Source organism: Sciurus vulgaris, assembly GCF_902686455.1.
Source record: "Sciurus vulgaris genome assembly, chromosome: 10".
Lineage (NCBI taxonomy): Eukaryota > Metazoa > Chordata > Mammalia > Rodentia > Sciuridae > Sciurus > Sciurus vulgaris.
The window spans coordinates 51,556,933-51,629,021 of record NC_136470.1 but is presented as its reverse complement, the minus strand read 5'-3'; the positions used below and the strand labels follow the sequence as shown (position 1 = coordinate 51,629,021).

Genomic DNA, 72,089 nt, shown 5'->3' with positions numbered 1-72,089 from the left:
GTATGTTCTCAGTAATATCTATTATTATTATTAGATCTTTTTCTTTTTAACAATTAAAGCATTATATTTATACATGGAAGTTGGATTCATTTTGATAAAATCATAAATGTATTTAATTTGATTTACTCCATTTCAGTCCCCATTCCCTATTTTCTCCTTTTGTTCCTCCTTCCTTCCCACTATTCTCCTTCCTCTACTCTACTGATTCTCCTTTTGCTCATTTATTTATTGATTTTTAATTGGTGCTTTCAGCATATATGTAAAGATAAAATTCCCAGTAGTACATTTAAGCTAGAGAACAAAGCTTTGCAGCTTTAGGAGTTAGAATCTGGGTATCTGCTATTTGTGGAAGCTGTCTGAGAAATCTGACTGTTCGTACCTGGAAGCCTTGTGGAATGTAAGATGATGGCAAAGAAGTCACTAGTCCCTTGGAAAGATGAGCTTGGATGTGATGATGCTGCTCCAACTAAGCAAAGGTTAATGTTGCTACTGCCTTATTGTCCAGTCAACTCAGAATGCACCCTGGCAAGCCCTGTCAGAGAGTTCTGCTCTGTCACACCACACATTCTGTTCAGACAAAGCGCTGTATCATGTGATCTGGGGAAGGTAGGTCAGGAAGACACAGGTTATTTCACTATAGGACTTGGTTTCAAGAAGATTTATTCATTCTTAAACCTTCAACGATAACAAAAACACTCTGGTTATCCCAGAAACATAGCCAGAAATGTCCTGACCTACCAATGTTAACTACCATCACATTGACTTATCTGCTGGCAGGAAACAGCAGAAAATCCCTTAAAAGATGACTCTGTTCCCCAAAATACATTCCATGGGCTCTATCCCATTAGATTCTTTAAGAAATGTCTGCTTTAAAGAAACATATACTCAATTTGTTTTTATTTGGTTCCCTTTAGATCCAAGGACCAAAACATTAGTGGATCCTTTCTCAGTACTAGAATTGTAACTTATTCAGCTTTCATTTATTAGAGTTATCTATTTCTATCCCAGTACATGTCTGTCTTCTTACCATCGACAGCTTGAGCAAAGCAAGAAAGATGAATTCTTTTAGATTTGCAGGGATGCAGGTGGGAATATTGCATGCCATTTATTGATGCAGACTGGTTGGAAGATTGCTGGTGTAAATGTTTTATATTTCTGAACACTTATGCATATATTTTATTGTAGATGGGTCCAAAGGAACTTTAAATCCTCCCCAATATTTTTCTCCATGAACATAACATTTTGGAAAGAATTATTACCTAGTTTTTTAAGTAAATTTAAATTGGATTGATAATATTTTTGAGGGTAAAGGTATATATCTCTTATGAAATGAAAATAAATCATCTCTTTCAAAAGGGACACTTCAAATTCTTAAATAATATTTACAAAATCTTTGGGATAGGTAAGACTGCATAAAGGAATCATCATATTATAGCAGTTTTGACTGATAGCCACTTTGTATATATTTGTGCTTGAACTGTCCTGTTTCTGAACCAGCATGATTCTGTGATTCTACAGCACACGGCAGTGCTAAATTGCTGCGACTGTATGTTAATGCTCACAGATTTACTGAGGCATCACATTGCTAGAGTGATTAGGCTTGGTATACATAATGCCATGGTGTCAGCAATGTTGATGTTGGCTCAGAAGCTGTGCAAATTAGCATTGCTCATGGCATTTTTTATAGAACAAGATGTTGCTCATAATGGCAATATTGAAGAAAATACTTCTTATGTAGGTGTCACACAACACCCCAAACTGTCAGCAAAACAGATTAAGCAGAATTTAAAGTCAGCTTTCGGAAAACAAAGGGATGAAGCATTAGGAATTATGTGATCATTTACAAATGACTGTTCCAAAATTCTTGTGTTTATATCTTTACTGCAATTTTAGGCTGTATTTACATTATGAAGACATAACTCCTGTATATGCAGTTGGGTTTTATAGAAGCTTCTTTCAGACATTTGCATTACGAATTCGGTTTTGAAATAAAAGTCATTCTCAAATTAGGCTGATGTTGTTTATTAAAGTTAAATTCATGCCCAAACCCCAAATGACTCTGAACATAATTAACCAGAATCAAGTACTGGAATACTGCAATTTTTAAAAACCAAGTCGACAATTAATTTTTAAAAACAGACAGTCACCTAATATAGATAAAATTTTAATGCAGTTACTCAGCCTGCTACCATTTCAAGAGCTTTGTCAAACATTTCCCATTTTCCCAGTAGAAGTAGAACAGTAGCACATTTAAAAGAAATCTTTTGGCAATGATATGTCTTTGCTGAAACATGTACGTAGTTGAGCTTATTTACAAGAGCTCTTTACTTCCAAAAGCTCATTGCCTTTCATAATATAATCTAATTTTAGTAATCACAGCATCTCTGTAACACTGCTAAGTGGAAAACAGCATTCCCATTTTCCAGCTGAGTAATTGCAAAGAAAAAAAAGTGGGGGGGGGGGAGTCATTTTTCTAAGGTCACTCAATGAGAAAGGGCATAAATGCCTAAACAGAATTCATGGCCCAACACCTGCAATTCCTACAACATATACGATGACTTTCCTGAGCTTCCCTTCCACTAGCTGTGTGTAAATAAAATCCCACTATTACATAGTACTTAAAGTTTACAGAGAACTTTAACATGTATTATTACACATAATCCTCACAATCTTGTGAAGATAGACATTTTTATCCTACTCTGCTAAAGAGAAAAATGGGAGCTTTAAAGAGATAAACAGACCTTTCCAAAGTCACAGAGATGGTAATTGGCAGAGCTGGGATTTGAGTTTCAAAACAGCATGCTTCCTCTTCCCCAAAACTACATTGCCTTTTTTTGAGTCCTTTCTGTCATGGCCTATAAAAAAGCATTTTTTCTCCTTCTGTCCCAACTACCACCTGCTCCTCAGAGTCCCTATTGTCCCAATGTTCCCACAAGGAATTTTGTGTGGGTGTGTAACTATACCTCTTTTTCTAAGATAAAGCAGTAGAGGGAAAGACCTGGCAAGTCTTGCACATAGATTAACAAATGGAGAAATTAATGAAAGGAATCATTAACTAGGAAAAGGAATATATATATATATATTTCTCCCACATAACAAACCATCATAAGATAATGGTTGACAGTATATAGAGAGTATTTTCTGGCCTCCCCGCCCCAGGAAAATAGAAAATACCTATGAATCTATTCTGGCCTGAGTGTAAAAGTCAGAGTTAATGCTCAGTTATAGCAAAGGACAATGCTGGAAGGAAGTCTCAGTCCCATTAGAGGGTAGTCAGGAAACTGGACAAGTACTGAGAATTCAGGTCCAAAGGAGCAGTTAGAGGTCAATCCCAAATCCTGTGAAACTGTACATACTCTAGACACAGCACAAGTTTGTCAGGCTGTTTTATGAACCAACAGGTGTTTCTCTTATCCTAGCCATTTCTACATAGAATTCCAGAGCATCTTCTACATCTAAATTCCCCTTGATTTTTATACTCTCGGTTAGAGAGTAGGACAAAAAAGGCCTTACTTGCTTGTGACCCAGTAGATTCTAGACTTTTTGAGAGCCAGCATGTGTCTCAATCTTCGTTGTGTCCCCAATAGAAAGAAAAACACCAGACACTGTAGGTACACCTGACACTCAGTTTTAAAATAAACATTTCAAAACTCAGAGTACCACAGAGAGGAGGGGCTTCTTGTAACAGGTCAATTTATTTTCCCAAGATGCCTTATAGGATGACATTAAAATACTTTCTCCATGATAGAGCATCTGGCCCTTAACCCTGATGAGTTTGAAGCTTTATATGCCAGCATACCCCGTGATCTGTCTTTCAGATACAGACTCAAATGAGCTAAACTCACAAAACTGGTAAATAAAACCTGAGTTACTTCTGATTAATTTCAGTGCAAAATTTGTTTAATTTAATTTCCTTAATTCTAGCCAGCTCTCTAATCTCTCCGAGACAAAATATAAGAAAAATCAATTAAAAGCAAAAGGTTGCTGGATGGAAATACAAATGAAAAAATGTATAGTCAAACGAAGCTCCCATCTCCTTGTGAGGAGGATCCTGACAAAGTGACAGGAACGGACAATGTCATTGACCACAGGTCATCTCTACTCACCTGACTGGGCCAGCACTGATCTAATCCATTTACTTCTATAATTTCACTTCCTTGTGTGTTCTGGAGGCATTCAGACCCTCTTCTGAAGACTCATTTGCTTTTTTGTTTTTTAAAATCTGTGTTAATGTATTCCAACAAATTACTATCAAGTGTTGCAGGCCTGGGAACTACTCTGCCTCCTTGGCAATTTTGTGCTTATCTCAACTCTATTGACTTTAAATTTTAACTCTCAGAGCAGAGAGAGCAATTAGATTTCCCTCATTTCAATGTCCCTAGGAGAAGTCCTGCTGTATCACAATGTCATAACAACAATTAGATAATAAAATAATTCATAAGAGGAAAAATTGTTTCCCAGAGGAGTTTACTGAGTAGAAAGTCAAACTCACAATGTCAAGAAGAATAATTACTATTGAGTCTTATCTGGGTCCGGGATACTCTCCTGTTCCGGTGAATGACTCCAGTTGACTCTGCCTGCAGTACCAACCTAACCCAATTAGATCCATATTCACAAGAAAGGAGATTAAATAAGTTCTTGCCCCACATTCTGGGTTTACAGATCAAGTATCTTTGTTGTTGAGCTATGAAATTGCTGCAGTAATTAACTGAGATAGCTCATGGAAATGTGTTTAGCAAAACACCTGGCCTCTAGTAAGAGGTTTAAATATGCCAGCTGTCATTGTTGCTAGTGTTATTATTATTACAACAACTACCCCAATCCACTCTTTGGCAAAGATTCATTCTGAGTAATACTAGCAGCTAAATCCCATATTCCTGATGCTAGATTCCTGTTCATAAGCCTGGTTTGGTAGCCATGCCTCCTTACTTGGAAATCAAATGATCAAGTCTTAGTTCTTGTCTTTTGCCTTCCATATTCCCTACAACTGGGCTCCACAAACCATTATTACATCTTTGACTTTCCTGATAAGCATTTCCTTACTGACTTACCCACTGATGAGCAGTGCACACCTTCTGAATATTACAGTCTTCTTGACGTAAAGGCAAAAATAAAAGGGGTGGATAGAGTGGTAAACTCTAGGTTCTGTATTTTCTAACCCTATGTCTTTGTTCTCAACTGGCTGTTGTTCATATAATCACATTTCAAGACATGAAAGGACAAGAGTTTTTTTTTTGTTGTTTTGTTTTTTTTTAATACCTTGGTACTATTCAGAACTATATGCATTACTGTACATTTAAGAGTGACATTTAGAGAATGAAAGGATGCACTATTAGGAATTATGGGTCTGTATACTGATGAATACAAATGCAAACACAAAATGCCTCGGTCATTCCCTATTTCCTTTCTGAGTCTATGTTTATGGGTGAAAGCTTCATTGGCCACAGAAACCATTTTGGAAGGATCATTACCAATTGCATAAAAGTTTGACAGTCAAAACATATTAGGTGATTGTTGGCTGTAACTTACAGAAAATATGAGCATAAGTAGAGCAAAGCTGAGACCAGGGCATCGTTCTGAGACTGTAAATACCAACAGTACATTTGAATCCAGTAATTTACTGTTGCCAGCTTAGTATGGCTCTATGAATCACATTAGACTCTATTTCTGACTGGAGTGGTCATTTGATGGGTGAGAAATTTTGGTTTTATTTTCTTATGGGTTTATTTATTTATTTATTTTTCTTTTTCTTTTTCTTTTTTTTTTTTTTTTTTTTTGGCTACAAGATTGTTCCTTTCTACCCCTAAAGACCTACTTACTTTCCTTTGTTTAGCTTAAGGTGATACAAAGTACTACAGAAAATGATTTTATCTTTACTCTGGCATTGTACCTCAAAAATGAGATAGAAAGGCTAGCTTTATTTTTTCAAGGACCAGAAATCTGATCGAAAGCTGAGCTGTCATACCATGAAAATGGGTGAACCTGAGAGAGTGAGACATCTATCACTTAATCTGGACACCCGTAAAGTACCTAAATGGAAATAATTTACAACCCCAGGATTCCTCAGTTTGATTTAGTTTTTTGTGCTTTAAGTAGCTGGGTTAGTGTGATGGATTGGGTGTATTCTCTATGGCACATAAAATTACCAGATTATAATTGGGAGCACATAAATAGCAACGTCAGTAATAAAGGATAATCAGAGGATGTGACATCCTCGGTCAATACTGCAGATTGCTGGTCTCAGACCTGGCATGTACCTGTGCAAAGCCTCAAATGTGGCCCTTGAAGAAAGGCAGAAAAAAATGAATAATTATGAATTGAATTACTGCTTTGATTAATGATAAAATCAAATCCTTTGAAAATGTAAAATGGCTTTATAAATTGCCTTCAGTATTTTATAAATATTATGGAAGAATGAGTGAATTTGAGCATTCATAGCTCCTGTAGTCATTTCTCAGTATCCTTGAGTGAATCCTGTGGCCTTTCCTTGACCTGTTGATTGGGGGTTGTAAGTGGTGGAGTGATCTCTTGAAACTGATGGGATTCTCCTAAATGCATGTCCAAGTGGTGCTCACAGTGTCCTCCTTCAAGCATGAAATCTAATGGGGAAAATGCTGTCCTAGATCCTTAAACTTGTTCCTCACAATGTGGTACAAGAAGGTAAGTAGCATAAGGTCTTGGGCCTTTCACTTAGCTTTATTCTTCAACTCTAAATGAAAGATTTGGGTAGAATGGTGTTACTCTGTTATAGAACTATTGAATCATGGGATTCTATGATACTTATATCTGGCTTCTTCTGGAGTGAAAAGACAAGCAAGTAAGTTCATTTTCAGTCTCATACAAACACATTTCTAAGTTTAACAATTATATATTGAGTTTTTTCATTGACAATTGTAATGCCTCAGTCTCTTCAGGAGCTTAAGAAGAGTTCTTCCTAGAAAGTCATATTATTGTCAAAGTCAAGTAAAACAAAAAAAAAGTGCCAATATTGCTTTTTAAAACTTCTTTCTTTTTGCCTTTTTCTTTTTTTAAATTTTTTTTTATTTTTACAGACTGCATTTTGATTCATTGTACACAAATGGGGTACATCTTTTCATTTCTATGGTTGTGCAAGATGTAGATTCGTTCCATTCATGTAATCATACATGTACACAGGGTAATGGATGTCTGTCTCATTCCACCCTTTTTATACGCCCCATTTCCCTCTATGTAATCTACAGTTCCTCCATTCTTCTCTCACCCTCGACCCCCATTATATATCGTCATCCACTTATCAGGGAAAACATTTCAGCCTTTGGTTTTGGGGATTGACTTATTTCACTTACCGTGATATTCTCCAATACCATCCATTTATTTGCAAATACCATATTATTATTCTTCTGTATGGCTGAATAATATTCCATTGTGTATATATATATACCACAGTTTCTTTATCCATCCATCTGTTGAAGAGCAAGTAGGTTGGTTCCATATTGTGAATTGATGTGTCTACATTACTGTAATATGCTAATTTTAAGTCCTTCCGGTATAAACTGAGGAGTGGGATAACTGGGTCAAAAGGTGGGTCTATTCCAAGTTTTCTAAAGGTTCTCCACACTGCTTTCCAGGGTGGCTGCACCAATTTGCAACTCTACCAGCAATGTCAAAGCGTGCTGTTGTCCCCACATCCACACCAATATCTATTATTGTTTGTGTTCTTGATAATAGACATTCTAATTGGAGTAAGATGAAATCTTAGAGTTAAAGCTACTTGTTCCTGTTTCTCCTCCTCCTTTTCTTATTCTCTTTCTTTTAGATCACTCATCAATTTCTTAGAGTTGTCTACTCACAATTCAATGCTTATAAACAAAATAAGTGACTTCCATATAACCAATATGTTAATGCATATGTCACTGTGCTTTGGAACATGTCACCTCAAAACTTTTGTTACAGTTGAAGAACTCCTAACCCAAAGGCACTTGACCCAACAGGGGTCCACACAGCTCATGAAGTTTGTCCTAGAGTTAAACATCTATTTATTTGAAGGTGCTCTATGCTGCACCATGATTGTTCTGATTAGATTCCTTCTGAGAAACTTGAGTATAAAGCATAGACTCAGTAGATATAGTAAAACAGAAATTAAAGAATGAAGAATTTTTTTTACAAACCAGAACCATGACACATGAGTAAACAGAAGCCAGGAGGTAGCTCAAGTCACAATCAACAGTAAAAATAGAAAGAGAGAAAGATCTACTTCTGCAAAGAGAGAGTGAAACTGAGTTAATGGCAAAATGCATTAGTTAAATTGCCATTCAGCCACTGGAGAAACTTGAATTCCTAGCGAGTTCCGGTTCTCCAATGAGGCCTGATTTAGCATCTGCTGGGACTTTGTAAGATGCTTACCAACACTGTGTAAATACTGACCAAAGCCCCATAGTACCTGAAGAAGCCTGTGTATCTCATTGATTTTTGCAATTTAAAAGGACCTAACATAGATATGCATCAATAAAATCGATCTGTTGTTTTCTGATCCAAAACAGATTTCTTCTTAAATTTGCAAAGGCCAGGTGTATATTTTACGTGTAGGCATAAGGGAGCAACAGTGAGTCTAGACTACTTTTCACATTTTAGTAAAGGCATAGATAAGTGGTCAAGCAATCTATGACTAAAAGTATATATGAAATGAGGATCTGTTAGTTGCATCTATCCATGCTATCCCTATTCATCATTTGCAGGAATAATCAAGATGGAGGTAAAATAAGATTAGTTTGTAAACAGAGTTTTGTTAATGTTATTATTGCTTTCATGAATCCCTGGCATCAGCATTATGGTTTATCATTCCCTACCAGAGAACGTCAGAAGAATTTTATAAATTAGACCACAGAATGCTTACTCTGTCTGCTAGTTGTTGAAGTATTTATCAGTGTGCTAATTAGAGCCCTGTTTATGAGGCTGAAAGAGCTCAGGGCCAATTTCTCACGTAACTCCTGTTGGTGGGCACAGTTTCCAGAAAAGCATGGTTACATCTGGTGTGCATGTTGTAGCTCAGCATTGATATTTTATTCATTTTATAGCTGGAAGCAGTTTTTCAGGCCATATCTGTCTGAAACAGTGGATGCAGTACAAATAGCAATGTAGCCATGATATGGTTGCTCTATCCTCTCAAGTGGAACACTTTAAAAGGAAAACCTGTGTGATTTGAATATCCTTATAAACCATGTTTAATGCACCTTTAAATCAAAGTAGAAGAGTTGATCATAGAAACAAAAGCACTCAATACCTCTCTACTCCATCTGATGCAAAGTATACTTGTATGATGTCAAGAGAATAAAGCATCATCATAGGGACATTTCAGGAACCAAAGACACCAGAGAAAAAAATGTGTCAAAATGTCGTTCTGGTCTCTGCTTCCTGAAATGGCATCCACTCTGATTTAGTTTGTCAGTCAGGCAATCAGCCAAGAACAACGTATTTGTTTTGCCCAGGATAACTGCTAACATCAGGATGAGTATTCTTTCTCTTCCCTTCAATCCATCTATTTCATGATTAAATTTACGATCCAAAACAAAAGATTAAGACAACGCATTCTTCACAGTAAAAGATGACTAGTTTTCAGTTTGATACGTCTAGGTGAGATCCAGCCTTAGCTGCTAACCAGTTTCATTCATTTATTTGGAAAAACAGATGATGCTGGATGGATTTAAAATTTTTTAAAAGTCAATGTTATTTATCCAGTTAATCACTCTATCAAAGGTATGGCAAATCTTATAATAGTCTCTGGTCTGCAGCCATCAGCACTATGACCCTTCAAACTGTATCAGTCACACAATTCAGAGTAGGGCCTGTGACTTACATGAAGGGTGACAGAATATTTGAGAAGCCCGAAGTAGACCTCATAATATTGCCTGACCGATAAAGTTTACAGGGTAAACTTTGGTAATCCTGCACCTTGTCCTTCTTGGTGAAGGCCAAAAAAGTAGTTTCTAACTCTGCTCTTCAGTTTTCAACATCTCACCCAGAAAAGCATTGTAAAGCTTGTAAAACTAAAGAGAACCATTAAAGATTGAGGTAGAATTAGGATTCAATAGAATAGGAGAATGTTCATTGACAAAAGAGCATTTTGTTTTGTGTTGAATTTTTATTTTACTTTCAATATCAAACTGACCAGGTCAAGTTTGTAAGTTAACAGTTTGCTATCGGAGGGAAAAAAAAAAATTAGGAATTACTAATATGCTTTGTTGCTCTTGCTGAATAACAGAGGGGATTTGTTACAGGCTTTAGTAGAACACTTCAGAACAAAGATTTGAATCCACAGTGACACTTTGTTTTTGAGAGAAATTTTGTTTCTCCTTCCATCTTCACCTAGCATTGTTATCTTGGTGAATTCTGGTTAAAATAAATATCAAAGAATGTACCACCTAGGCGAAAATCATTTTTAAAAAGACAGGGGCGCATCAAAGCCAACCTATGTCCCCTCTGGGTTTGGGGATTTTTGTTTTAATCCAGCAGCTGTATTTTTCCCTCTATTTCTTTATTGCAGTTCAACTTTAGCAAATGCACCTACGGAGAAAAAGGCAATATTTTTCTTCTGAGTTGGCACCTTCCTTGTGAAAAATGTTTCAGTTGCCATTGTGGAGGGTTGAGGGGACAGCAATGCAGCTCTGGTCCTCCAGGCCTCTCAGTTTGTGCTGTGAATGACAATTAGAGGGTGCATATGGACCTGGTCCAGAAAATGGAAAACAGATGAGACAAACTGATTCTCATCCAGAGGTCTGAAAAAACTAAATAAGGAAACAAAATTTAAGGTAATTCTTTGAAGGATAGGAATGATGAAAAGAGTAAAGAATGTTTGATAGAGAGGAGGAACATAAAAAAAAAACTCCCAGTCAATATGAATCTAATTACAGAGTTTAGTTAAGTTCTGTAAAGCAAAAGTGAGGACAAATTTAAAGGGATCTTTCTGAAGTGCTGGAAAATAGGGTGTTGGTGAGATGTGTGGGAAATATTGGAGGACGTTTATAAAGAGAGAAATGAACACATTTGGAAGATCATTGTCCAGCATGCTGAGGAGACATTCAAGTTTTTCAGCAAGGGAGTAAGTAATCTAAAATAATAGGTTCCTCTGGTAGCACAATGAAGAAAGGATTGGTATATGTAAGGACTAGAGGTAGAGATATCAGTTAACTAATTACTGTAGTTCTGGTAAGTCTCAATAAATTGTTATAAATAACTAACAATTCTATAGTAGGTTAGAATTTGCAAAATCTCCTCACACACATTTTCTCATTTGAATAAGGTTTGATTTAGGGTAGAAGGGCAGGGCTGAAATTAGAGCCCAGATGTAAGACATTATAGAAGCTAAGTTGAATAATCTGCCTACTATTGGATATGGACAAGGAAGAAGCTGTCAAAGGACTTCAGCCTTATCTGGAAGCTACTTAATATCACCATCACCACCACCAACAGAAAGCATACTCAGGATTAGGTCCTGTGCTGAGAATTTATAGAAGATAATGTCATTTCATTCTCACAACAATTTAATGCAGCTCCTCCCATATCACAGATAGGGAAACTGAGGTGTAGAGCTTATTAAGAAGTTTGTCCAAGGTCACATAGCTTGTAAGTGGTAGAGCCAAGACCTGTCTGAATGCAAAGTTGTCAAACACTTGTAACATGCAATGCTTTCTGTAATACTGGTTAGTGATGGGCATAGACACAATCTCTTTGTTTATATCTTTATGTTTCTATGTGAGATATGCATGTCTTATAAAACACTCAATTTGAGTTTTTTAGATTATTCATTATTTGATTCAAGATAGATAGTACTTTATTTTAAATTATGAACCAGGGTCTTGTCAGATTTGATTATAATGGCAACAGATCCCATTTAAAGAAAGTTAGCAATCTCTTGCCACACAGGATTTTAATCACGATGTGTGGCGAGCCGCTGCTGTTTGCGGACAGAGCTGCTTACCCCGCGGCTTCTTTGGCTTCTTTGTCTTTTCGCTTACCGAAAACCGCTTGCGAAAAACCACCGCTCCTCGCGCTTACAGCCCAACCAGTGGGACAGAAGACACCTACTCTTTAGAAGTTCATGAAGCAGCTTCCCCTTTATTCCAATAACACCCTCAATATATAAGCAGTCGCATGCATAAGCAATTGTAACCAGATATGTCCATCCAATCCTGTTAAAGGTCAAGCAGTCACTCGCTGGAGCATACATGTAAAGTATATCTGTCCATGTGCTAGGCAGCTGAACTGATTATCATACAGCTAATTGTAAACGCGTTCTGCCTTTCTCCATGCATATTCAGAATGCCGTTTGCTCTCTGCCAGTCGCCATCTTCGGATGCACGTGGCGTAACCCTGGGCCCCGGTTCCACCCGCCAAAACAATGGTGTACAAATAATGGAAAGCTTTTCTGTCAAGATGCTAGAGCAGCATCAGGCTAGAGCCACCTTCACTCTTAGACACTGCTCCATCAAAAATCCTCAAGCCTTAAGTGACAAAAATCATTTCCCTTTTATCGCTCATTTACATATGGCAATATTTGCATTCCCAAATTTATCATATGCAGTCAAAAAATCACTTCCAATATGCCTGAGTCTTAGCACTCCTGTCTGAACTATCAGAAAATGACTTTGGAAGCCAACTTTGGAACCACTGGGACCACTTAGAAGGTTACTGCTTCAATTCACTAAGTAGGTCTGTGGTGGCATGAAGCAACTAGTGAGTCGTCCAGAAATGTCTTAGTAATAGCTTAAACTCAAGCATAAGAACAGGGCTCTCAATTGCTATGTCTGATTTAAAGTATTTTTATGTAAGTGAAAATGTGCACATTTCAGATAGATTCTGTATGATTTTTACCTGTGTTGTGATTGAAATTATAGTACAACTAATAATAATTTCTTTTTCTCTGTATTTCATTTAATTACAAAATCCATATACCGTTGAGACAGGTCATATTTGAAGTGACCTATGTAGAGAAAAGTTTAAAGGTACAGAGTGATAATATTATGAGAATGTAGGGGCACCAAGTTCAAATGATGAGATCCCTTAGTCACGAATATTTTTTTAAATGATAAACAACTTTTTTTCCCCATTATCATGTTTCTCATCTTTTCACTTATGTAGTGTTACTTTATTTTAATCACATTTGTCTAGGTGTAAGAGAGGAAATAAACAATAAACTATGTTAAAACTATTTTTTTTTCCAGGGAAAGCACTGGCCAGGGAAAAGTCTATTTAGAGTATTGTCTCTTTGGTTAAGCAGGAAATGAATTTGCTGCAAAGGGTTGTAGAATCCACTCTGATAGAATTGAAGGTAATTAAAATCTAATGGTACAATCTAACCATTTAAATTGCAATTCAAATTGGTCAAATAGGATTGAAATCAGAATATCTGACAACCTTAAAATGGGACTATAAGAGATTCACTGTATGCGTGTGAAATATTTTGCTTACTCTGGATTCAAACTAACATTGCATGGATGAAATGAAATAGTTTCTAATTTATTTGACTTTTCATTAGTATAAAAAGACAGTTGTGAGATTTTGCATCTTACATAATGACAAACAACAACTGGCAGAAAATTAAAAGCTTTCAATAGCAAAGAAAAGATGATTAGGTATTTGTTCCTTATGAGATCTCATCATTCTAGCAGATATAGTTTATTATATGAAATCTGAAGATGAGACTTTTAAATTTTCAAATTACTTTTATCACTGGTTTAACTTAAGGTCATATGGTTAGGACTACCAATTATTCTCTCTACAAGTAAAGAAAACTTTAAGCTACATTTCATATGTTTCTACATATAACTACACTATTTTATTACAATGTTAATACATTAATTTGACACATACATTAGAAAAATGCTATTTACTTCTTGCTGAAATTAATAAAATACAACAATAAGGACTCTAATGGAAGTTTAGAGAGATTATGATTTGCCAAAGTGAAAGTAGATCTTTCCACATTTTACTCAACATTTTTTTTATTATATCACTAATTCCTACTATTTTGCACATTATTTTGCACTATTTTTAATACCGACCACTAGGTGTCTAATGTGGCTGAGAACATGATCCACTGTATACATCTGTCATACTCCATCTCATTTCAGAAGACCTGGGAGAGTTTTCAGACTTCACTGGCCAAACAAAATCTAGATGTGTTAGTCAGCTTTACATCACTGTGATCAAAATACCCAATAAGACCAGTGTAGAGGAAGAAAAGTTATTTTGGTTCAGGGTTTCAGAGGTTCAATCTATGGTTGGCCAGTTCCATTGCTCTGGGTCCAGGTGAGGTGGGGCATCATGACCAAAGTGTACAGTGGAGGAATGCAACTTAACTCATGCCAGCCATGAAGCAGAGAAGGAGACAGGGGTTGGAGGGGCAGCAGGGAAGATGTACCTATTTAAAGCACGCTGCAGTAATCCACCTCTTCTAGCCACACTCCCACCTGCCTACAGTTAACAGGCAGTCAGTTAAAACTAGGATGGACTGATACAGCTCTCAGAATTTAATCATTCCATCTTGGAATATTCCTGCATTATTAAAAGCTTTTGGGGGATTTAGATCTCTAAACAAGGCTATGAATTAAAATGCACTAATAGAATATGAGTTAATGCACTAACAATAAAAGATAGTCATGAATAAAGTCAATTTTATTTTCTATTTCAATAGCTTTTCTTAATTGAAATTGTTTTCTGATTAAAAGTTTGGGGTTTTCTTGTTTCTTTTTGGTTTTGTTTTTTGTTTTCAGTTGTAGTACATGAAGACATGTACCTGACACTACCACACAGATTTGTCCTTCCTAAGACATGTAGTTTCCTGAGAATTGTGTGTCTTAAGGAAACTTGTGTTTAACTAATGATAAAAGACTTGTAACATAATTGTAAAAGAAATCGTAATCCTAAAACAGAAACACAGGGAGGAATAAAGTTCTAACAACAAGAAGAAAATCTGGGTCTCTGTTCATTAGCTTTATTGAAATTGTACACAAGCAGATGTTCATAAAAGACAATGTATTTATGCATTTTCCCATAGAAACAATGTAAAAATTGAAAGCTATGGTCTTGACAAGAGACTTGGCATAAAAGTAAGTCTAGTTTAGGCCAATGATATCATAAAAACAACCATAAAATTCTTCCATATATTTAATAGTAAAATTATGCTCAGAGTCCAATAAAATGAGCATAAATATCTTATACGCATTGATTATACAAGAGGGCACTTTATGCTATAAAGTATATATGCTGCACATAAATAAAATTGTACTATCCTATAAATTAAAACTACTTAAAATTAATATGCTAGCTATAATAAAGATTAAACATTTAATTAACAATATTTTTGCTTGCCATCTTTGAAGTTTTATGATACAAATGGGCAGGGTCTCTTAAACTGCTGTCTAGAGAAGTCTGAAATGACTTTTTATTTTCAAAAGATCCCATATCTTAACAATAAAATCCAAGCTTGTAGAGATTCTGAGACTGCTCCCCAGACTCTAGCATAAGAAAACTAAGCTAAGATCAACCAAGGATAAGAAGCCACAGGCCCTGAAACCCTTGGGGCTGACCAATCATCCAAACTTCAAAATCATACCTCAGACAGATCTAGATGTAATTTAGACTAGTGTAAAATTCCAAAAGCAAAATGATAGGAAAGACCCCAAAGAGGAATCTTTCAACATTGGTGACATCTTTGGTCAGGAAGCACTGCAGCTCCTGGTCCCAGTTTATACTGGGTTTGATAAAGATAAAGGCAGGTTTTCAGAATAGAGAGTAAGTGAGGAATCTGACCTGAAGTCCGGTCATGAAAGATGACGGTAATAAGAAAGGGTTGAGCTTAACAAACTCACAAATGTCCAGAGAATTCTCCCTGATCTGATGCCAATGAGTCTTGGAAGCAAACAAACTTAAGTCCCCATCATCACTCCAATGGAGAAGGGTCCCCTTACAAGGTCACATTTGTCTTCATCAGCTCAGAAACCAACTTTCCAGTAACCAGCAGATAGGCAACCTGGAGCAGTGATAAACTGGCACTTTCTCTAACAGATGGGGTCCAAATGTCTCAACTTGCTCAAAAATCAAGTTGTTGTTTTCAAAACATTTTCTTATCTTAACTTGCTTGGGCTGCTATAACAAAAACACCATAAACACAGAAATTTATTTCTCAAATTTCTGGAGCCTGGCCAGTCCAACATCAAGGCTGCTGCATGTTCAGTGTCTGAGAAGAGCCCGTTTGCTCATACATTGTTATGGTTTAGATGTGGTGTATCCCAAAAACTCACATGTGAGAAAAGGCAAGAAGGTTTGAAGGATAAATGATGTGTTGTAAGAATCTTAACCCAATCAGTGCATTAATCTCCTGATAGGGATTAAATGAGTGGTAACTAAGTGGTAGGGTGTGACTGGAAGAGGTAGGAATCAAGGCGTGACTTTGGGTATTTTTTTGTGTCTGGAGAATGGAGTCTCTCTCTCTCTCTCTCTGCTTCCTGATTACTGTGATGTAAGCTGCTTCCCTTCACCACCCTCTCCTGCCATGATGTCCATCCTTACCTTGAGCCCCAAGGAATGGAGCCAGCCTTCTATGGACTAAGACCTCTGAAACCTAAGACCTCTGAAACCGTGAGCCCTCAAATAAACCTTTCTTCCTCTATAATTGTGCTGGTCAGATCATTTAGTCACAGCAGCGAAATATCTGACTAAAACATACATAGTGCCTTCTATTCACATACTCACTTGATGGAAAAGGCAAACAAGCTCCCCTGGGGGCTTCTTTCATAAGGGTACCATTCAAAGGACTCAAAAGAGGAATCTTTCAACATTGGTGGCAACTTCTTTCTAATCACCTCCTAAAGACCCTTCCACTTGATGCTATTGCTTTCAGGATTAGATTTCAACATATGAATTCGGGAAGACAAAAATATTCAGACATAGTGATCTTGGTGGTATATAAATGTTCTTTCCAACAAATACCCTTGGTAATATACAAAGTATGTAAGGTAGTATCGAAAGCTTCAGTTTAAGTTCTTGAAGAAGAGTAAAACATTATGAATATGCCCTTCTGCTTATTCATCTTCTCATTTGTTAAATCATTGATCATTTTCCTTACCACATTCTTCTAAGAGTACTAAGGCAGTCAAATAAAACACAAGTCAAGTCAGGAGGTGTATTTGAAAAGGAGGAGACATAGCTGTGCCACTCTGTCTCCATGCTGTGATCTGAAGGATGTTCACGGAGCAATTGTTTATGTCCTTTGAGCTTTTCATCTCAGTTTTTGGAATCACATTAATTGCCTAATATTTACAATCTCTAACACACCTATTGAAGGAATTATTATCACCATTTTACAGATGGGGAAACTAACGTGGGAAAGTAGTGAGTAGTTAATGCAAATCTGTCCTTCTAAAGCAGGAGGCAAAGGGTCTCTCTGTGCTCCTCTCACATGGTAGATCCTCTAATATATTTGCTAAGTGAATAAATTAATGGATGAGTTTTTTTCCCTTACCCTGTTTCAGGTACACACAGGGTAAGGAAGAAAAGTGAATCACAACAGGGGTGAGGAAATGATAAGAGTAATAATAGTAATTAATTGCATGCTTACTGTATATCAGTTATTTGATAAACACCTTATAATAACTTATTCCTTAGAAGAACTTGTGATGTTAGTAATGTTTTTCACATTGTGTATATGAGGAAACCACCAGATATGTGTCTCAGGGCTGGAATTCAAACTGGGGCAAGTTAATGGCCCAGTTGAAGCTCTCAAATTCCCTTATTCCATCCAGAAGCAAGGTAACGAGGCAGAAGTCACGCTAATGGCAAAAAAGCAGATGCAACAGCCAGAGGAAATTAGACAGAGTAGGTCTAAAATATACTGTATGCAGGCCTTAGGCTAACTGCTTGACATAGATTATCCCTAGTCCTCAAACTAACCCTGCAAGTTGATATGAGAATCTCACTCTATGGTAAGGAAGATGGAGTTCAAAGAGACTAAACAACTTTCCCAGGGTCACACAGCCAACAAATGATAGAACTGTGATTTGTACTAGTTCTGATTCCAAAGTATGTGATCTATTTCTGTTATACACAATGTTGCAAGAGACTTAATACAACAAAAGTTCATTATCAGGAAAATTCTCTACCCGCTAGGAATATGGTACCAGAATAGCAGAGGAATTTAGGTATGTGTATCTTTAACCAAAGAACAATCTCTCTCAATCTGAAAACCAAATGCACATATTATTACCTCCAGAGAATAAGCAAAAAGTTATGTGAGAAAGTACATTCTGCCCTGCCAGCCCATCTGAATCAGCCCTAGTGATCAATAGATGGCAGATGAATATAATCAATTAGGTTAAAATGATATGCAAAAGAAAGCAGATGGGTGTCATAATGGAGGTGCTTCCCAGTTCCAGACACTGGATAGTGTGTACTCTTTCCAACTGGGGATACACAGATGATACCACAGTCTGCAATGATCTCCTTTTAGGTTTTTGGGATTAAGTTCAATCTTATTCTAAATCAGTGGTGCTCAAATGTTAGCCTATAGTAGAATCAACTGGAAAAGTTTTTAAACCAAAAATATGGAATTCTACTCACAGAGTGCCTGATATGGTAGATCTGGGCTTGGTCCCGAGAAGCTGCACTTCTAACCACTGATCACACTGATAGTACTGGTCAGGAGACGTTCTTTGAGGACTATGGTATTAGAGTTAATGAGACTTTCCAATTAATGACTCTTTACTCCAGAACAATGACTCATCTTGTGATATCACCTATCAGGAATGAGCAACATACTTTTTAAGCAAGTGCTCAATTCCTTGAATTTAAATGTGCCAAGGCCTCCAGAAAGTTCCCAACAAAGATTTTCAGAGTTTATGCATTTCAGAATGAGTTTCACATTTTTCCTGAGCTTAGAACATACAGATATAGATGATAAGATAAAAATTAAAAATAATGATGTCCATAACTTTGCAATTCTTCACAGTTTATATTTCTTGTGCTAGCCCTGTATGATCCATATAATCTAGAAGACTCACTTCATCAATATGGTAGGACTTGTTCACTTTCCTGCCAATAAACAGATAGAAATAAGGTTTTGCTCATGTTTTGCAAATAATTTTTAAAAAAATTATTTTCATAGCTTCACAGTGAGCCTTCAACTTTTATAGCTGTCAAAGCTGAGCTAAGGAAAGCTATGACTGACTGTTTCATTCTGACAGTTCCTTTGGAACAATTATTTAATGTGAGCATTATTTAAATGTGAGAGTGGAATGAATATATCTTGATGTGGTTTTTAAAATTTAGTCTCAACATCATATCTTCCATCTACATGTAAAGCAGCACATTATTCTTTGTTTTCTTTCTTCCATTTATAGTTAATGCACTTTAGATATTGCGAGAGGTATTTTGACTAAAGAGCAAAAACTAAATACACTGACATTCTATACTTGACTGTTGGCCTCTTAATTCCATGTGAAGGGGAAAAATGGTGATATTTAGCTGAAGTAAAATGTGATCCTTTTTGAATTGCATACAGTTGACAGTTTAGAAAACCACAGTCTTGGGAGCTATATTTCAAACCCCTGGGTATGTACAAAGTCTCATTCACTGTTTGTCATTTTGAGGAAGGGTCCTGATATGAACGGTTAATGGAGGAAGCAGCTCCAGTCTTTGTCTTCAGACTCAGGAATTATGGTTACATTACAATGGAGTTATACTTAAAATGGAGACCTGGTCACCCATTCTAAGAGATGCCTACTAGGTAATGGAGGGAATATGGAGAGTTAGCAAAGCAATTATCACTGATCTGACAGGAAGATGAAGTGAGGTGAAAGGGGGTAGGAAATAGTAACTTGTTTACTTCAAAAAATGGGTGGCATTCAGCTAAAGGGAATAATCTGAAGGGTATCTTTCCCCATGCGTTTCACTCAAGAATCAGCAGGCAGTGGTACACTCATTCTGAAACTGCTTTTATGTACTAATAGCATTCATTACATGCAGTTTTTTTCAGCTCTAAAGGGCAAGAGGAAAACAGATTATTTGTAAAATAAAGAAAAAAATGTTGCTGGCATGGATATTTTTTTCTCAGAATAAGAGAGAAAATGTCTGGGTGTTGTTTTTGAACATACTGGTCATCAGCTCCAGAGAGCATGGACAAAAGTAATTTTCATTGTCAACATAATGAAGATGTCACTTTCCAACCATTTTCCAGAGTGTAAACTCCTTTTCTGTATGAGGCTGGTTTTGTGACCATAATGATTTCTAGTGATGTGGGGAAAACAAATGCACAAATGAAAAACAATGAGTCAGCTCATTTACTGCTGTCAGTAGAAGCCAGGCTTCTGAAGATCTGCTTAGTATGCCACCATTGTACAATCTTAGGTACATGGCAGACCACTTGCATATTGAGTAAAATGTTAACATTGTTTAGGAAAAAAAAAAAAAAAAAAACCCTGCATTTTCACTATCTCTCAGAAAAAGTTTGGAAATTTGTTTGCTTAGGTACAAAGTTTTGTGTGTGTGTGTGTGTGTTTTTCCCCAGTAAATGAAACTAAATAAAGTTGAGAATTAATGTAATTATCTTAAATAATATAAACAAAACACTTTGCTCCTCAATCATCAGACAATTAAAAATGCTTTCTGGAAATATAACTAGTATTATAATAATTATTTTTTCATATTGATCACAGCTATGGCTTTCAGTTTCTGATTTTTTAGAAATCTTCCAATTCTTAATTTCTCAGTGTGAGTTTATACATATTCTGCTTTATTCTTTTCATATCATAACTTTCATGTTTTCTAATTTTGTACAGACTTTTTATAGCTGATTTTCAGTATCTGCCAATTGTTATATCACAAAGACATACCATGATACATCCAAGCATTCTGTATTTGGGAACATGTAAGTAGCATCTCAGACTTCTGCCATTAAAGATAACGCAGTGATGAGCATCCTTGCTCATAACCGAACGCATCTAACACTTTAAAGCTTTGAGAAAAAGACGACACTATTCAAGGACCGTGAGTACAAGTCAGATCCTCTGATGATAGATGGACACATGGACACCCACAATGAAGACTACTCTTCCCAGATGTCCTTGTTAGTACAGTGACTATATGACTAAGTTCCAGCCAGCATTACACGAAAGTGTCCTGGGGCAGCTTCTAGGAGTGTTTCTTAAATTATTAAAGATGTATGCTCTGTGCCTTGTTTTTGTACTTTTTTTTTTTTTTTTTTTTTCTATTTTGAACCATCAGACAAAGGGCAGGAACACTGAACTGAAGAAAGCCCAGTCCCTGAGGGCTTCATGGATCAGGGCTGCCATACCAGCAGCTTGACAGTTACCTGAAACTATTTTATTTAAGCTATTATTGTCTTGTGTCTCTATTACTTGCAATGGAATGTAATTCTAACTAATACAGTGTTTATTTTTTAATGAAACAAAACAAAGTAATTTTATGCATGTTAATGGTATCTAAAATAATTATAATTTTATTATGCAGTTAAGTCCTGTTTTTGATAGTTTTATCTGCTATTACTGTTACATTATCCATAAAACCATATCAATGCTGATAAATTCCCTGATAATCAATATTTATTTCTTCAAACTTCATCTTTCACAAACACTAATATACACTAATCAATATGTGAAGAACTGTGATCAACTCTATCGAATCTGTAGTTCCTCATCCTTTTCATTTCTGTCATGTTCCCTGTGGTGAATGAGAACTTGGTCAAGGGAAATAAGACAGTAAAGGAGTGATGACTCTAAAATGTGAATTAACTAATCAATCAAATTTAGAAGGCATATTGTTCTTCAAATATATTCAAATGAATATGTAAATCAAACTCTTCTAAGTAAAATTAGGAAAATAACACTTATTTTCCGAGGTCCTTATCATGTATGCTAAATATAAAAGTATTTCAGATAACAAATATTCCTATTTTTTTCTTCCTATTATATATAGATTAAAACTATCACTTATAGAAAAAGTTGAGTGATAAGTTGATTCATAATTTTCCTAATAACCAACTATACAAAAAAATATGAGATCAAACTTGAATGTTATGAAGGTATTGCTTTCTGTCACTGTTTTACAATTAAAATAGACTAACCAAAATTTTATATTTGAGTAGAATAAAAAAAATTAAAAAATTGTTGAAAAATATAATCCTCTAGCACAGCAGTACTTAGATTTCAATTGTACTACAGATTTTATTACTCACAGGCTTCTAGAAAAAGTGATATTGTTACTGTTTCCTAAGATAAAGAGGAATTTAATGTTATTTATTTACAGTTCCATTATCTCTCAAGGGGGTCAGGAAATCTGGGACTATAATATAAATGTTCTTTGACAATCTACAGGAAAAGCAATATAAGTTTTTAACACCTTGTAATATTTATCTTTCAAACTGGGAAAAGAGGTGATCTATAAATGACTACTTTAGAAAGTTATAAAGGCAACCAGCCTGTGCAGCCTACTCCTATCGACCTGAAGGCATTAAAACCAGGGAACAAAGAATCAAGTCAGTAGGCAAAGACAGGTCACTTCAGGTGCTAAGGTAACCATCTTTCCTTTCTACAGAAGAAACTCATGTGTCAGAATGAGAAGGTTTCAGTAACAAGTTGTTGACTTCAAAACTCAAGGTGCAAAAGAAAACATGCTGTATGATAAGGAAATACACAATATGATAACATAAAGCTATTTGTTGTTTGGAAAATATCCAAATGTACTAAACACAGAAACATAGATAGGAAGAAAACACACCAGCTTTACGACAGTGATTTTTTTCTGGGCACACAGATAAAAGGACTAAATTAGAAAGGGGGAAAAAATGGACTTCAATTTACATGCAAATTTCTTTTTATATATCTGAAGCAATTAAAACAAATTATGCATACTTGTTAATCCAGGATGGTAGAACTTCTGTGGTTGCTGTATCACTTCATTTATTTTCCTGTAAGTTTAAAAGTTTAAGGAATTCAAAAGGGAAGATTAGAGATACCTCTAAATTCTCTTCCATTTTGCCATCCACTTAGTCTCTTTTCTCCAACCCCACTTCTACCCTTTTCAAACTAAATCAAATTAAGTGTATGTCAAAATAAAAGTCACATAAATTTTCCACCACAATCAATTTTATTTATGGGAAAGAAAAAAAAAAATATTGAGGAGAATTTCTGAAATCATCTATGGTACAATGATACAAGCATTTTGATGATTAATTTGTAAAATTAAAGAAATGCATGGTAGGTATTCACCAACAAACTGAAAAGAAAGCTTGCAGTTTTTTGATAAATCTCTTAATGAGTGATAGTGAATCACCTTTGCTCTGTATTGTACTAGAGAGTAAAGTGGGATGCCAAAAAAGCATCCAGGATTTTTCCCAGATTCAAAAGGGATTATTTGGTTCAATTTCTTTCACAATAGGCACTCAACATTATTCTCTGCCATCTTCTTTGACCTATCACATATACATGGGAGCAAAACAACAGCCTTTAAGTAAGTTCTAATTACCAAGTAGTAAACATTACTTTTAAACAAGTATACTTGCTCTACAGAAATTTTTCATTTTAGTCAATTTTTCACAACCATTTAAAAAATAAGTTCCAAAACTACATTCAGAAGGAGAAATAGCTTCGGGACCTGTATAACTCTGAGTTAGAGTTGCATGAAATTGTCCAACCGCAACTCTCCCAGGATTTCCAGTATGAGTTGATTAGTCAAACCAGCAGGCTTACTCAGTAACAGATTCTGCTTTGGGCGATGCTATGCAAGCTATGCGCCTGATCAAATCTAACCTAGAAATCTGGGCCACATTGCCTTTGACCAAAGATCCATGTCATGATAGCTCTTCTCTTTTCTACGTAAGAAATTAATAGGAGAGTTAAGGTAAATATGTTGCCAATTAAAGTAAAAAAGGAAACATCCAGATACTTAAGGCAAAGGGTTTGGAGGTTTGAACTATGCAGATAACAATCTGAGTTTTCATTTTCATTCTGCCTAAAATACAAAGCATTTTGTAAATAAAGACTATTGAGCAGAGATTTCTGAATATTGCATGTAGTACCATGAGCAAAAGCTCCCAAAACCAATTTTTTTTTTTTTTTTAATTTCAGCAATAGTGGCACTAATCAAGGCCATTTTAATTCTTTCGGTGTTTTTCCAATTTGCAGAGACGGATGCTGTTTGTCAATGAATTATCAGGCAAGATATTCTCACAAGTATGAAAACGTTAAGTTTTTTTTTAATCCAATTTCCACTTACATTGGGCCTCTGAAGGAGACAAGCTGACATGATGCAGAAGGTGGGTAATAGCTGTCAACAATTCTGGTTTGGTCTCCTGCTGCAAGCCAGTTCTAAGAAGCAGGTTCTCCTCCCCATCCCCAGCATTTTCCTATTGCATTTGCCCACTATTATCTCTGTGATCCTGTTGTATGCTTTTTACTGCTCTGATGTGTCATCACTGGTAATATTATTTCTTTTCTCCTTTGATACCTGCACCCTCCATGCAATCCTGTAGATGAGGATCCAGTGGGTACTTCCAGGTCATGCCTACTTGAACCCCGTTTGCCGTGATGTTGTGGAATAATTTGGCATGACTTCAGAACTCATCACAGCCCACTTACTCATAAACCTTTCTTTCATTTGATCCATATTACTCTGCTAATGTAAATTAAGACTCTGCTCATGAATCTTCACATCAACATATTAAATGTTAAAAAACATATTCAACTATACTGCAAAATTTGGTGAAACTTTTATTTATTCATTCCTTATTTGCTTTTTTTTTTTTTTTTTTAGCAGTATGATATATCCAATCTGTCTAAAGTCTGACTAGAATAAAAAGTCTGATGCTCCTGTGAGTAAGAGGGAATTCCTCCTTTCTGACTGAAACATCGACTCTTCCTGGGTCTTAAGTATGTCATTTTTTTTTTTTTTTCTTCAGTTTGAACCACACTATGAGTTCCTCTGGGTCTTTAGCTTGCCAACTGCAGGATTTGGGACTGTTGGGCCTCCATAATTACAGAAGCCAATTTTATGTCTATATATATATAATATATATAGATATCATATGTGTTATATGTTGTAATATATATGTCCAACACATATATGTTATATGTTGTAAATAATATGTGTCTTCTCTGGAGAACCCTAATATAGCAGTACACCAGTTCACCACCTAGGTATTTGTTTTGTTTACTACCAGGTATTTTTTAAATTTGTTTTTTGAATTACAAATTTGTATTGTTTTATTTCCTCCCTTGTAAATAATTAAAGAACCTCAGTCTCAAAATATCTGTGAACACCTTCATCCTTTCTCTCCTGTTAAGTGCTTTGGAAATTCCCTAAACAATGCCTCATATGTGCTCATGAGCAAGCATCTCCCATCAACTTCTCCTGCTCTGCTCTCACTCCTTGAAGTTTGCCACCTGTGAGGCTTCATAAAGTGGCCTTACATGTTCCACTGCTGAGAAGGTTCCCCATGAACCAACATGTCTTGTGATCCTCCCAAAGCCAGTTGCTGATATTCGAGTGCTCAGAGTAGTGCCCACTTCTATAAGACCGGGTTATCCCTACATCAGGCAAAGGATTCTCTTCAACACTGTGTCACTTCCCGACTCACCCTGGCCCAGGACAAAGCATGACAATTAGACCCTACTGGGACTATTATGAGAGCCTGTGAAACTCTAGGAAGAAGTGAGCAATGTGTCTTTCCAGGTTTACTGTATCCACCAAAGTGTTAAAATTGCTGGCTCCATTTGAGTCAGAGCCTCAGCCCAAAGTAAAGGGTAGTTCCTTTCTTTGATGTGAGGCCCTGTTCCCACATAGTCTTGGCCATGAAGCTCAATCTCGAGAGCAAAGACTTCATCTTCCTGCAGAGATCACCAACCTTGAAATAGGCAGCTTATTTTACACTAAATCTCAAAATTTACGAAAGTAAGAATAGGATATTGACAGTAAGAAAAAGATAACTTTTATTAAAAAAAAGACCAATATTTTTAAAATATTCATTTGTAATTATTTTATTAAACAATCATCTTTTACATGTCATCAGACCTTACCCCTGAAGTGCAAAATAAAAACAGTTTGAGGTATTAAAACTGAAGGGACATTTGCACATATATTTGTAAGGTTTTCAAACTATATTAACCAGAAAATTCACTCAAACTAAGTACTACATATAACTGCAGGTTTATTTAAGAACAAATTTGTATGAAACAAACCTGGTTTATTTCATTACAGTTCTGATTCTCCCACTTATGATGAAAGGGTGGCAAAAAATAATATGAGACTTAAGTTGCTTCCAAAACGATGTGTCCATTATTCAGTTCTATCAAATGGCATATAGAATTTAAAAGATCAACAGTTGAAACAGTAGCCATCCCAAAGCATAAAAATCAAACTGACAAACTAGCTTTAATGATATAATGTCCTATTCGTAGAACTTAATCTTCAAATCAATGGCAATTCACTTAAGGTATCTGAAATAGCTTTACAAGAATATTTCAGTATTATCCGTGTACATATAAGATCACATTAGTAGCAATCAATTAATCATATTAACACAGATAAAAGTTCAGAACAGTCACTTCAAAAACAGTTTGAAGTACATGGAAGAAGAGATTGGCTTTTTAGTTGATTTAAACTTTTTAAATATTGAAGAAATTATCCAGAGACTTTCTAGATTCCATTTCACTTGATGTCTACACCTTGAAATAGAAAAGTTGAGGCAATTATATAGCTGATTATCATACTATAAACACTTGCCCTGAAACAGTCAGGAAAATTGGAGAACAAGTGGTTTTTAACTTGGTGATTGATTTAATTATTAACTCAGTGTAGACACTCATGTGAAGTAAATCTAAAATTGCATAATTATTTGCATGTAGCATAGTAAAATAAGTCCTGAATAATGGGTCACAAATGTTGAATAAAAATTAGTTATTATAGCAATTTTTAATTAACATGGCATTTTTAGTAGCTGCACATGCTAAGTTTGGGTTTTGTTATTGAACTTTCATTTTTTCCATTGTGTGAATAATTTAAATAGAAGGTTGATTTTGTTATTAAAATATGGACTGCTTAAAAGTTAGCTTTTTTAATTTTTGCTAAACTGATAAAGGATTAAATGTTCTCACTGTGTACTCTTATAGGAAAATACTGTTTATTCCATGGCAATCAGGACACCTATATGAAGATATCTTTAAAGAAGTCCTCTCTAGACTATTTGGTTGGCTGGCATTAAAAGCTAGGAGGAAAAGACACATTTTTTTCATATGGAATATAATAAATTTTTGCAAACTACACTTAATGTAAATTTTCTATGTGTTCTGGAGGGCAGGAAAGGAATATAGTTTGTTAGAAACTCTTATAGGAACACCAAGGACAATGTCCTCTTCCCATCAACGTGACTTACTTACTCATGCAATAATTTTTAAATTAAGAATAATCTTTGCAGGGCTGGGGGAGCAGCTCTGTGGTAGAGCAGATGCCAAGCAGGTGCGAGGCCCTGCACTCAGTCCACTGAACTGCAAATAAGAAAACAAAACAAAATGCAAAAAGAATAACCTTTGCAAGATTGCTGACTGCTAGAAACAGCTGCAACAACAGCTGAATTGTTTACCTGTGAAGAGAGTTAAAAGATGCTGATGTCTCAGCTGAACCAGGAGAGAAAGCTCATCACAGTCATTTCTTTTCAAGTTAATATGATTTAGGCCACTTAGTATCCTTTGGAAGTTAATTATTATTTTCATTATTTTATTTTCTACACAAATGAATGTCCCAAGTTAAGATACATTTCCCAAGAGTTTGGTTTATGGTTCTTACAATTTTTTAGTGAATGTTGACAAACATGAACATCAACCCCAAACACAGGAGGTCATAAAGTGAATAGTTAAATCTCAGGTGTCCAAATTGGCCAGTCCAATTAATATATACCCCCAAGCTGGAATTATGTAAAATAAAACAAAGGAAACCTGTCATTTTTAGGACCAAATATACAAATCTAGTATCACTGCATTGGGTTTTAATGTGTAGGGGGAAAAATGCAACATATTCCATTTTTTTTCTGTGCCTCGCTTTTGTCTCTCAAACCAACAATCAAAAGAAAATTGAAATAAAATGAAGTACGACTGATCCTGTAAGATCTAAGTCTTGAATATTTTTTACTTATTGTCAGTATGTCCATTAGTGCCATAAAAATAGGGTTGATCACGTCCATAAGTGACAATAGAAATATAATAAAAATTATTTCACTATCATCATGCTGGTAAGCTACACTGAGTAATCTATCACACCTACAAATATCAAGTGCTGCCTGTCATTCAACTCAGAAGAACACTGACTGCAGACACACACAATAGTCAGTGAAGCTTTCCCAGAGTTGAACCTGTCACAGTTATTCAAAGACTGGGTTTCTTATGCCATTCAACACCAAACTGGTGGGGCCCTTTCTCTGTAGAAGGGCCAGTGAGCAGAGGAGAAGGGAAAAACTCATGACTCCCAATATGACCATTCCTGATATCAGTGCACTGGTGATGGCATTCAGTTGGAAGGGAGGCACATCCTGGGAGCCTGCAAGTAACAACAAATAGTTGTAAAGGCCCCATATCATGTATTCTCTCAATCTGTACTTGCAAAACACCTGCCACCAGCATCTTGTACAATAATAGCATGACACTAGAATATGCTATAATTTATTTGGCTGTAATTCAACCCAATACCCAAAGAATGGCATGGGTGAGAGGCCGGTATCACAATCAAGAACACTCCCCCCAAACTGTGAAGGGCTGTAAAAATTAACCAACAGATCACATAGGAGTTCAAAACTCCTCAGTCAACTGTCACATAAAATAGAGCAAATCTGTAAAACCAGAGCTCATTACATTTAATTGATTATAGTTTTGTATCTGTTCACCAAAAGATTTTTAAAACATAGCACTTTCATTTATAATACATGTTAATTATCTTACCAAGCTGTGAATTGTTGGTTGGAGTCTCATCTGAGGGGAAAAAAAAAACAGGATAAGAGAAGTGAAAAATTCTCTCTGGATATTTACTTTTGTCAATTCTGACTCCATAAAAATTTTTTACCTACATCTCCCTTGACCTCCTCTCACAGGTCCACCAGGAAGGTGTGAATGAAAGCCCTCCTTCAACCATTCTGCCTTCCCATTTTCTGTTCCAAATGTCTTGCATTTCATCATCAGTCTAGTCCCTGAGCCCACAGCCTGCCACCACCCTGAGTGTACAAATATAATCACAAAATATATTGTGTTGTATTCTTTCCTGCCAACTTTGTTTCATCATTATCTTTCTGGTCAGGTTAGTGGGGGCAGTAACTGTTAACAGCTATTACATTTTTTATGGCCCTATAGCCTGCCATTTGTTATTCTGTTACAGGGAAATATTCATTATTTAGAGTCACTCTATTTTAAGTATTGCCAATTTGCCCAACATTATCTGCAAAAACATCATTTTAAGTTCCAAGAAGATAAATTCACACTTAATAACTAAATGAAAGGAAAATATGACTCCTGAGCTCAAGTTGTAGTTTTATTTGCATCTGCTAAGTACAAGATTGAAGTTGTTGATTTTTCATTTTTCCTTGGCAAATATAATAATAGATGCAATGAACACTTTCACTTGGTTTCCCAATATTTGTTGTCCAATTTGTAATCATGCTGCTATTAACCCTTGAGCTGATACAGCTAGTAAATTTCATATTTGTGTTAACATGTGGGTGTTTATGTGTCTGTTTGTTATTTGAACCAACAGCAGCTGTTTATTTCTGAAGTATAAATATTATTACAATTAATGCATGTGTAATGCCACACATTTTACAAAGTGCTACTTCATATATCATCACAGTTAATCCTCATGATAGCCATATGGCTTAGATATTATTACTACCCCCATTTTACAGATGAAGAAACTTCCATCTGTCACAGTCTCTATGGCAAAGCAAACATATGCTAAATCAAAGTTTTATTTTTGTCCTTTTTTAAAAATAATGTAAATTGACCAAGTGTAGAAAACATTTTTGATTATGGAGGTGAACATCTCGAGCTATAAACACCAGGATTAGTATTTGAAGTAATTAATGGGATAACCTGGTGAGATATTTATAAAAATATGATGTCATTTCTTTTCAGATGCATGAATCTTGGCAGAAATGATAGTTTTGCTGTCTGATCTTGAAGCAAGTGTACAAAATTAATATGGCACTCATTCATAGGACACTTTAGAATGGTACACTGCATTGCAATAGGACAAAAAAAGAAAAATAGCACAAATATTCATTATAGGACACTCTCAGGAAAGTCCTAACCTCCAACCAACACTACTCTGTAGAGACCTTTCTTCTCATGGAAATAGACAGAATGAATGGACTATGATCAATATCCAAAAAATCTATGTGTTCTTTTCACAAGATAAGCTGCTGCTTCACTGGAAAAGGAAAGAATATACAATGCCCTAAATTTCTCTTTTAAAACTTTTCTTTAAAAAAAAACTCAATTATTTTTAAAATGCTATTATTAAAGAATAGAAAGCTCCTCTCTACTAAGAGTGTCAAATAAGGAAAAAGTATTTTTGACAGGCACCCCACTGTTTTCCACATGTGAGGTTAATACTAGTCAGATATCTCCTCTACTCCAAAATTACTGGCAACTTCTGTAGAAATAATAGCCTAGATGTCACCCAGGAGGCCATTGACAAAATCTCCCTGTGTGCTGGGACACATACTCCCATGCCAAATGAACACACTGGCTTCAGGTTTCAGAAGTGAAAAAATAAAAGTATCCTACCATTGGCAGAGGGTCAAAGTCAAATAATGTAGTATTAGAATACAGTTTGAAATTGTATTTGAACATAGATAAAAGTAAAGGGAATTGTTACATCTGGTGGCTGTTTCTGACATCCTCCTGTGTCTGCATCATTCTAAGAAAAGTCATGTCCTGCCCAGAAAGGGCAGGTAGACATTGCCCAGGAGCCTTTGTCATTCATACACTTCCATTTTCTCACACATCCACTTGGTCTCGCCAAGTGCATATAAAAAGTAAAGATAAATGAAAAATATAAACATCAGTGCAAAGATAGATGCAGAACAATAAATATCACTCCCTTCTTCTCTATAGCAAACTACTTTTATAAAATATTTTAATTACCTATGTAGTAAAATGAACCATCTATTTCATGTTACAAATCCCTGAACTTTTAATTTTCTACTGTGTGTTTTGTTTTAGTCTAACTCTGAAATCTAAGATCCCTGAAGGCCACGTCTGTGTCCTGTTCCCAGCAGTAACCTGTTCCCCAAAGGGGCTAAATAAATATGCTCATATAAATTTTATTTATTTATTGTGTGTGTGTGTGTGTGTGTGTGTGTGTGTGTTAGTGGGGATGGAAACTGGGGTACTCTACCACTGAGCTACATTTCCGAGCCCTTTTATTTATTTATTTACTTTAATCTTAGGACAGAGTCTTGATAAATTGCTCAGGCTGGCCTCAAACTTGGATTCTCCTCCAAGTTTCTGGGATTATAGGCAGGTGCCACCATGCCCCCTTCATATGAATTATTAATCCCCCATAAAACTCAATGATAGCAGTTGAACAAGAACTTGGTTTGGACTTCTCCATAGGAGTTTATGTTGAAAAATAATTAGGTATTTTTGATTCTGAATGCTTGTGTCAGAACTGTACCCAGTAGGCATTTTCCTACTTTAGTTTGTTTTACTATTTGGGAGTTTAAATAAGAACACTACAGAAATTTTTGCATTTTGAAAAATGTGAAATTTTCCTAAATCAACAACAACAACAAAGAAGGATCAACCAACACTGATGGGTAAAAATAACCAAATAAATTTGATTGCATTAAAAAAAATAGGAGTTCTGGGGCTTAAGAACCTTAGAAAACTTGACCTCAGTCAGTATCTAGGGGAAAGGCGTAGTTTGATGAGTAAATGGAGCAAAACTTCCAAGTATTAGAGAAATCTGAAGAGAACAAATCAAGCCTGAAATTGGACTTGTCCATGTGAAATTGGCCATAGGACCTGGGAGAGATAAATTCTAGCTGACTTAAGCTAAAAATACACTGAAAGAAAGGAAAGAGGGTAACCTTGGTCATTAAGATGAACATTAAGTTTACATAGGATTTTCCTGTGGATGGACATTCTGTATTCTATGTTCTTGTGCATATTTTTAAAAAATTGTATGAATATTATACAATTCATAATTGTACCCAATTATATCCATAGAATTACAATATAAACACTATTATATGTGGACCTCTAAGCAGTGAGTTCATAGTGATCATCAAAAAGTGAAGAGCATCTGTTTTAGTCAGCTTGGTGTGGCTGTAACCAAAATATTCAATAAGAACAAGTAAGAGGAGGAAAAGTTTATTTGGGATTCATGGTTTCAGAGGTGTCAGTCCATAGATGGCCAAGTACGGGGCTCTGGGCCCAAGATGAGGCAGCACATCATGGTGGCCTAGTTGGAGGGGCTTCATTCCTGGCAGCCAGGAAGCAGAGAGCAAGAGGGGGAAGGGGCCACAGGGAAGATGAACCTTTCTAGGTAATGCCCCCCCCCCCCCCTGACCAACCCACCTCCTCCAGCCACTCTCCACCTGCCTACAGTCAGTCCATTCAGATTACAATGAACTGATTAGGTTACACCTCTCACAATCCAATTATTTCACTTGCAAATATTCCTGCATTAAAACAGGAGCTCTTGGGGGACACCTCATATTCAAATCCTAACACCATCCTACTGTTATTTAACAAAATATTAAAAATTAAATCCAAGGAGACTGAAAGAAGACACAAGGGGATCCACATGACTTTAACATGATCCTTCAAGTGGTTTGCCAGTGAAGAAAACCAAGGGGACTCAGAGGCAAACGTAGTGTGTTGGTGAATAGGTGACACCCTTGAGAAGGAGACAGTTGAGAAGCCAGAAAGCAAGAAATCCAAGCAGGATATTGGGGGCATCATCATGCTAGCTCTCTGAGGTTTTAGCATAGATATTTTGGCAGGTGGACATGAGACAGCATAAGACAAGTGAAATCTACAAACCTGGATGGCGGGTTTGCTGTGCTAGAATTAAAGATTTCTACTTAGTAAACTTTATGGGATTTGGGGTCTTAGAATTTTGGAGAGTCTTTCTAAGAATTATCTTATGCTAGCGAATTATTCAAATTTTGTAATATTTAAATTTGTCCCAGGTAAGAAGGGGGCAAGAATAAAAGCCATCTAGCTGAGCTGGACAGAAAACATGTCTCTTTCAAGGTTCTTTTCTCATAGTAAACTAACTCTAGTTATGCTCCACACAAATAAAAATATTCTTTATTTTGCATATCCCAAAGCATTCCTAACTATTGGAAACAAGAACTGAGTTTTCATCCGTGTAATTCTATGAACAATTTCTTACAGCTAGATAGAGGTTAAGAATTGGGTCTTTAACAAACCCCCAAACAGTAATTTTCAAACCATTCAAAGTACACACCAAACCCTCAGAGAGTAGGAACTAAGTTCAAATTTTCAAATTTAATATTCTTCTGCATTATTTAAAAGGCTTATTAGTTTCTTTTTAAATAAGGTTATGTCTATACAAACACAGTAAAGTGAATAATTAAAGAAATTGTCTGAACATTTTTAGGCCAAATCCACTTCTTACTTAGTTATTTGCCTACTTCAGGCAAACTTTCTTTTTACTAGGGGATGGGCAGCGTAAGGGAAAAGGAAAAGAAAATCTCACGGAAACAGCATCAGTTGTACAGCAAATATATAATGGAGAAAACATTATTAGCCTATAATCTGAGCCAGAATTATTCTATTTTGAGACAAATTTGGAACTATTAAAATATAAAGAATCTCGATGCCTACTTTTTAAAACTCCTCATTTTAAACATGAAAAATTATTTGCCTGGAGGAAAAAAGTAAAATTCCGAGACACAAAGGTTGTTAAGGGGGATAAAAGCTAGAACTAGAATCAGTTTTTCCGACTTCGGTGTTGTTTACATGTCTCTTTTATCCAAACTATCTGGCTGTGGCTGGGTTCACACTGACTTAAACCAGCATGCCTTTGTAGAGAGTGTATGGTTGCATGTGAGTCCACATGTGTGCAGACATCTGTATACTGAGGACATATATATACAAGCAGTAGTGCCCTGGCACTCACAGAAATGCATGAGCATAAATGAATGCACTGAATGGGGTCCATCATGCACAGGATCCTGGAGGGAAACAGACAGTACTCCAACTGGGCAACTTAAGGAGCATCTAATAGGACTGTTTACAAAGACGTAGACAATACACAAGACAAAGCCAAGTTTCCTGGAGTGCGAATTAAGAAAAGGGTTTCCAAAGCCGGAGGGAGTAGTTCTGTGGAAAAAGTGACCAGACAGAATCAGTGTGGACCTCACATTTCCGTGTCCACCCACCTGCTAATAGCACCTCCTAAAACTCCAACCAGAAAGCAGATGGCAAGGGGCCAGTGGGTGCAGTCCATATAGATGAGTCGCCATGGACAGCAAGCAGGGCAGGGTGGGGAGGGCAGATCCAGAGGAAGAGGGAGGGAGGAAGAGAGAAAGAGAGAGAGAGAGAGAGAAAGAGAAAGAGAAAAAGACAGAGAGAGAGAGAGACAGAGAGAGAGATCCATCCAGAGAGCAAGAGCACACACGAAGGGAAAAAATGTAGGGAGGACAATATTGTCCTCTGTGTGAAAGTTGGCTAAACAGGAAACTACTGTGAAATTAAAGCTGCTTAGCAGTTTATCTTGTCTCACAGTTAATTAGTGCTGTTTAGGAACCACTTTGTGTTCTCCTTAGAAGCCACTTTGGAACAGTCTATTACTACATAGGAAAGGAAGGGCACTCCTACCGCTCCGGGTAATGATGGGGCCAGCAGAGAGGACTGCGTTGCCGGAAGTGCTCTGGGGGCTCCATGTCGTCTTCCTCCCAGTATCTCTCCTTTCTCTGTGGCCACAAATCTGAGGTGTTAATGAAAACAAATGAAATTCCACACTAGCACAAAATTGTTTCTTTATGGCCATTTGGAAAGCAGATTCTTTTGGAAGAGATACCACATGTTTAATTTTATTCATTTCCTTCTGTGCATTTATTTAATTACTTTGTATATAACTGCTATAGTGCTTCTTATCCTGGCTTGGGCCACATTTCTTATTTCCTTCCCCGGCAATTGTGCACTGCCTCATTAATTTACATAGCTCAATGGCTCTCCTGAAAAAGAGCTGTGTTTATCAAACTTTTTAACTTTTATCTCTCTCAAGCCTTTAATAAATTCTTCCCTAAAATGTTGGTCAGCACAGACCCAAGGTAATGCAGACTCTCCATTTACCTCCATCAGATATAATTAGGCAAGACCAAAGAGATCAATGTGCGTAAAGAAATAGCTTCCTATTTATGCATGAACTGAGCATAAATATAAACATATTAAAGCTACTTCAAAAAAAAAAAAAATACCTGCGTTTTTCTCCCCAATATTGATGTAACCCTAGGGGCCCTGCCAGAAGAGAATTTTAGAATTTTTTTTTTAACTCACTACTAACTGGATCTTTATTTTAATGGCGGCTACATGCAATTCAGATTCTTACCTTGGTAGCTTTTAACTTTTATTCTAACGGCTTCCTGGAACATCTGGCTCTAATCCACTTTTCTAGCACTAGCCAGACCCCTCCCTGGTATTCCCAGCATCTTGTCTCAGCTTGCCCTGGGTTAGTGTGTGTGGTTTTGGTCATCCTTTGGTATGCAGGCTCTCTTACACTCCTGACTTTGCCCCTTCCGGGTTCATCCATCTTCAGCGTCACATCTGGGGCTTGTCTCCTTCACCAGTCCTAATCTCTTCCCTCCATCTTGTCCAATGATGAGTGCTGCCTTTTACTAAGACCCATATGTTTGTCTGCTTTGCACATAAGATTGTTGTCTTTCTTACTTTCTCAATTTCATGGTGCTAAAAGATAAGCTAATTGAATTCAGAATTCATAAACGCTTTGTCCCTGTATCTCCTGTGTTATGTTTGGCACAAAGCAGACGTTCAATAGCTCTGTACCGGATGGATGTTTAAATCCTACTTCAATCTGTTAGACCAAATGCATGTCCACTTTCTACGCAGAGATTCTAACCTGACATTTGATAACCTTTCAGCTTAGATCAATCCAACAATTCAGAATGAAGTTTCTTAAAAACCTACTGGCATAAGAAAGGGGCAGTCATCAGCTCTGCAGAGCTTGGTAACGCAGTGCAGGAAGACAGTGGACATTTTCTGATTCTTGTGTTTCACAAATCGGAACACCTCGAATGAAAACCGGCCTCGCTGGCTTCTGCCATTTTCAATGACAGTGGTCTGAGGATCTTTGTCACAGCTACAATATAGGGAATGTGAAAACAGGACATCACTGCAAAGTACCAATCTACTGGGACTTGTAAATTAGTCTCTGTAGTACTAAAGGTATCCCATTACATTATGAGCTAACAGAACTGTTCCATGTTACAGATATTTAATAAAAGCATAAGCTAATTCAATATTTATGATAAGAGTAACCTGGATCATAAAATTTAAATACATCAATTTCTGATTATAATATTACTGTCAAATTTTAGGAGGATTACGGTTCCATAAGATTAAAAATCCAAATAATAGCAAATATAAGTAGTGAAAATCTTATCCCCATCTTTGCACTGCCCAAACCATCCCATAATCCCATATTTAAAATAAAGCCTTACAAATATAGTTGCTTATTTTTGCATTCTCCCAGATTATATGAAATAGAAACAGAAGAATATAGTCTTATTGTTTTCACCTCCTTAACAAATGATAGTTTTAGGGCTCTTTCCATATTAATATTTAGAGAGTCACCTCATTCCTATGACACAGTTGTATAGTATTCCAGCACATATGCTAGGATCTACTTAATCAGTGCCCTGTTTAGGTAGACTTGAATTATTTTTTAAGTAATTTTCTCTTTAATAACAAAGCAATAGTGAATAGCCTTCAAGTAGATCATTTTGTACATGTGTAAAATGTTATCTATTAAATACATCTCTAAGACCATTTATGAGATATTGCCACATTGCCCCCTCTGAATGTTGTTTCATTTCAAACTTCAGCAGCAATTTATGAAAACAATCTTCATTTCTTCAGTGCCTTCATTTCAACAAAGTGCCTGGTTAAAATTTTGGATTTTTCTCTATTTGATAGTAAAACAAAACTATCATGTATAATTTTAACTTACATTTTTCTAGGTGCAAATGAGTTTTTATGTCTTTTCATATACATTAGAGCTACTGGTGTTTCTTCATGTGAAAATTGATTTTATCCTTCGCCCACATTCTGTCATGGTATGATGATTCTCTTTCTTATTCTTACACATCCTTTTTTTTTTTAATTACTTTCTTTATTTTTACAGACTACATTTTGATTCATCGTACACAAATGGAGTACATCTTTTCCTTTCTATGGTTGTACACAATGTAGACTCATACCATTCGTGTACTCATACATGTACATACTAATGATGTCTGTCTCATTCCACCATTTTTCATACCACCACCCTGTCCTCCTCATTTTCCTCCTCTAATATAAAGTTCCTCCATTCTTCTCTCACCCCCCTCCCTCCACCCCCATTATATATCATCATCTACTTATCAGGGAAAATATTTGGCCTTTGGTTTTTTGGGGGATTGGTTTATTTCACTTAGCATGATATTCTCCAATTCCATCCGTTTATCTGCAAATGCCATAATATTCTTCTTCTTTATGGTTGAATAATAGTCCATTGTGTACATATACCACAGTTTCTTTATCCATTCATCTGTTACATATTAGGAAGAGTGGCTGTTGACCTGATATATAAATTGAAAGTGGGTTTACCTTTTTGTTTGGCTTTACTTTGAAGTTTTAGGGGTATTTCGCATGCAAACTTTATTCTATCATTTTAAAAACTGTATTTGGACACTAAAATTAACAATCTCTTTAGAGTACACTGTTATTTTGTGAAAGTATAGATCTGATACTACTGTTTCTGTCATGGTCATCAACTGTCCAGAACCCTTTCAAAACTCCCTATAACAAGGATCTGTGGTACTACCCTCCATCCGACACTAAATTGTCACGTGCTCTGATATCTGTTGCTTCACTGTTTTGTAGCCTTTGTCTGCGAGCCTGTCCTTACCTACTATCACCTTCCTTTAACAATTTTAGAGCCGTTTCTAACCAGGACATCCGATGTAAGGCCACACCTCCCTCGTTTTCATGCTGATTCTCCACGGCTATTTTTCTATTAGGACCTGCCACTTATCCTTTTGTTCTTGCTTACATTAGCTTAGGAGTCTACTTGATTTGCTTTTTGCAAAGAATCTACTTCTTAATTTATTTCCATTTTTAAAATATTTTTAGTTGTAGATGGACACAATACCTTCATTTTATTTTTTTATTTTTATGCGGTGCTTAGGATCCGGCGAACCCAGTGCTTCACGCATGCGAGGCAAGTACTTGTTCCACGCTGAGCCCCCGCCCCAGCCCTTATTTCCGTTTTTGATGTCTTAGTTTTGAGCTTTCAGATTTCCAAGTGGTAAGGACGTTCTATTTTCTAGTATTGTTTTAAATTATGACCTCTCAACATATAGGTTGTTGATAATATCATTTAGATCTTCTCCGTCCACACTTCCTTTGGGGCCATCAGAATAAGTTTCTTGAGAAAGAAATTAGTGTCCAATTTTTACCGTATTTCTGACATTGTCTTTCTGAATTCCCCCTAGTTTACACTTTAAGAAATCTTTTATTTCACCCGGAGCATCTTTTCACTCTAAATCAAAAGTTTAGGAAACTATTCCTGAATTATATCTAATAATAACTATTCCTGAAATATATATATATTAAATTTATTATATATAATTTATTGTATTATTTTAGCTTCTTGGGGGGATTCTAATTATGCACACTATACATTAAACCTTCTTGACCTACCTATTATTTGTATGTTTTGTAATTTAATTCCTATTATCTTTTCCTTTATATTTGTTTCCCTTTATTTGCATTTCTTACTTTCCCTTCTGTGCTCTATGCTGTGTGTTCTGCTGTATCTGTGCTCCCTTGAATATATTCTAACTGTGTCTTCCTTTCTACATGTACTTATTTTTTCTATTTCCTTCTTAGGTTCTCCAAATTCCCTTTTTGGATGCTTAAGGTTTTACCTTTTTCTTTCCTTTTACTTACCTGAGTTCTCATAATTCTATCTTAATAAGTCTGATTGCTTTTAATTATTTAAAAAATGATGTTAGAATGCTAAATTACAAATCTTACATGTACACTGACAATCTTTTGTTTTGTTTTTTTTTTTTTTCTGGTGAGTTTAAAGTTCTTTTTTGCTATTTCCAACATTTTTCTTGTAGTGCTTTGGTATACTGTAGGAAATGTCTGCATTTGTTTAACATTTGTATTTGAAAGATTTGGGTATCCCTGGACCTGCCATTTTCAAAGGCCTCCTAAGAAAACAAGGAATGGTAATAAGCTTCTTCAGGGATTCCTGCAAATCAAGGAATTATTTTACTATGACAGATAAACTGTCTAGCTGTGTGGCAATTGTGCAGCTAAGATTTCGCTGACTCTGAACATTTCAGAGGGTTCTGTCATCAGCCCTGTGTTCCTCAGGTTGTCACCATCTTTGCCCCCAGGGGTTGGACACCAACTTCTCAGGCGATTCCTTCACCTTCACAAGGGCACATTTGCGGCCACTTTGTGAAATCTGCCACTTAATGAATTCTGAGGCTCTAGGCACAATTTTCTCCTCATCTTTACATCTTTTATCATTGCTAACACAAATTTTGTAGGTTTCTCTTTCTGTCTTAGATTCTCTTGTTATGGATTGGATGTGAGGTGACCTCCAAAAGCTCACATGCAATGCAAAAAGCTTCAGAGAAGAAATGATTGGGTTTTGAGAATCTTAACCCAATCAGTGATTTAATCCCCTGATAGGGATAACTAAGTGGTAACTGAAGTGCTAGGTTGTGGCTGAAGAAGGTGGGATTTGGGGCGTGGCTTTGGTGTATATATTTGTATCTGGTGGGTAGACTCTCTCTCTCTGCTTCCTGATCTTGCATGAATTGCTTCCCTCTGCCCCACACTCCACCATGATGCTCAGCCTCACCTCAAGCCCCAGGGAACGGAGTTTCTATGGACTAAGACTTCTGAAACTGTGAGCCCTCAAATAAACTCTTCCTCCTCTACAGTTTTTCTGGTCAGGTTCTTTTAGTCATAGCAGCGAAAAAGCTAACTAAAGCATCACTAAAAATGACATTAATGGAGTTTTGTTTGTTTTTTAGTTATCTATTCTACCTTATAAAGTTTCCAATAAAAAGAAAACTGAGACGATTTAAGGCTAAGCTGCCACCATATTCACACTGGAAGTCTAATGACCATATTCCAGATTATCAATATGTGATCACTGTAGAAACTTTGGAAAACAAAATATGCTAATCCTACCATGTATAAATAATCAGTATGAACTATTTGGTGTTTTTTTCTTACAGTCTTTTCTATCATCTAAATAAGGCCTACTATATATATAATTGCATATGCTGATTCTTCTCCTTCATATTTTAATACATTTAAATTTTAAAGAATTATATATTTCCAAGGACAGAAGTATTAAGAAGATGAAAAGGAAAAGGGGAAAATAGGACCAGCTATTTTTTCCATTTAATAAATAACTATATGATTGTAGTAACTGTGTGAACTTTGAATTTGCTGCTTCTCCATAATTCTCTTAGCCATTTTCTTATTGCTGAATATACAGTTCATTCCCATGTTTTATTATCTTAAATAACACTGATAGATGAGAACATCACAAATATTATAAAATATAATTCTCAATTTATAAAAATAGATCCAAACAATATGAAATCTTTTAAGGCTTTTGATGCATACTAACATTTTTTTTCCCAAAAATTCTTGCCCAGGTCAACACTTCCAGCAACAGGATATGTAAGACTGTCAGTTTGGCCACACCCTCTGAACATCATCTTAACTTTGGTTGGCCAATAAAACATATTCTTTTGGTTTCTCATTATATTACTCCCATCTTGTGTCAATAAACTGCAGTGATCTGAGCCAACTGCATTTTATAAACTTGATTAGAAGACATTGCTTAACTCTCAAGTCTGTTCTGCTGTCAGATAAAAATGCTGAAAGGGAACTGGAATGATTGAATGACTTTATGATCAATGTCCCCTTTTCCCAGATGTAGATTACATTCACTCTATCACTGTCTATTGGGAAATGAAGTTATTGGTTCTGATAAAAAAAAAAAAAAAAGAGTGGTAGGCTATATTATATACTTTCATATTAAATACTGATAAATGAGAAAAAGCATTTGAGGGCCTAAATTATCCAGACCACTACTTTAATTTTGTTCTCCTTTTGACATTTGATGAGATGGTCTGGCCGCAGATAAATAATCCTCCCATTGCCTTTCTCTGATTGCAAATACTATCCAGCCATGCTTTTCCTAAGACAGTGAAATATTCCCATATCTCCTAAACATGAATAAAACATTTTTGGTGGACCCTAACTTACTTACAATTCTCAACCAACAATAGCTTTATCAGCATTTTGTGTTGAAAACCATTCTCAACTTTTATACTTACAGTTTTACAAGGACTAAAAGTTCAAAATGAAAAACTTTTTAATTCAGAAGCTATAACAGTATACTGCAATTTGTTTATCTGGTCTAGGTTTTCCATTTCAATGATCTATAACTAGATATTTGTCATCTATACACAACTTAGACACCTACCTAAGGAAAAGGTCATATCGAATGTCATCATTTGGGTTCCCTGATGGGGTTGTATAGCAATAATCCATTAAAACATTCCATCTGCAGAGAGAGGCAAATATAGAGTCATAATCCTCTTTTGAGTGTTGTTTATTAACCTAAGGGAAATAAATATGAACAAACTTCTTATCATAACCATGGAATAGATTTTATTACTTGTTATTTGCAGAAGCTTCTTGTTTATTACAATTTTCTTCTAAACTCAAGCTGTTTAAAAATCTGCAACTGTCATCTCCACATCAAGTAGGTTGAGGCTAATGCCACACACACACACACACACACACACACACACACACACACACATACACAGTTACACAGTAGAGGGCAACTGAGTGGTTAAAATCTGAAGGAAGGAAACCCAAAGTGAACTACACAGGTACACAGATGTTAATGTTTCACTATGAACAAGGTTCATTTGTTTTCAGAAGTTACTGTCTCTAACATAACACAGAAAATATTATAACAAGTAGAACAAATGAGTTTGTTGCATAAACTACGGGTCAGAATCAGTGGGGTAGGAATGGGAATTAATGATAGGCGCTTTTCAGAAAGCCGTTAAGGTAAATACTCCTGCACAAGGCCAGATCGGGCCTAAGTTTATACCTTACTTCATTACATCTCTGAAATGGGAAGCAAATGCCATGAATATGGGAAAAACATCCTGCATGTAGTAAGACAATTTTAAAGAATCACATGTATCCATGATTAGAGAGAAAGGAAGAAGAACCAAATTTCTGATTTTTACCAATCTCTTCCGAATGCAGTTTAAATAATAATATAGGAGAAGCCTCAAATAAACCATTTTCATGTTACATTTTTTATAGGACAGGATTATAGCTTCACCTTTTGAGTTCCCTTTTAGTTTTGATTACTCTGAATTTTCTAAGAATTAAACTTAATTTTGTTATTGAAGAGATGTTTAATATAATTTCAGCCCAGATCCTTGTGAGGAAAATTCCATTGTTTGTTGATAAATAGTAAGATATATATGGAAAAGCACGCAAATCAAATGTGTCCACAAAATAGTCATAGTCTATCTGGTTAATCATCTTTCTGATGAAAAAATAGAAAATTTCAGCATCCCAGAAGATTTCCCCACACCCAGTCACTCCCTTCCTTTCTTTATGGGAAGCCTTGTTATTTTCCAATTAATGACATAAAATGAGTGTCACCCCTTGGACTTTGTAATTTGCTCTTTCTTTTATTAGCATGCCTAAATGGTGTGGCAATGACAGTAGTGTTTAAATTGAATTTAAAAATGAATGAGCTAACTTTATGATTCAGGAGCCTTACATGTTCTAGGCAGCAAAAGATAAGTTTGAAAATACCTTCCATCCAGATTAGTGGCTTGTACAGCTGCAAATACTTTGGTTTTCAAAGGTAATCCTATACTTGGGATAATTAACTGCTGACTGTAGGTTGAATCCTAATAATGAAATAATAAGCAATCTATCATTACCTTCCCAACAATAGCACATTTACCACTTAAAACAGTGTAATAGAAAAAAAAAAAAAAAAAGAGCAGGTAAATCAACACATCCACCTCCTAAAAAGACTTGTTTAATTCTGATTCTTAGCAGAACTCCTCTTAAACCATATCCATGTAACAAGTTGATTTCCATACATAAATCTTTTCCATTTCCATAGTTTAACTATGTATGTTAGCCAATATTCATCATATTTAAATTATATCAAATGGTCAGTGGTTATATTTGGTTTGTTTAATACTCAATGGCCAATGTTCAGTTTATCTAAATTAGTGTTTTATTATTTTAGATTATAAAGAGGCTAATACTCATTTAAATTATATCTGCTTTGATTTAAGTCCTTCCTTTTGAATTGGTAGATCTTAAACCTGTGGCAATCTTGTATTTACCCCACTTACCCAGCAATTTGAAATTACTGAAATTGAATTGAAAACCAAAAAACAGACCAACATAGTCTCTGAGTTGTCAAAATACAGGCCATACTTTCTGCACCAAATTCCTTGGTGAGTACTTATTGAAAGGTCTATTTTAGACCAATTCTAGGGAATTTATTTATATCACTTCCCAATCCTTAACAGATTGAAGCAGTAAATTAGATATTAAAAAGTGACATCTATAATTTGATAATGAAAAAAGAACAGAAAATGCAAAACTGAAAATCCTCAAAATCGAAGCAACCAAATCATTCAGCTTACAGAATAATTGTTTTCCCCAAATTTAATGATTCTAAATATATTGCTGTTTTGCAGCAAAAGAACACGTTTAATGTTCACTATTAAATTTCCAAGTCATCAAAGGAGGAAAAAATACGAGTGTACTCTGTTTAGAAGACTGGAATGAGAGCAGCATAGTTCAAATTTTTTGAATTAAAATAATAATAGTTTGAATGCTTTGCTTTTGAAACATTTCATCCCCAAATAAAGCGAGATAAATGAGGGAATATATGCTATACTTGGAAATGGTGACCCTTCCGTATTATTTTCTGTATTTCTAATTATTTCCTATGTTTCTGTGATAAATGATGACAATTCCTTTAACCATGTCAGATAGTTAATATATTTATTTAATAACTTTCTGGTTCCCTTTTCCAATGTCTCTAAGTAAACTGCACTTAATGTTAATTAGACTGCTGTTTCATTTTGCATTTGTATCAATATTATCCAAAAGAATGCTTACTTTTTTTTTATAAGTAATATACTGTGAAACCATTTGGAAATGATTTGTGATCCCATTGTACTTTAATCATGATTCATGATTTTTTTCCTCCTGAAATTGCTCCTAAGAGGTGTAGTTATCTACTCTGATTTGCACTACCAAGTTGCTAAAATCAATTGTATCTATTTTAGTTCTTCTCAAACTTTTAAAAAATATCCTTAATTACCACTACTCTATTTCATATTTGCTATCTTGACCCACTCAGAAGAGTCTAAGATTTAGGTGCACTTCAAAATGCAGGCCATCCTCACTTTCTATTTCCAAAGAGGAGCAAACATTTTTACCTTGCATAAAAGTAAGGGCACAGTTCAACTCAAAACAACTGTAATATATGGAAGTCTCATTGACAATAAATTATTGCTATTTATAAATATAATTTTCCTGAGTACATTTACTGTATTTTAGTAAACATAGGAATAAAAAATTGTGCTACATTCAAGTTGGGTCCAACTTTTCCTCTTCAAATGACAAATCAGAGAATAAGAATGCAGTATTTAGCACATAATATAACTTTCCCTCATTCCTGGGGGTAAATAACTAAATGCTATTGTTCCAGAAAAGTAATAAATACGGTTTGGGATAAATTAGTAAAAGTTCAATTTTTTTTCCTAACGTGAACTACTAATATTTTAACTTCTTCCAACATGGTAAAATACTTCGAAGGTATTATGTTAAAACATTAGTTTAAGGGCATACTCTTCTGTATGACAGCACCAATAATGGACATATGTCATTAAAGGATTGTCAAAATCTATACAATACATATAATAGGAAGAGTAAACTAACTGTAAACCATGGTCTCTAGGTAAGAATAATGCAATTGTAACATATTTCATACTGACACAAGACATAAGCAAAAGAGAAAATTGTGTGCAAGGGCAAGGGGGTATATGGGAAAGCTCTGTACTTTTGATTAATTTTTCTATAAACCTAAAACTGCCTTTAAAAAAATCCATTAATTAAAAAAATTTAAATTTGTAGGAAATGATTGAATTTTATTCAACATCTAATTAGTAAAGAACTTTTAAAGTTTGATTTATTTTTTAATTCAACCATTAATAATAATTTATTGCAAACTGATTAAATATGAGAATTTTGGCACTACCTATTTCATTTATAATCTGAAATCAAAAATTGGTTACCTCTTGCCATAGACTTAAAATATGAAGGTTACTATTAAATGATAGACTTCTAATTAGCATCAAGATTCCAGAAACTTTGAATTGATATCACGTTAGCAACAGGGCTACAATCCATTGCTAAAGTGAAAGGAAGAACTTAATGAAAAACCTGTACTCAGAGCCACACTTCTACATTTGGATATTTTGCTTTTTCAGTGAAAGGATAGTTTAATTTCACAGAATATAAGGGTATCATTAAATGCCATGTGGATATATTTTCCACTTTTTAAAGGATTGGGAATCCTTATCTTGATCTCAATTCTAATAAACAATGTTGAATCTAAACCGGTTACCTCAATTCTACCTCAGAGACTATACTTATAAATCAATAGAAATATTCCAATTTAAGGTTATTTATATAAATATTGCTTGCTAATAATAAATAGAATAAGTATCTGTCCATATCAGGAATGAATATTGGCATATATTTACTGAGTATTATAGAACCAAGCAACTTGGCAGCTTCTCTTTGCAGAGGAAAGTTTAGAAATGACAGAAAGGCAATCTTCATTCCAACACATTTTAATTTGTTGTTTAGAACTCTGTGGTGTCAGAATACAAACTTATAAACATGATTTTTTTAAATGCCTTTGGAAAATGTCCTACTACAATATTTATAGCTCATTATATTCAAAGTATAAAGCACTGACTTTTAAATCAGTTGCATGAATTATAACTCAGTGCCATGATGACATGAATAATAATGCAAAAATCAGATTCATAATTTACAAAAATGTTGGTTGATAGATTGAAAAATTGATATTTAAATCAGGCATTTAAAATGTATGAATAAAAATTTTTAATCAACATGAAAATATCATTTGGGGGATTAATGTTACAGTTATAAATAGAAATCCATGTATTTTTCACGTTTTGCTGCCACCATCTATATTTACATGACAAAAGTTTAGACAATGCTGTATCGTCAATCCAAATTATTTTGGATGTGATAGAATTGTCATCACTAAAACCCATATTGAAAATATTAACACATCCATCACCAAGTATGTCTCCAATAAAAGTATCATTTAAGACCTTCCATACATCTGTATCACAAAAGTATTATTCCCCAAATCTTGACCCTGATCACAGCTGTGCACACAGATGTATACATAAATAAAAATATACAAAGAAATGTAGAAAGAAAGTTTGATAAACTATTACAGACTCATTCATGATATAAAATTTAAATCATTTATCAATGTTTAGAAAGTTTAATGGAATTTTTAGTGTACCTTTATGACTAAGATAAATGAAAATAGTTGTAAAGATGGGTAAACGTTACCAAAATATAATGGGGTTAATGTGACTTCCAATAGATTTTTATATAAAAGCAATTCACATAAATGGCTCCTCACAAGAGTGAAAGGTAAAATAACATCCTTCACCCATCAACTCACGTTATAAAGGAGGAGGTTCAAAGTGCTGACAAATGTTCCATTGTTCTCTCTCACAGAAATAGCAGCTGAGGACCTAAAACAGATTTAGAAGAGGAAAGCATTGATGGGATTTTAAATTAAAAGTTTTAGTTATACCTGAATGCTAGATTTCAGGCAATAAAACTCTTGAGTAAGTCTGGCATACTTTTAAGTAGGCCTGGAGTAGGTGTACTGTTGAAATCATCAAAGAGATATAATCAAACAGCAAGGGAGGCCAAGTAAAGACAGATTGTCCCTTATGATCGTTTCTATTTATAAAGTAATCTTTGTATTTCGTATTACATATGTGAAACTTTTTGCAAAAGGAAAAAAGAAAAAAATTCAACTATTGCAGAGAACTTGAATCTGATGCAAATATACTTTTATCAATTCCATTAGAAATTTCTGAGATCAGGGATTTTGCTTGACTTTGTTCACAGCTAGAACACTGGTAAATAGCTAGAGGTGTAATAAATATTGATTGAATAAATGAATGGATCTCTGGATAGTAAAGCTGAGGAGTGTGTTCTGTGTGAGGGTCAGAGGACAGAGTGTGAGATGCTTCCTTCTACATCAGTAATCTTTTGACCAATGCCTTTCTTTTCTTCTTTTCATATTGAAGTTTTGCTTTAGACCACGATGCCATTAAAATCAGCTATGAATAGCTTTAAACCAAAAGAGAAATGTGGCCTCCTTGTTCCCTTGTAATAATTAAATAGGATTTCATAGTATCAAATCCTGAAATTGGAGGAGGAAAGTTTTCACTCACTCATCCCATTTTGTAAAAAATATTTGACAAATCCAGGTAATTATATTGTGATGCAGACACAACCATGTCTTAGAGTAGGTACTTTAGAAATAATAAATAAATACATCTATAAGCAATAACCTCCGTCTTTGTCTAGATTTCTTTGTCTGTAAGTCATGCCACCATTCCTGGAGAATTGCAGGTGCTCGTGCATCTCTGCAAAAGTCATGGAGATTCTGATATCTGGAGCAGCAGAAGTATATGGCAGAAAGAGGGGACAGGCAGGACTCAATAACATAGCAACCAAATATCCTACATATCGGAGGCACCACAGAGCCTTCAGAACTGCTCAAGTACCCCTGGTTCTTAGGCAAATGGAACAAGGAAAATCCAAGACAGGCAAACAGATAGGTGGATGGATATTAGACTAAATACGGCTTCCATTATATTGTTTCAGTTTGACTATTCTCAACAAATCCTGCCAACTTTATAAGCTTCTCAAAAATAAGAAAGTATTCAAACACAAGCATAATATGAGAAAGAAAGAATAAAACACAAACTCACGAAGCAAGCTGGGTGTTATTAACCAGGTACTCCAATGGATAGCTACAACTAAATTTGTAAAGAAGTCCAGGTAGGTAGCTGATGATTGTTGGTGGATCTGGAGTGTCAATATATCCTGAAATATTTCCTATTTGTACTGAAGTTGCATTTCCATAAGCACTGACACCAGGAATTGTGGACACCTGTTAGAATGGAAGACCAAGTTCAATGATTAAGTGGTTATATATAAATCTAGGCACTTGATATGCAAATAAAACATTTGATGAAATCATTTCTAGCTTCTGGTTCAACTGTAACGTGCTGCGGTTTTTAAATAATACGACAGTGTTATTTATAAGTGATTAAGTATATCTTTTAAGTAAATGGAACCTTCATATTTTCCAGACACTGACCCATATTTCATTAATGAGAAGGGAAAAAGATTATATATCCAGAAAGCTAAAATGAGCAAATAAAAGACACTCTGGCATAACGTGCAAAGTCCTTACTGCGCCCTGTTTCCACGTAAGCGTCCTGCTTCCTAACTCCCACTCTTAATAATGTTGCTGCTATCCCAAGCCTCTTGCTGCTCTGGCCTTTGTGGACAGTCCTTCTGCTGCCCTCCCTGCCCCACTTCGCAATGCTGTCTTATTCCACGGGACCTCATCTTTCCAGCTTAATGTCCCTAACTCCCCCATGTGCAGGGTTTGTTTCAATCACAGCAGCAGATACAGCACCTGAGCAGTCTGCTCACTTGGCAGTACCCTTTGTCCTCCTGAGTTATTTGTGGTCAGGGCCAGCTGGGCCCTGATCACTTCCTATTTTCAACCCAGAACCAGCACTGTGGGCCTCACAAATAATTTCTGAACACATGAATAAAGGTTACAAATTTTTAAGGATACTCTTCCCAGGGTCTCCTCTGTGGTTCATAGAGATTCTTATTCCTTTCTAGGGTAAGAGTTCATGAACTCCCAGTAGTCAGAGGAAGATTTGGTCTTTGCGTGTATTTTCTTGGGATTGCTCAACCTTCATTTGATTATCCAATCCTACTAAAATCAAAGACCCACCAGTTTAGGAATAATCAATATTCCTGATCTTCATAAGACCAAAGAAGGATAGAGTTGCTTCTCCCACCATGACAAATGCAATATGGCACTCAACTGGTATTTTCAGCAGATCTTACTGATACCTGCAATCCTTAATTTTCAGCAATGGGTTAGATAAATTTCACGTGTGAGCCTAACAGCACGTGGGGAAATCAAGACAATCATCTAGCAAATTCATGGATGGGGCAAAAATGCTTATGAATGAAAAGATTTTTATTCCAATCCAGTGATTTACTAGTCTACTTAATGTTTCTCATGGAAGAGTGCCTTTGGAATAGACTCCAAAGCTGGTGACATCTAAGTTGAAATATGAAAAATAAGCAAAACTTCCCCTTTTCTCCCTGTTTGCCTGGCTTACTGAGTATACCTATTCTGTCTGCAAACACACACACACACATATGCACACACACACAGACACACACACACACAGTAATTTTTATATCAGAATTCTCCAGCTCTTAAAAACAGTGTGAAAGTACACCCAGAAAGAAAGAGTTGTCCTGGCTTTTCTCCTGGATTATTTTCTAGGCAGCTGGACAAGGTGACTTGAATCCTTGAATGAAAGGCTTTGCAGGAGGAGGGGAATGCTGGGATCTCCAGATAGGCTCCCTCCCTCCACGAAGAGACAAGACATGCAATAATCAACCTGCTTCTCTCTCCCCTAGGCCCGCTTCATAACCTCTCTACACACAACTCGGAGAGATGAATAAACGTTTTTAATAAAAAGAATCAACAATACCCAACCTGCAGGCTTGAAAGGAGTCAGGGGCACAATATTCTAACTGCCCTTTGGGAAAAGATAAAGAAAGAGATTCAAATAAATCCCACCTTCCAGCCCCCACCAAATCTTAGAAACCATGCCCTCGGAATAATGAAGCCTTCCCTTCTAACCCCAAACAATAATTGTGAGGAGTAAAAGCCAAGCCCTCCTTCTTCACTGGGCTAAGCGGTCATGCACCATTATATCCCAGTTTCTGTCTTTGGTAGGATTTACCAATATCTAAACAAGGAAAGTGAAAAATAGTACCAAGTGAATTTCACTGTGACTAATACCCCCATCACAATACATTTGCTTTAATTAATTTTCATTCTCTGGAATGAAAATTCTATTTTTGGTGTTCAACAAATGAATAAATAAATGAATGGTGTAGACTGTTAGTTCTCATTCAGGATGGAAATGTTCAAAGTACTGTATTGATTTGCAAAATGATTGAGAAGAGTGTGTATGATAAACATTATGAAATGCAAAGGACAGTCCCACACAAGGAAGAACTTCACACTAGCAACATTGGCAGCCCTCTTGCATAAAGCACTGAGGTCCATCATTTAATGGTGAACAGGAAAGGGAAGAGTAAAAGAAGAGTCCAAGTTCCTCATTTTATCTTTAAGGGGTCAGAACAAGGTCACTAAAACAATAGGTCAAGTGGTTCACAGCCAGACTCACTGCAACATTGTCTTCATGATCAGACACTTCCATGAAGTACATGGCTAATGCAAAACTGTAGAGAATGCCCATCTGTGTCACTCACCCCAAAGAATGATGCTCAGAGTAGCACAGCTGACCTCGGGCCCCTCAACAGCCTATAAACATAACCACATTAAAAAGGGGAATTGTATACTTGGGAATGCACACTTCCAAGTTAAAAGAAAGCGATGTGTTCAGTTTTATTACCATTTTTTCTTGGAAGATAGACTGTGCTTCTGATTATTTTATGAAATGGTGAGACTTTTTCTTTTTATGACCCCAGACCTAGCACACAGTGTCACACTAATCTTACCACTAAGTTGTTTCCACAGCCCTCCAAGGTGCTGAGATTGATGATGAAAATGACCACTGCTGGAAAGGTGTTGTTATTGACGAACCCCCTGCAGTGGGAATCCCCATGCCTTCCGTTCAGTGCCAGATCTGTTTCAGAATATCCCGAGAAAAGCACTGTGCAAAAATTAATCTTCATCGTAATGGCCTGCACCCCACAGTAGACACTGATGTCTCTTTCAGCTGAAACAAACACATATAAAAAACAAAGGTAAGCCCAGAAGCACAGTGGAGAGTACACGAATAACTTCTACAAACCTACGATACATTTATCATCTCCTTAATCTAATTCTTTTCTAGGCTTGAATACATCATAATCCAATGTACATGTTACTAGGAAGAGTGATCAGGAAAAATTTGGGTATTCCGGGAGAGCTCTTTGGGTGTAGAGATTATAGTTCACCTCTGTTCTATTGTGCCTGCTGTTCAGTGGGTGTGCATTAAATGTCAGTCGAGTACTGTTGCGAAGAATGGAGTGGAAAAAAATCAGGTTACTGAGGAAATTCAGAACTAGACCAACTGAATTATTCAGATCGCCTGTCTAGACTGAAACTCAGTACAAATGATACATTTTCCACAATGAAGAAAGAAGCCGTTAAAATTCACCCTAAACCAAATTGTTAGGCACTTTGGTATTTGATAATTCATCTCATCCAGGATGTAAAAACAAAAGCCATCTAGAGGAATTCCATTTTATTTGTTAGACGAAAAGGATGAGCAATAGGGTGCTGATATTGTGAAGAAAAAAGCGTACCATGCTCTAAGAAAATTTTGCTAATGAACTTGTATGCCTCAAAAAAAGGAATGAAGTAGGCAGGAAACATAAAGCATAATTTGCATGATTCTCTGCAACTCCATGATTTATTAATGATAAGAGTTATCCCAAGTCTGTAGAAAAGAGCACATGCATGCAAAAGCCCACATGCACACACACAGCATACCTGTGTGAAAAGCAAAGCTTTTCATACCTTTATTAATTATTTTTCTACATATGATGGAGACTTTGGGATTCTTTGCTGGCAGAATATTTTGCTTTTGCCAGTTTTTTGACTTCTGTGAATTGAATTGTGTCTTCTTCCCCCAAAATATAGTGAAATTCCAATCCCTCCTTGTTCAGGTGTTTTTTGTTTTGTTTTGTTTTTTTGTTGTTGTTGTTGTTGTTGTTGTTTTTCTTTTTCTTTTTTTCTTTGAAATGGCATTGTTGCAGATTTAGTCAGTGAAATGAAAAGAAAGTCATATTGCAGTGGAGTGGCCTCCCATTGAATAAGACTGATGTCTTTATAAAAGGAATGTACTATGAGGAGACCAGGCAGAGAGAGGGAGCACCAGGTGAAGACAGGGTGGAAGCCAAACAGCCAGAAGCAAGGCACACCCATGATTGTCCTGACACACCACCAAAAACTGAGAAGAGACAAGAAAGGATGCTCCCCAGACTCTCAGAGGGAGCATGGACCTGCCTTGATTTTGAGCTTCTGGCCTCAGAACTGTGAAACAATAAATTTCCACTGTTGTAAATCACTCCATGAGACGATAAATTTCTATTGTTTTAAGTCAACTTTGTTGTGCTCTGTTACTGCAGTGCTAGAAAACCCAAAACAGTAACCTCACCACCTTTTAACCCTGCTTTACCTATTAAATAAAAAATCTGAAACAAGAGTCAGCTTTGCAAAATGTGGAAACAAATAAGAATTGATTATTTGGAGAATTTACCTTGATTGTTCAAAAATGGAAAGCCAAACAAAATAAAACATATTTCTGGCAAATGATAGGATGTTCACGAAGAAATATGTAAATGTCATTCAAGATTTTTAGCCTAGAATTAATTTGCTTAAATAATTCAGCCCTAATTTAAAAGGAAAAGTATCCAATATCATAGCTCTTTGGAATATTTCTTCTCTATACACTTTTTCCAGAAAAATGAGTCACATTTTGAGGGTGTAAATGAGTCTGTACATAAATTTCTATGTTTGGTAATAATTTTAAACTCATTATAATTATCTATAAAGAAAGACATAATTTTTTTCGTGGACAAAAAAGCAAATACTAGGCTAGGTGTTATGGAAAATTTCAAGCATTTTGTGAGTAGAAAAATAAGATGAATTAGTTACAAATACATTTTATCACCAAAAAATATAACAAATACTATTTAAATTTGGGAGAATATCCCTAAACCCTTTAGCAACATTAACTGTTTCACTGCAACCATAATTTTGAAATGATACTCTTTCCTAAAACAGTCTAGTTCATTTCAAAAAATGCTTTTTGAGTATCTATGAACTTCAAAATACATCATAAACTAATTGATTTTTCTCCATCTACTTGCTATTCCTGGGCGCATTATCATTATCGTTCCCCTGGAACATTGCATTAACTTCCTAACTGGTGCCTTTATTTCCACTTTCAACCCCTTTGGTTAGAATAGTTGTTAGCACATTGATGCAGTTATGTCCACTTCTCACTCAGATCTCCAAACAGTTACTCTTTTCATTAGGTCAAAGTCCCATCTTCAGTCAGGTTCTCAAGACTCTTCATGATCAGCCACCTGTCCATCACAGAATTCTCACCTCTCTTCTACCACCCCTGCTCCCTGTATCTGTTACACGGAATGTTTTTCAGTTGTTAAGAAAGCATCCCACAGAGTGATAGATGCCAAAATAGTGGTTGTCTCCTGGGGTGGAATTTTCCCATATGGGGAACAAGAAAAAATTGAGGGGAGATAAAAATGCTCTACATCTTGATCTTGATGGGGTAATACAATTATATACAAATGTTAAAATTTCAAACTGCATTAAGATGGTGAAAACTACCTAAGATTGGTGCATCTTACTACAAATATATATATATATATAAATCCTCAATAAAGTACTGTGAGCATTTTAAAAACATAATACAGCTTTATGCACAAGATCTTCAAACAGTGTATCTTCTGCTTGGAACACTCCTCTATCCCCAAACTTTGCTTAAGTAACTTCTACTCTTCTCTCAGATCTCAGATTTCATTTCCTTTTCTCAAAGATTCCCCTGATCCCATAAAGTATGCCACTTTGTTTTACATTGTCATACTGCTTTAAAAAACATTTGTGTGTTTGTCTCGTAAACTGAAAGTCACAGAAGGCAAAAATAAAAAAGCTATTATATTCACTGATGCACTCCACTGAGTAATTATTTAATTAATTATTGAATAATTACTGGGACAATAGACTGCACTGAGGATTCAAAAATTAGTCATTCAGAACCAGGCACAGTGGTGCAGGCCTATAAACCCAGAGACTGGAAGACTGAGGCAGGAGGACTGCAAAGTCAAGACCAACCTCAGCAATTTATTAAGACCCTGTCTCAAAATAAAAATCAAAAAGGACTGGGGATGTAGCTCAGTGGCAGAGCATCCCTGGGTTCAATCCTCAGAATCAGGAAAAGAAAGAGAGAAGTAGTGGTCCTGTGCCTGTTCTCAAGCGAATCCGAGTCAAGGAGGACACACATTAACGTGGCTCACATTGACAGAAGATCGTACCAGAGAGCTGTCGGGTGGCAGAGAAAGCCAAGCTCGCCTAGACCAGCTGGTTAGGAATGCCTTCCTGAAGAAGATGGCATTGATCTTAGTTTGAAGTATCAGTAAGGAGTCAGCTATGTAAAGGAGTGGAAAATTTATAACTCAGAGGGGACAGTGTGAATAATGAAATATGCTCAGGCTGGTTGGGAGCCAGACAGTTCCATTTTTGTTAGGATTTAATATGCGAAGGGGAAAAAAATGGCAGGGAATGAGACCGTGTGGCAGGCACAGGAAAGATCATAGGAAACTACAAAATGATCTTTAAAAAACAGTCTCTTCATGGTAACAAAATGTTTACCTGAATGTCAAATCAAATCATCATCTATTAGAGAGTTGACTGAGAATTTGTTTTAGGTTCAGTGAACCAGTTTTATTGCACTGCATGATAAAGCAAATACATATCAATAAATATGTCACAGAAAAGAGGTATCTTTATTCTTAACTTAAACCAGCCCAAAACTTTACCTTCCTCACCTGTGTTTGATGGCATGAACTGATGCTGAGAATGCCTTACCAAATGGAGATGATTGCTATATCTAGATGTAAAGCTCTCTTCTGCTTTCTGCTTTACGACTAGAGACTTGTAACCCCTGCAGTGGAACTGAATCTGCTATAGGCTGATCCCACTTGAAGACAAGGTTACAAATTAAAGGCTTTTTTCAGTGTAAGAAAAGAGATCTGTTCAAATCCATTCTAAATCAGTTTTCTAAAGACTTTTTACTATCCTTCAAAAAGAAACACACTTTTTTTTTTCTTTTCTTTTCTTTTTTTTCTCCTGTTGTAGATACTAAAGACATCCATTCAGCTCCACTTTACCATTTGGGAGGCTTTGAGGGAAAACAATGATATTTCACATTGCCAAAGGACAATTTCTGCCAAAAATAGAGATATTTTTGCAGAGTGATTGGGTAACCCTTGCTTTCAACAGCTAAATATTTTGAGTCTTTTACTGTCCATGACTGACCTGAGTTGTTACATTCCTTAAAACAATACTTGAGTATTAAACAATGAGTACAAGTTAATGACAAAAATATAAAGGAATACATATCTTTAGGGGATGATTTTTAATATTTTAGGTATAAAAATACCAAGTGCCTTGAAGCTGCAAAATTGCTTAAAGGGCTTACGTAGTTATATTGCCAAAATGGTAATGTATTTCCCTGATATTTTATCCAAGCTGTTTTTATAAAAGTATTCAGAATATAATAATCAAAATGGTAAAAATAATGTTCTGTACTCCACTCACCTATCCATCAGGAAATGGTATAGTCTGTCTCAGATTTTCAAAAATTATGCTAATTCTAAATAAGCTGTCATGCTGCCAACCACCTATTTTATCATGTATGAAAATGTGTTCTGCATTTGAGATTCATAGAATAAAGCTACCATGTAAATAGGATTCCAAGAGGATGGATTCCACTCCATATATGTAAGTAAAGATACTACACAACTTCTTTGTCACCAGTTGTCCTATTCCTAAAAACATTATTCCCACCTTCATCTTTAGACAATATATTTGCAATATATCATACATCTATCTGACAAGCAGATCTAAACTTCCATCTTTCAACAATTTCACAGACAACTAGCTTAAATCCAGCAACATTCTGATGAAGATTAGAGTTGACTAGCTTTTGATATATAGAATCATTTTCATCTCATCTCAGTACTGTTAAATGCTACACTTTCACTAGCATCAGATGGCTTAAATTTTCTGATTATATTATGGAATAATGACACGGATCAATTCAATTAATCATACAATTTGCACAGGTATATTCTTCAATACAAAGATGTCAGTACCCCCAGATTTGCTTAAAGTGTTCCTTCACTATCAATTTGAGAAAGTAAGCATCTGCACGAAAAGCAATGTTGAAGGTCAATCTACATTATAAAAAGGGGGGTGCACAAGAGCTGAACATACAAAATCAGTGTCATCAGCTTTGCATTTTGCACTAGGCTAGAGAGTATTGGCTTTATTTATTTTCAAGATCTAAACTACATACCACTTCATGTCAACGAAGTAGTCAAAAAAGGCACCTATTGTGTATTACATGTCAGTTTCCATGCCAAACTGAAGATGAAAACATCAACAAGATACTCCAGTATTCAAGGAGCTTGTGGTTGAAAAGAGCAGACAGAGGAAATCAGCCAGTTGTAACACAGCGTGATACTGAATGGTAAAGGCTTGTGAACAGCATCATATCCATAATCCTGTCTGGTAGGAAAGAGGTGTTTGGGAGGGGATTGTTGGGAAGGAAGGAAGTAATTCCAACTGGCTAAATTTGATAAGAAATTGATTAAAACATGAAATGAAGAGAAGGGGTGTCATTGATGGTCAGGTTTCTAACTTTGGTGTTTGAGTGAATTATTTCTGTTTATAAAGAAGTCAGAGATGAGAAATTTGATGTTTAGTTTTTGAGAGACTAAGGAACATTCAAGTAGAAATGTAGAGCAGGTAGTTGGAAATATGAGTATAAAATGTCAGGGAAAGAACAGAGCAAGAAACATAAATTTGAGAATCATCAGATACTCAGTATTATCAATAATTAACCATACCAACATTGAAACTAGCCATAAAAGTGTTCAGGTAAAAATAGAAATAAGCTGAGACCAGAAAAATCATAACAAAGTTGTCCTTCAGTGAGATGTTCCCTGAATGGAATACAATCATCCTCGTGCCCTATCCCATAACACTTCAATTATGAATCTACTACATCATTTACATTTTATCTGGGAGTAGATATTAGCTTTCTTTTTAGATTACGAACTCATTGAGAACTCTGGGTTTCACCAGAGTACCTAATGGTGCTTGGCAAATATTTACTAAAATTGTTTCATAAATAGTATTCATCGTGTCTAACTCTTTAATATCAAATTCCAAGATTCACATTGAGAATATATGTGTGGTTGAGGTGGGTTCATTTTGACAGTCCAGAGCTCATATTTCCTTTGCCAACTGTCTGAGATGATTCCTCTGTTTTTAAATTTTGAAATGAACATCAATATTCTGGATCATCAAATGTTTTGTGAGTTTGAGAAACTCCATTTAAATGCTAGGAAATTTGCAGATGTTTGCAATTTGTTTACATATTTTAGATTTTTAGCTAAAAAACTAATGTCTTGGTATTAGTCTTGGTAACTAGTTATGTTACATTAGTTGTAATCATGACTTTAAACATTTCCCCTTAACGATGATATATCTTGCTGATTTCTATCACCAATAATAGCAACAAGTGCATGATGGGCAGCAGGGGATGGCACAAACACTGTGGTTTCATTCATAAAGCAAGCAAGACCATTGTGAGGACCATGCTCTAAACACACTTCTCATACTTGACAGTGCAAACGAATCACTGGAGAAACTTGTAAAAATGCACATTCTAATTCAGTAGATGTGAAGTGGGGCCCTGAGTTTCTGCTTTGCACAAACTCCCGGGTGACACTATGTTACAAGTCTTTCAGTCAATTGATTTAGTAAGTCACAACTGTGTATTTTGACTGAACAGAAACCCTTCGGTGGATTCCACTTGGAGGGGTTAAGCATGCCCATCAAATATCTAGTTGTATGTCAAATGCTTACAAGAGAGACAAGTTCAGATGTAAAGGGACAGGGAAGAGAGAGACACTAATCATGCCTCACTCCTTTCCTTATCTGACAACTAACTGATTTTGAATCTCAATGAAAGGGAATCTCATAAAAGTCTCTGTGAGATGGAGCCTCAGTCTATTTCAGTGCTCCCATGGCAACCTGAGCAACAGAGTTCAGTCTTCTCCTATTGGCACTTCTACCCCATTCCACAAATCACAGCAGTTTAAAAACTAGGTGAGGCAGAACGGCCCACTTCAAAAACCCACTATGCCAAGTGGAGGAGTGTTTCACAACAAACACTGGTGGCAAAGGTAGTGCCTGTGCCTCTGTAGCCAAGGAGTCCCCAGGAAGTGTCTACTTCCTGACCATGTGTAAGATGCTGTGCTGGAGACTTCTGAAATAAAGGAAAAGAGACAGGGGATCCTGGGGGGTCCACAGACAGCAGGTGGAGGCACTATGCTCTCAGATGCAAGGATTATGCGAACATGATACACTGTTTCCACAGGTATTTAAGAGAAATATTGGTTGTAAAACTGATAGTATAAACAATAGCCTGTTCAATATAGTAGGAGGAAATATCTGTATGCTACAGAGTGACATAGAAAATTTCATATGGCAATAATGTACTTCCTGGGCTCCAATAAATATTTTAATACTAATTTATACCATCTTAGTAGATTCTAAGAGTAATTTAAACATATTTTCTGCTTCTATTTCTAAAATGAGCATGGTGATATTTGTACTACAGAAGCTTACAAATTGACTAAGAACAGATGCTATGTGCATTATTCTAACTCATTTTTAAACTTATCTTTCCACCCACCAAGTTTTTATACAAGATTGAGATTTCAGTACTAAAACAGCAAGAAGTCCTAAAGGGGTATTGATATTTCATCTACACAAAATACCAACAGCTGATGAATTTGAAGTGGATTAGGAATTCAAGCTTTCGCTCTATGTTGAACAGGTTTCTTGTCACCTTAGTTTTTCATCACAACATCTGTTTCTCGTTAGCAAATACAAGCTGTTGTTTCCAGTGCTAAAAGAATGTAGTCTGAGGCAAACTTTGCAGACTTAAAATCATACTAACTGCTCCACACTTCAGAACCAGAAATGTTTGGTCAACTTTTTCAGGCAGGAAAAAAAAAAAAAAAAAAAAAAAAAAAAATATATATATATATATATATATATATATATGTTTGTGTGTGTGTTACCTGTACAGAGGAAGTATAAAATTAATTCAATAAATAGTTTCATTAAAATAAAGTAGGGTATGGACCTTGAATTCTCTAGTCACTGAATTTACTAACTTCTCTCTTCACTGTACTTTATCACTGTAGATTATTCAGAATTTGATCAGTCATTGCTGCCTGAATCAGCTCTGTTTCATCTCAACAGAAATTGTAGTCACAGGTGCAAGGTAGAAAGTAGGCATCCTCCTGACAACTCAGACACCAAAATACTGCTACTGAGCATGAAGTCAGGGGAATTGGCCTTTCTTGTCCACACAGAGGGCCAGAATATAGTCCCTGGGACAATTATTTCATTATCTGCTTTTACTTCATCTTTGGGCAAAGAAAAATGCAATGGTTAAGCAAAGTTTAACAGAAAATTAGTTGATTTTCCTAACCCACACATGAATTCTATCCATTAAATCAGTGATTCTCAGTTTTATTTCCTTTGGAACTCTTTTTTTTGTTGTTGTTGTTGTTGTTTTGTTTTACTGAAATATTAGTAGGTATTACCATGTATTCCCTTAGTCAACCAGGTCTTGAAAAGGAAAACAAATTTCCCTGTTAGATGACTTCAGGTTCTTTAATATGGAAGTTTTCTTTGTGATTCTCCATCCCTATGTTATTTTTTCAAACTGCCATTCAAAGTTTATTTTTAGGTTTAAGCATTTGATACAAAGGATTCTGGCTTTATATCTTTGTCAGTTACTAGCTTTGCAATATTAGAAGCAATTTCTAATCCTCAGTTTCCTACTCTGAAGAGAGATTTTAAAAAGACATTGTGTGTTTGTTGAGAAGAGTAAAAGAGGGAATTTTATGATGTGCCTACCACTCAACATATGGAGCATATTGTTTCCTTCCTTATTAGTGTTATTTTAAATGAAAAACAAACTACAAGATATAAAGCACAGACTTAAAATGGGTTTCTTATAACATTTTAGTTCATCATAAGACAGCGTCAGGCCTTTAAGTTCCTGTCACCAAAAATCCACTTACCCTTTGGTCACACCTGTATGATTAAATACCTCTATAGAAATCTGTAAGTTTAGCCTAAGTCTCCTACACCACTCCTGTCCAAAACCAGGGGTTAGTATCAGAAGGCATCCATTAATTACAGAGGCCAGGTGCATTGATCTGTAGATTTTACCTGACAAAATAGCTTTTTGGTACTCTGAAAGTCAATTGTATTTTGAATGTTATTCAGGGAAGAGCACAACTATAATTTCAGTGAAGAATGAGGGTTTCTCCTAGCTATTAGCTTGGGTAGTCAAGAGTTAACTACCTTGAAAGTTAGAGGGTATCTCTTTAAATTTAAATAAATTAGAGCATGGGGGTTATCTTGGCCCAAGAATAAATGCCATGGAAATTAAAGAAAATAATTCTAATGTCACGAAACAGCAAAGGTCAGATAGGGTGAGATGATTACTCTCCTCATTATTAACATTGCTTTGCATTTAGATAGCCCCTTTCCTTTCCCAGACTCATTCTCATTCTGTCTCACTGCTCAGGTTTGAGCAGCTTGTGGAGCTCCTAATGACATCACGGATGATCCTGAGTGGAACAGAAGCCAAAAGTCAAGAGGGCAATGAGCAATTAACCTTTAGGCTTTATTCGTTCATTCTGTTCTTCCTGAAAACAACATAAAAAAAAAAAAAATGGGTATTAAATAATACCTCTAAAACTTAAATTCTCTTCTGGAAATTCTAATGTATTTGAATTTTAGTTTATTTTCCAAATACAAATCTTTAATTGTAACAACACGTATGATGGGTATCTTTGTATATGTGTTAGGAAAGTTTAGATATCTCTGGCTTGAGTCAGACACTACTAAAAGTGCTAATATTTGAAAGAAAAATCCAAATTAAAATATGAAGCTTGACTTTCCCTGTTGAAAATAAAAAACTTCTCCCCCCTCTTGGCTTAAAGCATTTACTTTAGAGATCTTAGAATTTGTAAGTACTTTCTCCCCTCTTTGAAATATATATAAATCCCTTTGAAAATAAGATAAGACTTTCATAAAACTTATGATCCAGTGATGTCTTTCTCAAGGACCTGGGAGTCATGTCTTAGAAATGTTAATATCAAGGGAAATGACACCCCCATCTCCCAGTTTCTGGGAGAATGTGGGAGCCTGACTTCAGTGTAAGACTTGCTGAAAAGTACAAAACTACCTCCTATCATAAAGACATAAGAAGTTAATTTTTCTACTGGATAAAACCAATAAGCTAACACAGATGGTCACCCCAATTACCAGGTGGATTTAGGATGTGTGACAAATGGTGCTGTCAAGTTCTCTTACTTGAAGACCAGTTATTGCTTATCTTGAAAACATATATGTAATGGGCTGCATCTGCTTGGCTATATAAAAGGGTGAGATTTTTCTGTCTTTGCAATCTCTTACCTGTGATTGCCTGTGATGTTCATGACATTCTGAGTTTAATGCTTCTTCAATGATAGAAGTATTTTCTTTCTCTACCACCTTGATGGAGAGGATTTGAGGATTGGGAGAAGATTTTGTTTCCAATTATATTTCCCAACATATAATTGTGCTTTACTTGGAATAATGGACTCCAGAAGATGACTGAATACACTCTCACTTGTTCTTTTTTTATTTTTTATTTTTATTTTTAAAGACTGCATTTTGATTCACTGTACACAGATGCGGTACAACTTTTTGTTTCTATGGTTGTGCACCATGTAGATTCATACCATTGTGAACACATCAAGCCTCTTAAAACATATCTCTAAAAAAGATTCAGTGACTCTGCACTGTCTACAAAATGAAAGCAGAACACTTTCATTATACCATATGATAGACAAAACATTCTTGCCAAAACAATTGAACCTACATTTCCTCAAACCTCTAGCTTTAATTAATTTTTAGACCACACAGGCAAAGAGAAGCATACTGAGTGATACCTCAGAGTTGCAGTCAGTGAAATCCAATGTCAGAAATCTATCGAACAAGCAACAAAATGAGAGGCAGCTTAGCTGAGTATCAGCAGACATCAAGGAATTATTAAATATATTGGATGTATACATGAAGTAAATTTCTTTTCCATTAGCTATACACACCAGAGCATGAATAATGAATTTCCTTTAAAATATTCCATGGATGGAAGTGATGAGGAAAGAGAGAAGAAATAAAATTTATAAATTTTTGATAATTGATAAAGTTAGATGATAAGTATGAAGGCTTTTAAAAAAATCTCCATTTTCATATGCTTGAATTTTCCATAATAAAAACAAGTAAGGAAAGAATTAATTTGTGATATTCAAAACCATAAGCAATTCGACTTCGCACACAGTCTAGCCTTACCTTTAAGCACTCCCCACCGTGACTTCTGTGTTACTGCACATGCCATGAACTTGGACTTCTGAGTTCAGGACAACATTCAGATACAAGCTGGGCTTTATTCTGAGGTAGAACTCTCACTTGTAACTTCCTTCCCTTTGCTTCATGCAGGTGTGCTTTGTGCTACCATGCTCCAAGCACAGATTTAGAGAAAGCACAACATAGCCCAAGGTATTCAGTTTTCATGGCAGACATGGAAAAGTAGTTTCCGATTCTCTAATCTTTATTTTATAAGTGTTGAACCATGGTTCTATAACTCTAGTTAATATTAAATGACAAATACTTTAATGCAATGTGCAGAACCTTCTCACTGAGTGCAGATTTTAGAAAGCTGGGGAACATGTCCACCATTATGGTCAGAATCTCATGTCTGTTACAACTTAATGGGTTTCTGTGAATTCATCCTGCAACTGATCTGTGTACTTTAATGCTGACTAACATCTCATTGACAGAGTGTTTTCGGGGTGTCACAAACATTTCATAATCATTTTCTTAAACATTATTCCTAAATAAATCTATTTGCAGATAAGTGTAATTTTTAAAAATCAAAATAACTTATAAAAAAAGTCATCAGGCAAATTTTTGAATGAAATTAGCCTCTCCCAATTTTACTACCCACCAGTCAATCTTTTTTTACACTTGCAAACAGCCATTATAATAATATTAACTTTGATGAACACTTTGTATGTTAATGTGGATATAAATTATAACTCCAGAAAAATGTCTCTAATCATTTGCATTTGTTCATATCTCTTTAATGAAAAAGGAGAGACCCCTGTTTTCCCCATGTATTTTAATGATTTACTATTGGAACATAATCACTCCTTTCAGAAGCAATTAGAGAATAGATTAAGTTCCGGCTTACCAGGAAATCTACTGTGGAGGTTGGCATCACAGTTGTAACCATTGAACTGAGTAGATACTGGAAGCACTCTAATTGTTAGAAGCAGCAGCAGCCATATTTGTTCCATTGCAGCACCTAGAAAAGAGTTATTTATCATGTTGTCATCACCAGCCTTCACTCCAAGGTGCTGGAAGGACCAAAGCTAATCTCAATTCACTTTTGGATAAGGGACCATGCACAGAATGCAAAAAGAAAATAAAATGATAAAGGTTTACTCAAATTTCCATGCAGTCAAAGCTCACTAAAGGTCTCATGGATTATCAGAAATAATTAACAAAAATGAAAGCAGAGATTTGAGTTATAATATTTTAATATTATTTTCATTATTTGGCTTAAGTTTTCTAAGGGTGAGAAATTCTGACTTCTGTACTAAAAAAGCTAAGGTATAAGTCATAAATAAAACAGAAAAAACTTACTATAAATAGGGAGAACTCAAACCAAACATCTGGCAGCACAGCTGGGCAGATTCACCAATTTAGAGACAACTGGTTATTTGCAATATCAACATACTTCACGCCAAAGGATTCCAACACTCAACTCACAATGAGAGAATTTTCAATCTCTTCCTGACCAAATAATGTAAAAAAAAATTCTCTAAACAAAGAAATTCAAGAACTACTCCAACCTCTCAAAAATCAAGGGTTTGGGTATAATTTTTCTCAGGAAATGCATGGATAAATCAAAAGGGAGAACAGGGAAACAGTATTGGTGAAGATCATAGTCCTCCAATAACTGCCCTTGATGAGAAATAAGTTCTGATGTGGATGTGTGAGAACATGGAACTCAGGATAAGGTGGTGGAAATTGTTTTTTAAAGATGTTAATGTAGGTTGAACAAATAAATGAAAATTGTCTTTAATACTTAAAATACCAGTCAGTCTCATATTTAATAGATATTTTCCTGGGTACCCTTTAATTAGCCTGATTCATTACAGCATCTTCCAGAAGGGCCCAACTTGTTCTCACAGCATAGTTTGTCTGCTGAAAAAAATGTCTTTCAGGTTGGTGGTTTTGGTCCATGCACAAAAACAAGAAGAAAATAAAATTGTAAAGGTTTATGCAAAAAATTGAGTGCATTTTAAAAGCTTGGGTTCTAGGGTGAAAATAGGATTTTAGCTGTCCTTAAATATCTGCCCTGGATAATTAATCAAATCTTTAGCAAAAGGAAGGAAATACATCTTGCTTCTGTGTCATCATTTAGAATAACAAGTTCCTGGTGAACAAAGTCACTTTGGTGAGGATGTGGGAAAGGAAGGCAGGAGTTTACTCTCAAAAATAGACTGAAAAAAATTAATTCAACAGGAGCTTCCTCCCTTTGGCATCATAACATACTTTTCAGTCACAAGCATAATGACTTTGGGAAGAACAGACATGTCTGGTTAGTTCTGAACCCGTGGGACAGGCCATAAACAGAAGGCTCACACAAATGGCTGACCCACACCTGCTTTCTGTTGACCACATCTATACCATTATTGTCTAGTTCCTCAAGGCACTGAAAATAGAATAAGACAGCCCTGACATTTTGGAGTCTCTGGAAGACCCCTAGGGAAGTGAGCAGTTTGGTTCTGAATTCTGCACCCACACATATCTAATATCTACTCTGTACCCTGCCACTGGTCTTCATGATGGGTTCCATTAATCCCCAGAGGAAGCTGGAGTTTCAAGACCCACATTGTTGTTCCCAGCATACAGTGGTGTCCTAAGGATTCACAGCCAGAGATTTAAGTTGGTGAGTTATTTGTGATATATGGAAATACTTCTTAGCTTTTATATTTGCTCATAAGAGGAAAACACTTACTGGATATGCACTTAGCACTCAAGGTATGTCAGGTCATTTACCCAACAGCTCTCACTTATATTCCTTATAATGATTAGGGGAGGTTGGAATTACCATTCCACGGACAGAAGGAACAATGAGTTTCAGTAGTTTAAGTAACATGGAAAACAAATGAGGGAAATACAATTCAACTCCAGATCTTTCTGATAAAGTTGACTGCATGAGCTACCTGAACATTATCTTTTATCAAGTACGTTTAGGGATTCTTTTGGTTGTCATTTATCACCTCAACTGTTTTTCTTTTTTTTTTAATTTAGCTTTTCAAATTTTGTACTCTTAATCTTTTCTACTGAAAATGAATGAACAAATTCTTACGCCATTCATGCAATTTTAAAATAGATGCCTTTTACAATTTGGTCATTATAAGGGAAAAATTATTTTATTAAAAATGGGAGAGGTCCTAATTTGTCATTATGACAACAGTAAAAAAAATTATTATAGACTAAACTAGATACTATATGTATGTGTGTGTGTTATCAAAGATTGATGGAAATCTCATGCTAATTAAAATAGCTTACTGAGAGTCTGAATAAAGTCTTAGCCTTACAACTTAAGAAGAGAATTGAGGTTATCCAAAAATGGCATGCCTCCCTCTTTCACACTTTACACAAAAGCTCCAGCACTGTCATGGAGATTAAAACTTTTAATAAGCATTTTTCTTTTTAACAAAGAGGCATTAGTAAAAGGTAACTTGCTCTAACAGAAAATATATTGATTTTGGTATCAGCCAGTATGAATTCAAATCATTCTTCATCCATTCTTTAGCTTATCATATGAAAGTCAAGATTATGATCATGAGAATTTATAAGCTTTGAATTCACAAAGATGGTGGCATAGTCTGAGAATATAAAAGGCATTGAAATCTTAAGTTTCAGGGCCACTACATATTGTGGTGCAAGTTGTGTACTGCACAGGGACAACCAAGAGAAAGGACAGTGACTAGGCCTAAGCTCCTTTGGCCAAGTCTTGTGCTCTGGAGCTAGACTGAGACACAAGGAAGTCCCATGGGCTAGGAACAGCCCTTATTAGTTGAGTCACATTATTTGATTTATAATGATATTGATACTGATTTGTATTTTAATGTTAAAGTACAGTAACAGGAATTTTTAAAAGACATCCACATCTCTTATATGGGCAGGATCATATTTTGAATCTGTATAATGTTGGTAGTGTTTACGGAATTTTCAGTTAATACATTTAACTTGTATTCTACCTACTAGTTAAAAGAAAGTGATGAACCACTAATTTGAAAACTTCCCATGCTCAACCTACTTCCATCATTTTGTCTCTGTATAGAAAACCCAAGCTTCGATACATAGTAGCAAACTTGGAGGTACCACCTTACCAAAATTCCTTTTTTAAATTTTTCCTGAAATGGAAATAATTGCTTGGGACTTGAGGACCATATTAAGACTCTTTACACTCATCAAACATAGTGTCCTGGTTACTCCCTAGTTCTTGGACAGGTGCAATTATAGACACAACTATTCCAATCCCAATCTGGGTAAAAAGCTTAGTGATACACTGGTCTTCTCTGTGATGAACTGAGACCCTCATGTCCCCACTGTGGCTCTAGCAAACTCCTGTCAGAGAATCTCAGAAGAAGCATTTCCCGTCTTCTCCACTATATTTAAGTGCAGCAACCAATACTCCTGCTTGGGTGCAAACAGTGATTTACAAGACCACCTAACACAGCCAATCTTATACAATATTAATAATATTCTTAGATAATAACCTTGGAGATATGTGTACATAAGGGTTTTGTTTTTCTTACATAGGACCTTCATAAATTTAAATTGATTAGAATAGGGAGGAAAAAGAGGATGGTATATAAATTGTTGAATTTTTTAAAAATTCAGAAGTGTTGATTTAAAGAGACAACCATATCTCTTAAACTGGTCATGATGGGCTTTGTGTTTTATATTCAGCAGTATGAAGGAAGTCATATGCTAAGTGATCTGCTGTCAAATAGAATCTCATTTTTTATTCAAATTTCCTTGTACAATGATAACTTCTTCCAAAATATGAATTTTAAATTATTTATGTAGGATTGAATTTGGAGTCTGAAAAATACAATTTCATTTTCAACTCACTCAATTTTATACACATTAATACACTTCTGGTATAAATACTGTTCTCCACATTTTATTATAATCTTTTTTTAACCTTCTCTTTATTGAGATTTATCATATACCAGGCACAGTGCTATGTTTAACATTCAACTACTATGTAGAGTTTATTTTTACTCATGCTACTAATATGAAAGCTGAAGTTTAAAGGTTTTAATTGATTTGTCTAGGGTCACAGACCTACTAAATAGCACAGCAGAATTCAAAACTGAGCTTGACCTTTGGAATTATTACACTACTCTTTTTGACTTCACTGGAGTTTGTTAAATAAAATAAATAAAATGAATGCCATGCTAATTTTCAGAAAGTAAATTATATTAATAATGTAGGCTTTAAATATGGTTTGAACTAAATAATTCAGATGATTGTGGCAAAATATTGTTAGTATCTACATAAGTGTCATGACTTATTTCATTTAAGCAATGAGTGCATAAAGAATATTTTTCTTTTCACGAATTGGTTTAATGATAATACTAGTGATATTTAAGGACTGACTCCTTACCCAGAATGTTTTAAGAACTTTATGCCTATTTTATAATCATGAAACAGGTAATTGTATTCTCTTTATTCTGGGATAAAGAAAACAAAGTTTCTGAAAAGTTAAGTAACTTTCCCAGGGCTAAGCAGTCAGTGTTAGATGCAGGATTCAAGGCCAAACACAGTGATGCCAGAAAGCACCCCAACCATTGTGTGAAACTGCCTTCCAGAAAATGATGCATGCAGCACTAATCAAATGGAAATTTGATATTTACTTGGTGAATTGATCAATGTAGATTTATTCTTGCAGTCATTTATTAAGTAATTATTGAATGCTTGCTTGTGCCTGACACTGTCAAAGGGGCAGAGGTAAAGCAACTAAAAAACTTTTTGTAAAAAGACTTACATTCCAGTAAGAGAAGTCAGAAAGTACCAAACTCCGTAAGTAAAGTATGGAGTATATTTGTGATAAATACTATGAATAAAAATAAAACAAGAAGAATAATAGGATGTTCTGAGTGAAAGGGAAGGAGTATTGAAATTTCACCTGGGATAACCAGAGATATATAATCAATTCATGTAAATAAATCTTGGGAGGAAAAATCTTCAATTATAAACCACCAGATCTTCTGTCTTCAATTTGTACTTTACTATTTTTTCCTATTTAGGCACTTACCAAATAAAAAAGACTTTTTTAGTGCATAAATTGTTCTCTGGGAATAACTCAGACACTTTGGAAAGCTGCATTAACCTTTTCAAAGGAATAAGGGTGGCTCTTAGTGCCAGAGAAAAGTAATTTATTAAATAGAACCCCTGTGACCTGAAAGAAAAGTGAACATGTTCAAAAGTATCTTTATCTACTCAAGAAATAACTTTTGCTGAGACAAATAGACTCAACAATTTATCAAGGTTTCATGGTCCCTTAATAGTATTTCCTTCGTATAGGCCAACATGTAGGATACTGTTACAGTTGAGAGGAAAATATAAAATTCAAACCAAACATCATTTCTTTTCCCTCATTTCCTTTTTATTAATTCATTATAATTACACAATATAGTGTGATTTGTGGTTGCATATTCTACATGCACACAACAGAGGAGTACGATTTGGCAAATTTAAATCCCCAGTACCTCTTCTTTTCCCTCCCCTTTCTTTTCCTCCCCGGCCCCCAGTCTCCTTCCTCTACTTTAGTGATATGTGTTAGTCAGCACGTCATTGTTGTGACGAACACCTGACAAAAGCAAATTCTGGAGATTAGGTTTCAGCCCTTGGTCAGCTGGTTACAAGGAAGAAACATCTGGCAGAAGGGTGTGGGAGTGTTACCCTGCTCAGTTCATGGCAGCCAAGAAGCAGAAAGAGAGAGAAAGGAAGGGACCAGAGAGGAGATGGAGTCCCGAGGGCAGGCTCTTCCTAAACTAACCTAAAGCTGATTTTATAAAATTAGAGACGAGTTTACAAAAATACAGATTCACAAAAATCCAAAACGGGTTCTTTGGCATTGGTAATGCCCCAGCCCTCTCATCCCCTGGCTTCCTCTGCATTTTCACCCAGCTTCTCTGCAAGATGTGAGGTCCCTGCAGAAGGCATAGCCTCATTCCCAGGGCTTCTGTATCACCCATCCAAGAAAGATCAGAAGCAATTCACTAAGCCTTAAACGACTGAAAGTTGTTCAAAACACTCGCAGAAAAAGGGAGAAGAAGAAATGTGTGCTTTCAATGGAGGTCAAAGTTTAAGTTAAAGAAATGAAGGCTTCCTCCAGCCTCAGAAGTGACCATCAAGCCTAGGCAAAGAGACACTGCCACTTTGCAGGTAGGCAGTCTTGCCGAGTTAAGCATCAAGGGGTTACACAGTCCTCCCTCTGGAGAAAAAGGACATACTGGCTTACTCTCCAAAATCACAAGTTTTAAAGTGCTAGAGATCATAACTCTTTAATAAAGAAACATGGTTTTTGATGGGGTTCCTAGACTAAAGCTCTATATTCTTTATTTCTAAGTTGCTCTTGGACATTAAAAGCAACATATATATTAAAAGAAAAATGAAAATATAAAATTGTCATCTGATATATCCGTTATTATCTATATAAACATTCTTTAATTTAGAGTGCCCTTGTCTTGCTAAACAAAGAATAAAACACCATGTACCTTCAGAATAATGCCTTAAAGAAGGAAATATGTTTAGCCATCAAACAGACATTCAGAAATGTTATGGTTCTGAAGATGCTGATGTATACCACGAGGAAATATGAATGCTAAAGTCTGCTCCTGAGGGAAAAGCCTACCTCGATTTTCTCTGACACGAAGTGAGTGCTCATTTATTTCCCTTTGCCTGCCTTCCCCATCTGTCTTTCTATGGAGGGTTTCCTCAAGTAATCTGATGATTAAATGATCTGCAGTGTGTAGTTTAGAACATTTATTCTAGTACCTCAGTTTTGGGGAAGTAGGGGAACTGACAGATTGAACTACTCACTTTGAAAGCGTTTTCATAATAATTCACTAGGTTCCTTTTTAGGATACTCACACGCTTTATTATTCTGAAACAACTTTGAGGGTGTATTATAGTACCTTGACTTCCTTCATCCTTCTTGATGTGTGATTAATCACAGCTTAATAATAAAATGATAATTTAACTAGTTATCTAAATGTCCGTTGCCCTCTAACTAGACAGTTGACTATTAGTATGACTATTTGACAATGAAAATATTTCTTTTTTAATAGAGATGATTTACAAAATATATCTGAGAAGGCACAGCCCAGAAGGTAGCCAATCACATTGGACACCATGCTGACATATTATGGCTGAATATAACACACTTCCCAATAATCAAAAGTATATTTGTGGATACCAATAATGAATAATGAAAATATAACCTCGTGTCTTGGTCAACACTTGCTTAACAGTATAAGAGCCTTTTTTAATAGTATTCCACTATTTGAAATACCTGCATAAATCCATTCCTCATTTATCTATTCTACATATTTTTGTTGAGCGGTTTCTAAGTGTCAGGCTTTGGGTGAAGAGGACCCAATGCTGAGGAAAACAAGCATGGTCTTTATTATCACAGAGTTTACAGGTGAAAGAAGGAGACAGTCATTAAACTAGTAACACACACATAAAAATCTACTTACCAATACATTTGGTAATGGTATGGAAGAAAAGTAAAGGGTGCTTCAAGAAAGTTTAACAGTATAACTTAATTTCTTTTGCTTTTCTTGGCAGTGCTGGGCATTGAAACCAGGGCCTTGCACAAGCTGAGCTAGTGCTCTACCACTGAGTTATACTCCCGGCCCTAACAGCTAATTTAAATAGGAGGTGTCAGACAGAGATAGTCTAAGAAACTCCATAGTTGATAAGGATTGAAGAAGGATTGTTTGGAGTTAGATGAAGACTGAAAAAGGTCCCTCTAGGTAAGGCTTACTGCATAACTATCAGTCCCCAAATTTAAGAATGGTCAAAATTTTGTGAAACTTGAAAGAAGGCACATGGTCCTGAGCAGAGAGGAGAGGGACATGAGATAGGTCTGAAGGTACAAGCAGAGATTCCCTGACACATTATTTTCCTAAATAAGAGTAAAAGAGGAACCATTCAGCGCTTTAGGGTAGGTGACTAGGATTGTAATTCCAAAGGTGCAGTGAAATAAAGAAACTGAAAATACT

General features: G+C 35.7%; 1 protein-coding gene across 1 annotated transcript; it reads right to left on the bottom strand.

Annotated features, from left to right (window-relative positions):
* Positions 1-28,040: 28,040 nt before the first annotated feature.
* On the bottom strand, positions 28,041-64,091 carry ZPLD1 (zona pellucida like domain containing 1; the record flags this gene model as incomplete). The annotated part of the gene is made up of 10 exons (XM_079156326.1): positions 28,041-28,572; positions 28,971-29,000; positions 34,878-34,986; positions 36,207-36,378; positions 41,809-41,889; positions 43,176-43,273; positions 47,131-47,203; positions 48,461-48,642; positions 51,324-51,544; positions 63,956-64,091. The coding sequence occupies 10 exons, from the start codon at positions 64,089-64,091 to the stop codon at positions 28,397-28,399; spliced, it is 1,278 nt and encodes a 425-aa protein (XP_079012452.1). The 3' UTR covers positions 28,041-28,396.
* Between the last annotated feature and the right edge of the window lie 7,998 nt (positions 64,092-72,089).